General features: G+C 32.2%; 5 protein-coding genes and 1 long non-coding RNA gene across 6 annotated transcripts in view; 5 read left to right on the top strand and 1 right to left on the bottom strand.

The window, feature by feature from the left end:
• The first annotated feature begins 2679 nt into the window (after positions 1-2679).
• Positions 2680-6651, top strand: LOC132725505 (tripartite motif-containing protein 66-like). Its single transcript, XM_060710641.1, has 3 exons — positions 2680-2721; positions 4746-5106; positions 6264-6651. Exons 2-3 carry the CDS (start codon positions 4778-4780, stop codon positions 6649-6651), a joined length of 717 nt encoding a protein of 238 aa, XP_060566624.1. The 5' UTR covers positions 2680-2721; positions 4746-4777.
• A 7859-nt stretch (positions 6652-14510) lies between these two features.
• On the top strand, positions 14511-18321 carry LOC132725503 (uncharacterized). The gene is made up of 2 exons (XM_060710638.1): positions 14511-15013; positions 16783-18321. Exons 1-2 carry the CDS (start codon positions 14685-14687, stop codon positions 18125-18127), a joined length of 1674 nt encoding a protein of 557 aa, XP_060566621.1. The 5' UTR covers positions 14511-14684; the 3' UTR covers positions 18128-18321.
• Positions 18322-29078: 10757 nt separating this feature from the next.
• LOC132725512 (uncharacterized) lies at positions 29079-30340 on the bottom strand. Its single transcript, XR_009625065.1, has 2 exons — positions 30201-30340; positions 29079-29356 (listed from the first exon to the last, which is right to left on the bottom strand). It is a non-coding gene; the product is annotated as an uncharacterized LOC132725512 (long non-coding RNA).
• A 3978-nt stretch (positions 30341-34318) lies between these two features.
• Positions 34319-39481, top strand: LOC132725508 (uncharacterized). The gene is made up of 2 exons (XM_060710644.1): positions 34319-34729; positions 37344-39481. Exons 1-2 carry the CDS (start codon positions 34401-34403, stop codon positions 38686-38688), a joined length of 1674 nt encoding a protein of 557 aa, XP_060566627.1. The 5' UTR covers positions 34319-34400; the 3' UTR covers positions 38689-39481.
• An 18871-nt stretch (positions 39482-58352) lies between these two features.
• On the top strand, positions 58353-64069 carry LOC132725502 (uncharacterized). Its single transcript, XM_060710637.1, has 3 exons — positions 58353-58399; positions 60074-60435; positions 61989-64069. The coding sequence occupies exons 2-3, from the start codon at positions 60107-60109 to the stop codon at positions 63331-63333; spliced, it is 1674 nt and encodes a 557-aa protein (XP_060566620.1). The 5' UTR covers positions 58353-58399; positions 60074-60106; the 3' UTR covers positions 63334-64069.
• Positions 64070-71059: 6990 nt separating this feature from the next.
• The window catches only part of LOC132725513 (uncharacterized), a 2075-nt gene continuing 1045 nt past the window's right edge, over positions 71060-72089 (top strand). Inside the window, exon 1 of the mRNA XM_060710647.1 lies at positions 71060-71350. The gene's annotated coding sequence lies outside the window, so the exon portion shown is untranslated. The remainder of the gene's footprint in view (positions 71351-72089) is intronic.

Genomic DNA, 72089 nt, shown 5'->3' on the forward strand with positions numbered 1-72089 from the left:
CTTGTTATTCAAGGGCAATAACCCAGCCAAAATCATTCAACTAGAAAAACGCGTTTAATATGCGCAAGGACTAGATCAATCCTGTAGAGTTGCTGATACTATACACATATATGCTTGGTATTGATCATTTCTGTAATGTCTGGATGAAATTGCACAAGTAGATTTTAAGGAGTAATCCAGACAAGCACGTCTGAAGCTGGCAACACAAAGTCACCTTTTCCATTCAAGGCCCATAACTCGACAAAAAAATCATTCAAGCAAAAAAGCTGTGTAATATGAGCAAGTACTTGAGCTACAGATCAATCACTGAAATTGCATAAGTGGTATGAGAGGAATAGTCGTGACAAACAGTAAAACATTATTAAAGGGTCATAACTCTGACAAAAATCATTGAACTGGGAAATATCTACCTACGCTATGCACAACTACATTTGGTACAGATAATTTATGTAACGTTTGGATAAAATTGCACCGGTACTTTTTTGAGGAATAGTCCGGACAAGTTTTGTGACAAACAGACAGACAGACAGATAGACGAACGGACATACGGACGGACAAACTACGGGAAGTGATCCCTATATGCCACAACTACTATGTAGAGGCGATACAACACGGGGACCTTTTTCACTCATCAGTGGATATCTATAGTCTTCATAGACAAAACTTAATTACTTTGTCATTTCTATTAATTCAGTTTAATCAAAATAATCAAAGGGGTAGAGTAGATGATATTTCTTATTGTTAAGTTTTTTTTTTCTCCTTTTAGCATGAAACGATTCACGCACATTTTGAAAAGGACCACCCAATTACCATTCATGTAGAAGTTCGTTGATTGAGCTAGATGTTCATTAATTGAGCTGATACATGTTGAAGAGGTCATGTTACTTAAAGCCTATTGCTACTTAAAGATCTGGCCGCCATCTTGTTCAACAAGCTAGAACTATTTGCAATTGAGCAACATTTTTAAAGGAGCCCCCAAATGATCATTTCACATCAGTAGAGCTTCATTGAAATTTATCAAGTGACCAAGCTTAATTTTATTTTCGGCTTTGGCAGTTAAAATTTTACGACATGTATTGATACAAATACGCAAAACCTATATCGCTCAGGGCTGGGCCAATTTTGACTTCATAGCTATAACAAAGTTGGGAAAAGCCTAATAGTTGACGTTCAATGCCAACAATTTTTTACTTAAGCCTGCACAGTTTTAGAGAAAATGATTTGTAAAGATATACATACAAGGAAAGCCTATGACCCTAAAATTTTAACAAACCTTGTAGAGGTTGACTTGACAATGTTTCATGCCAATAATCTCAGCTCTAGCCTTTATAATTAAATACATTATAAAGATATAAAATTATACACTATTTGACCAAACTTGATAGTAGTCCAGTGGTCCCATAGGTAATGTTACATTTTCAATACCGGAGCACTAGCTGCTATGGTACACAGAAGATGATTTTAAAAGCTTTTACTTAATTCAAATAAGGAACAACCATGATCTCCAGGACATGACCAATTTTGATTCCATGACAATAATTTATAAAAATACCTTTGTAGTAGTCCACTACACAATAAGGAAATATACACACAGGAAAACCTATGAGCTTTTAGGCCGCCAGGGGCAAAAATTGACCTGAGGGTTTTTATTTTCAAAAACAAGTTTGGTAGAGTTGCAATATATGCAATATCTTAGCTCTATTTTTAAGTTAAAGACAAATTTATAACGTGCTGTGTTTGTAAACAAAGGGACATGACATCTGAACATTAATTACACATAAACATACGAAACAGGTGCATCCTTATAGGCATCCTATTCCAAGTTTTTAGATCCTGTATTAAAATGGAACACATAAGGAAATCCAATTGACTCTAGCTATATTTGTAAACAGGTAACAAATCAAAATATATTGACATGAGACTCATTTGGAAGCCTTTTCGTTATTTATTAAGATTTACTACCTGTTTTTCAATGATAAGAAAGTTCTCGATACTTTATTTCATACCAACGTCCCGGTGGCTGGAGGTAAGTATATGCTAAAAGTTCGAATCCTCAAAAAAATAGTTTTCATTATTTGTTTTCTAAATATATATGGCATAAGTAAATAAATCATTTCTTTAATTTCTTGCGTCTTTTTAATAGAAAAAAAAATCATAACTTTGATATATGCATGTACATTGAATAATTATGTAAATTTTATAACTTTAATTTGTACAGTGACTACAGTCGTACAATAGGTGATGGGCATGTACACAAACTTAGTAGGCAAGTTTCGCAAAATCTAATTAAAAAAAATATATAAAAAATAATGTTCATTAAAGGTCCGTACGGTAAATTGGACCTAACATTTTTTTATCAAACTTCCACAAACAAACTATATCTTAGCAAAAAATTGACAAATATATCATATCACCCACCATATCACAACGCTAGAAAACATACATTTCACCCGACAAGTTTAAGGTTTCGTCAAAAAAACAGAAGTTGGTTTTCTCCCGACGTGTAAATTATAACCCATGACTTATTTATTTACAGACATATGTATGAAAACGTAATGACAGACATATATACAAAAACATTTAAAAACCGCATGAATATCGATAGTTATATCCCTGGTACGGTCCGCCCTGTCCCACGGTCCGCCCTGTCCTACGACTACTACCCACAATTCTTCATAAACCAAATCCAACATGGCGAAGCAATCATCTTCTAATGAGGAAGTGAGTTACTTTTTAACTATTTAAACCTGTATTTCGGATTAAACCTTTATATTTTTATCTCAGATATATCATATTAGTTTACATGTACTTAACAATAAGGCTGGTATGTTACGAAAGTGTGTAATTTTGTTCGTAAATAACGATAATCCTGATTACCAAATAATTCGGTTTTGGAGGGACCGTCTCAAAATTATGATGTCGACAAAAAGTTATTCGAAAATGTTTGCGATTTGTTTCCAAAGGCATAATTTGCATGAAACCTTATGCTGTTATTGTGTAAACATGTCTATATAATTAAGGATGGTGTTGCCTTTGATTTTATTTAAACTGTATTTATATTGACAGAGCACTATCGTTGATTGTCCTTAATTCGTCCCTGTCTTAGAGTCAACACCCCTACTGTATATGTCAGAAAGTGTCGACACATGTACCTTAATAAAGAAAACATATATTTTATATTTTTATATTTCAAAGTGAATTTAATGTTTCTGCAAATTTCTTTATCATAGAACGCTTAGATCATAAGGAAATATAGTGTAACAAACTAGCACAGTAAAATGCTTAGGGTACCGAATCATGTCCACCCGAGGATATAACATGTGACTTCCCTTTACCTGTTTACCTGTAAGTAATGATGAAAATTGTTAATTGCCATACACGGCCATTGTCGTTAATGACCACGCATGGTCAATGCGTCTCTAGAAAGGTGTAAGGCAGCTAAGACTCCCATGCTACTCTTAACACCACCCAGGACTTAAGTTTCTGAAACAGTTTATAAGAAATGTGGAAAACCACAATGTTGGCCCTTAATTCATGAATAAATGAGAAAAAGTGTGTCCTCAAGAAAGTTTTTTCTCATCATATTTTACAAACATATACCTGGTTGAAGCATGAGACCCTCTACAATACCATATTTGAAATTTGCTTTAAGCAACATATATCATTATATATATAAATGTATTACTGAAAATATAAATAACTCAGCATCATGTCTACGTCGCGCGAGGGTTATGATATTAATTGTAGATAGATAGATCATGGGTATTCGAACCTACAACATTCAGTTAGAAACTTTAAATATTAATTCCTTATCACCGAATGTAGTTATGCAAGTGCTGTCGACAAGTAATGTATAGTTACATAAACTATGTATACCTTTATGTCATACTTTAAAGTCCGTAAGATTCACTTCGGAATCCGACAATCACCAACAAAAGGACATTGAATATTCAAATATCTCGGTCTCAATATTGCCAAATAATAATCAATATAAATGAAACGTTTTAAGATCTAATATCATAAATACTGCTACTTAAAGAAATGTAGGACACAAGATAAACCAGGGCGTCCAGGGGGCGTAGCTAACGTTACGCACGTGCGTAACATTGATCCAGGAAAATAAAAATATACTAAAAACGGTGAGAAAACTAAAGGGTATGGGTGAGGATGATGTTGGAAGGTTTAGAGGCATGATTCGGAATTTCCAATATTTATTAAATAAAAAATATGCCTTCTATATCAAATAAAGAGATTTATGGGTACTACATTAAATACACGGTAATTTAATAGACTATGATTAAAGTTTGTACCTAACTATCCTTTATGTTTACTTAAATATTTTGCCCCTTACTGCCTGAAATGATTGTTTTTGATACTATTGAAAATAACACAAATTGCATTCTCTTTAAGTATTATATATTACTTAAAGAATTACACAAATGGTGAAATACGTTTTTGTAATGTGATTTAAGTACATAGCTTTTTTTAGTGACCTAATATTTTCATATTGCATTTGTTAAACATGTACGTGATTTATAACTACCTCAAATAACAAAGTCCAATACATTGTACACTGATAATGCTATCAGTAAATCTATCTAGATAAAGCAACTAGGATGATTTAAAGTATTTAAAAGTGTGACTACACTTTAAATATCAACTCTAAATAAAATAACACTGTTTTACATTTAGAATTTAAACTTGTTAAACTGATTTCAATCAATATCCCTGTTCTGTTTTTGTAGTAACTAGGAAGTACAAAACGATATTGTAGAAAATGGCGGACGGAGGTATTGGATCAGATGAATTTGTCAACTTTAAATGTTGTTTATGTGAAAAGAAACATGTCACAAAAGAGGCGGATATTTATTGTGTGGAATGTCAGGATTATTACTGTACACAATGTACAGAGTTGCACAAAATGTTTCCTGCAATGAGCACACATCAGTTTATAGACAAGTCAAGTTTTAACACAGTTACCTTACAGAAATCGTTGCCAAGTTTTCCAGTTGAAAAATGTGAAGCTCATAAAACCAAGCTGCTGGATATGTATTGTGCTGACCACGATGATGTAGCATGTGTGACCTGTATAGCTATAAAACATAGGTTTGATTTTTTAATTATTGTATTTAATTGAATTGAAGTTCAAAAGTTTAGGCAGCTGCATTTTTCAATCAATGTACATTTATCTGAAACTGAATTAAAGACAATTCATATAACTGTTATTATTATTTTTCAAGCTTGTAGAAAACATAAAAGGACATGATATAAGCTTATTTCATCCAGTTATTGTTCCAGTTCATATGATATCAAAGTTAATCAGTAAAGATAACTGAGCCAGTATTATAACAAACTAGATGCCCAAGGGCAACATGTCGAGTCCGCTGTCGTATTTTTTCTTGCATTTGACCTTAAACTTTGACCTTGACCTTTGACATAGCCACACGGTTCATGTGCGCTACACACCATTTCATTACTGTAAACATTTCTGCAAAATTATTTGAAATTCTGTGAAGTAATGACAGAGTTACACCAAGACAGGCATAATACGGACAGATGCACTAACACACACACACACGCACACGCACACGCGCACACACACGCACGCACGTACGCACAGACGCGCATTTACATCAAACCACCATTGTGAGAGCTATATCGAGCTTGCCGCATGCAGGCTCAACAAAAATAGTAGAAATATCAAATAAATTATAAGAATAAACAGATATTTCAAATACCATGTTCCTTAGCAACACAACATACTGCCTCGGAATATTTCTATTATCTATTTTCTCAATTTAAGACACAATTGGTTAGTTAGTCATATGATGATATATTGGTCAGTAACCTTAAATTCACAGCATGCCTCAAAAAGAAATAATATTTTCCTTTTGTATTAAGGAAAGAAATGTGTTTTATAATGTTGTAATTATTGATTTAGAACATGTGAGACGCTAATCACCTGACCAAAATTGCCTTGAATGTGATATAATTAGTAATAAAGATAGTAAAATGTAAAGAAAGTGGTATTGTGACAAAATTCTCACTATAGTAGCTGTATTTCTATAATGTCTAAATACAAAAGAAGCAAAATAATGAGCTTTACATGTATAGCAAATGAATAGATTTTTGTAAAATGTAACACGGCAGCACGAAAATAATTGCTTTGAAAATAATCATAGCATTTATAAAGTTAAATGGGCTGTTAACTAATATTACAAATCATTCTCATAATTTCAGTATTTTTATATTAAAATTTTCAGAACCTGCCAACATATACATTCGATATCAGATGAAGTTGATGACTTATGTAAGGAGATAGATGCTGATAAAACAAATACTGAGCTGATTCGCATAAAAACTAAAATTGAGGAGGCTGAGACAGCAAAGAAAGTTCTTATCAAAGAGCTCAATGCACAGAAGGAGAAAGCAACAGAGTCAATAAGACAATTCAGAAAAGAAATGGAGGTAATACTTGATACATTTGAAAAGGCTACATTAAAAACTTTAGAGGAAAAGTACAAAAATGGCAAAGAGAAACTAGAGAACGAGATTAAAAACTTACATAGACATATTGATGAACTCAAAGTATCATCACAAAAACTAACAAAGTCAGTTGGGAAAAAAAGCACAGGATTTTTTTCGCTGTAAAAAAATTTTCCCCAAAACCCAAAATTGAAGCTAAGGGAACAGGAAGCAGGGGTCTGTGACAAATTCATCAGATTTTGAAGTTGAATTCTTTGGGCTAATTCGACAATAAAGGTTTCTTTAAAAGATTTAAAGATTTTTTGGGGTTTTAAATTTTTCAGTGAGAAAATACTGAAAAAAATTAAGAAAAGAAAATTTATTTTGTAAAAAAAGCGAAAAAAATTTCAACATAAAACATCAAAATGAAGGAAAAACATGTAAGTTACGGGTTAAATGTTTCACAGATAAATTGAAACTTTTAATTTCTAGCTGACAATAACAAAAAAAAAGGCATTAAAGTTTGTTAAATTTTGGGCCCTCAGCAACCGAAAAAAGATCAGCTAAATCTTAAAAGCATTTTCCTTTTAAGAATTTTGTGAAATAAGAAAAAACTATTTTGGGCAGTAAGTTTGAAAAATTTAAAACCATTAATTTTTTAAACAATTGACAAAAAAATTATTCCCAAATTTAAAAAATTTAAAGCCCAGTTTCATAAACTGTAACGGACTGGGTAAAAAGGGAAAAAAATTATTCATCCCCGGGATTCTAATACACCCCTCTACTTTAAAAATGATATGAATGGGCCCCAAAATTTTTGAAAAAAATCCCCAACCTGATAAACAAGGAAATTTCCAATTTTAAATTCCAAAAAGAGATTTTCAGTTTTTAGCAGTGTTTGGCAAGGATTTATGTGGCTTTTGGGAAATAAAGGTCTGATTGTCCTTGCCTTTGGGATGGAAATTATTTTTGACAACAAATTACTGATCCTAAATTTTGGTTTCCTTACAGGGGAGTTTGTACAGCCAAAAAGGGAAACATTTTTGGTGTGTGGGGGGGGGAAATTCCAAAATTTTTTCAGTTTCAATGAGAAGTCTGCTGAAAAAATTTGGGCATACTGGGAAAATTTTCTTTTTTGGTTTTTTTCCTTGTAATTTTCTTTTTGAAACATAAAAAGACGGAAAGGTAAACTATTTACAACAGTGAACAATTGAGGTGTATGATTTACTGTAAATCAAATAAACTGGCACCAATCAAAATAGTAATATTAAACTTAATTAAAAAAAAAAAAAAAAAAAAAATAAAATTATGTAGACTATTTACACATACTTAAATCAAAAAATGTTTTAAAACAATAAAGAAAAATCAAACTCATTTAAAGATTTTTTTTTTGCTATCCTTTTAAAAATTAAATCCCAATGAAAACATTTTTTTTCAAAACATTTAAGAATTTTGGGAATAAGCTCTACATAATTTTTACTGAGTAATACACAGAGGAGACATTGAATGAGTATGGAAGTGTAATACTGAATTTATTTGACAAGGTTGAATAAAAATATTATATGGCGTTTTTTTGAGATCTGACGAAGCATAAATTTTTAACGCAACATGTTCAATAAATTTATTAATGAACTAACATGAATTAAATATTCTATTTATCACATACTGGTACCAAAAATAAAGACAGTTTGAAGTGAAGAAGAACCATTTATCTATCATTGATGGGCCTGAAGTATTACGTTAACAGAGGACATTGAATAGGTGTGAGTGTAATACTGAATTTATTGAACAAGTTGAATAAAAATATATTATGCAAGACCGTTTGAAATGAAGAAGAACCATTTCTCTATCATTGACGCGCCTGAAGGATTACGATAACATTTAGCCCGTCTTAACGCTATGTTTGTATAGCGCAAATGACGTCACGTCAAAATATATGCACGGCCGCGCAATACCATTTTTACGGAGTTGCAAAAGTGGCACAGATATGTGATATTGAAGTTTTATTATGCTAAGATAAAGGGAATAATTTGCTTGTATTATATTTCACTGTTTATTGTATGTGTTATGTATGTGCTTCTGTGTGATTGTAATGTGAAATATTATTTAGAGTTCAATTTTGTACACAAGATAAGTATGCTTTGATTCAGACAGACTTGCTCAAAATGTATGAATGTTTGAGGCTTTATTAAATTGTATTCAATACGAAAAAATGTGTATCTTTTTTAGCGTCTCCAAGGAGTAATTCCTTTGAACCCAAGCACTGAATAAAAAAGGTACAAGCTGTACCCCACGTTCCATTTATGATAAAAGAATATTCCCTCTTTTATAAATTATCAATTTTAAACAAAACTTACAGTGACTTTCACTTACAAGCTAGGTACATATAGTTTTTCCTGTCAACACCCTTCACTAAAATTTTTGTAGAAAACTTTTGTTAATCCAGTAGATTAAGTCACAATAAGTATAAATCAAACAACTGACCAAAATTTAATATCATTGAGGAACAACAGAATTTTACTGCTAAACTGTTTTCGATTAGTGAGAATTTCCGAAAATAAAGTCTATGACAAGAAGAATCCAAACCTGTACATGTTTTGATCAAACAGTGACTATTTCAAGAGTGAACCACTGCTGAGGTAGGCTGTGACTCACACCTACTTTTCTTGTATCCATTAAACAATAGTAGTATTTCATAAATTGGTCAAAAAATAGTTGGGTAGCTATGCCTATTTTTATTGTATCCTAAAACTTAATAAACACATGGGTTATCTCATGCCTACTTCTATTGCTTAAATCTTTCAGAATTGTTTTTTTTTATAAGAAAGAAAATACATTCATAAGTGAGCAAACAACAGGTTGGATAGCTATGCCTTTTTCTATTGCTTTCATTACACTGAATAGTTTCATTTGGTAAGTTGGTTGGAATAACAAACTTATGAAATTGGACAATAGTGTGATGAAAGCAATAGAAAAGGCGTGTCTACTCAAGACAGTAAAAAGGTAGGTTGGGTAGCCACGCCTTTTCCCACTGATTACTTCATATGCAAATTATTTTGACACTCTAAAATTTCCTAGTGTTCCAACATGGTCAAGGAACAGCTGACTTTAGTAAACTAAATCACAGTCTATCAGCAAAGACTTTCTGTATGAACATGTTTTTGTAATAGAGTGAATGTTAAATACACATATGTTTTCAGATGGAAAAAGAAAAGATAAAAATCATTAAATTTTCAGAATGATTTATAATTACAAACTTGATGTTAAGTGCCCACAATATTTTAAGACAAGCGTTACATGAGTATTAAAAAGTCAACAGTTAGTGAAGCGATATGTCATATATAATAAAAGTATTCACATGTACAAATAATACATTAAATACAATTATAATATAAAATACACTTATAATAAATCAGAACATAAGAATAATATACAGAAATACACAAATATTGTAGATGAATTATAGAAAAAAACTTTACTTAATTAAAGCTGGGATCCTTGGCAATAAAAATTGAGTGTAAAAAGTCATCAAAAATTGCTTTTTCCACAAAATATATGAAGAATAAAGTTTTTTTATAATTATAAAAACAGGATTTAATTCATAAAGTAATATGAAAATGAATATTTTATGAGTGAAATATGATCATTTGCATACCCCAAGGTGAAAATAAATCCTGTACGTATTTTATTTATAGAAAAAACTTATATTATCTGTTTATTATATACATTTTATTCTTTTTAACATTAAAATTTGGAGGACTTCCCTCTAAATTGTGTGTATTATCTAGAATTAGAAGAAAGTTGTCTAGCAATACACTGGTGAAGATATTTAAAATATATTTATCTACAGCAAAAAGTAAATTTTTACAATGAAATACAGAAAATGAAAAAAACGCAGTTTATTTCATCAATATTTCTCAATACATGTATTTCATTTATAAATATATAATGCAATGTTAAACATGAAGCATCTTGAAATACCTTTAAATAGTACAAAATCAATATACATGTACTTGTTTTCTAGTATCAGATATAAAGTTCAGTTCAACGTTATAATGGTAGTAGTAGGACATAAATGATGTCAGAAAACATTTAACTATAATAAAACATGATAATCTTCATCATAAACCCAATGTTTCAATGTATTTAAATAAACCTACAGTGGTAGATAGTGTTATAAGTGTTATCAATAGATAAACTATCTATACATGTACACTGTACTCTTAGGGGTTTATTGAAACTAATTAGCGCTGAATGTGCAGTAATGTGTCATATGTAAACAAAGTATCAAATACTAATTCACTATAACTATACCGATTGCCAAAAGAACTATAATGAGTTGCAAAAGATAGACCATGTGACATGGCAAATAAGTATAACTTTGAAAACTGTAACAAGATACCAAGCAAGTTCTTTTGAAAATAAATTAGTTGTTATAAAATTTTCATCCTGACCTCTCCAAAATTGATAATAGATAGATTCACATATGGAAACTAGACAAGTTCATTTATATCCAGAAGGGTATTAAGGTTAAAATGTTTGATGTCATATTGTACATTTTCAATTTCACATATTCATGTTAAACTTAATTATGAACAAAATGCACAATTTCTTTTTATCTAATACTTCAATGTCAATTTTATGTACTTTTAAAAAAGCAAAAGGCATTAAAACAATTTTCACTTCTAATCTAAATTTATGTGAAAATTACAGCAAAAATATACAAATTACAAGATAATACAATGTAGTAAATTAAATACATTTGTTTTACACACATTTTCAGTATTTTTAAAAATAAACATAATAACATTACATTTTTTTTGGGGGGGGGGGGGTTACGTCACATCGACACAGTATAGGTCATATCGCGACGTTCAAGCTTACTGGTAGAGGAAGACCTCGGGTGCCCTTCCGTGCATTATTTCAGGCACGAACGGGTACCTGAGTAGAACCACCGACGTTCCGTAAGCTAGCTTGATAGCTTCCCCACATGAAAGAATCCAAAGTCCCTGTCGGGATTCGAACCCACAATGGTGAGGGCACGTGGAACATTACATAATATGATGAGCTAACTGCAAAGTAACAGCTCATCTGTACTTCAGTACTTTGATTTGTTACTCTATATAGCCAGGTCGTCTGTACTTCAGTACTTTGATTTGTTTCTCTATATAGCCAGCTCGTCTCTTTTTTAGTACTTTGATTTGTTCCTCTATATAGCCAGGTTGTCTGTACATCACTACTTTGATTTGTTCCTCTATATAGCCAGCTCGTCTGTACTTCAGTACTTTGATTTGTTCCTCTATATAGCCAGCTCGTCTGTACTTCAGTACTTTGATTTGTTCCTCTGTATAGCCAGGTCGTCTGTACTTCAGTACTTTGATTTGTTCCTCTATATAGCCAGCTCGTCTGTACTTCAGTACTTTGATTTGTTACTCTATATAGCCAGGTCGTCTGTACTTCAGTACTTTGATTTGTTCCTCTATATAGCCAGCTCGTCTGTACTTCAGTACTTTGATTTGTTACTCTATATAGCCAGGTCGTCTGTACTTCAGTACTTTGATTTGTTACTCTATATAGCCAGGTCGTCTGTACTTCAGTACTTTGATTTGTTCCTCTATATAGCCAGCTCGTCTGTACTTCAGTACTTTGATTTGTTACTCTATATAGCCAGGTCGTCTGTACTTCAGTACTTTGATTTGTTACTCTATATAGCCAGGTCGTCTGTACTTCAGTACTTTGATTCAAAAATGAATATTATTATCAAACACCTTGTATACTGTGCCTCATAAGGTTTAGGGTAGGGAAAAAGAACAGTTTTTCTTATGCTGTAAACTAGAAAACAAATTTTGTTGGTGCATATAATAAAATTGCAGCATATAAAATTTTGTCAGCCTAAACAGTTTGTTTAAAGCTGTCACTCTTAAACTGATGGCAAAATCTCTGATAAATAAACAGTACAGCATTTGTAACAATGTATGATGATAAAAATATATCATGGATTTATCAAAGTTGTTAATAAAGTCCCTGACTGTTCTGACAGAAAAATTCCTAAATGTTACAAAACAATATCCCTGACATTATACTGACATTATTTAATCAACCCTGATAAACTGATTATTCACTCAGTTACTAGAGAAGTTTACCTTGACAATTTCTGATAATATATTTAACAGTTTCAGTCAACATTTTAAAATATTCAAAAACAAGTTAAGTTACTGAAACAAGCCGAAATAAATCTAGTTTTACTCCGTTAAATACAGTAAACCAATTTCAAGGTTTTACTCAATACAGAGGTAAATATAGCCTAATTAATTAATTGTGAACTGTTTCACTCTACTAACTTAACTGTTTTTTCCTACTGTCAAACCGTTGGAAAAAAAGACATCGCCCATTCAAAGAATATCTTGATGTCCTTTTTGACAAATCTTATAAGATGAACTAGGGGGGGGGGGGATATGAAACTTATTGTACATAATCATTCATATAAAAAAGAAACAAGACAACATTTTCTATTTACAGTGGAAATCTCTGTACTGCAAACACCCTTTGGGGATAAAATTTTGGCTGTTGTTGAGAAGGTGATGATCTACAGAGTGTATCCTTATTATAAAGTCTTACTTAAGGAAAAATTATATAGTTGTTTTAAAGAGGTGATTTCACTACAAAGGGCCTCTCTGCAGAGGTTGCACTATATAATTATATTATTAAGGAAAAACATTTTCTGAAAAATAACTTTAATTTGTCATTCTCCAAACACATGTCTTGTTACAAACTGTTTATTCTTGATATGCTGTTGACCACCCATGCTTACACCAAAAACTAACAATGTTGTCACATTATTGTTGGCAAAAGGCAGGAAAGATTTACATAACTATAGGGCATAATCTTACAAATTTGTTGCTGATCTGTAGCATGGTGTACTTAAAGCTAAAGAGCTGTCAGCAGGACAGCATGTTCAACTATTCTCAGTGCTTAACCTGGTTTATGAAACATTTTCTATAATTTCAAAAGGGGAGTAATTATGTCAAAATTCCTAATTTTGTCAAAATCAATATTTGAGTCATAGACGTTGGTTAGTGACCTATTATGCTCTCAAATAAGTGTTTAAATTTCAACCCATTCCCTGTAAGTAGTTTTAGAAATATTAACTTGCACCAAATCGAATGCCAACGTCGAAGAAGACACCTTCGAGTACAATAGTTTTCCCTGTTCCTCAAGTAGTCAAACTAATAAAACTAATCTTTGTGGATGAGCAACAGTTTCCAAAACCACATTAATTTATATTTTGCTAAACTTCAAGCTATCCTTAAAACAAATTACTTGGCTTAGATTGAGTATTTTATCATAGAACAAATGCATAAATAATGATAGAATAAGAAAATTACATTGTCGTTAAATTACTAAAGTAAACAATCATCATTTTTTGTACATCTTAGCGTACAGTATAAACAGGCCAGAGAAAATTACTCTTTTTAGCTGTCCACCCAGTTCTTATTCTAAATATGTGATAAATAGAATATTATATTCGTGTAGAATCACATCCCCTTATGACAACCCTTTGATTTACCTTTTTCATAGGGGCGGGCCGAAAAAGTGATCACCTTTTTATCCATTGTATACACACCGGTCTCTCAAATATCAGACCATTGTACACAATGCATTTTTATCAACATTTCTCATATCACTGTGTTTGGGGCCTAAATAAGACATTTTTTAACTGTTTGAGGCCTCAAAAGAGGGGACGAAAAGCCGTTATGAGGTAAAGGGTTAATAATTGCTTAACTTGTTTACACTTACTGCCTTTAATGATTGTTTTTGTAAATATTTAAAATGGCACAAATAGCGTTTTCTGTAAGAATTATATTATTGAAATAATTACACAAACACTGTATGGTAATTTAAGAACCTAGCTTTCTTTACTGACCTAATATTTTCATATTACATTTATTATACATGTACAGGATTTATAACTACATCAAATAACAAAGTCCAATATATTGTACACTGATAATACTATCAGTAAATCTATTTAGATAAAAACAAAACTAGGACGATTTAAAGTATTTAAAAGTGTGATTACACTTTAAATATCAACTCTGAATAAAATAACACTGTTTAACATTTAACATGTTTAAAATTTAAACTTGTTAAACCGATTTTAATCAATATCCCTGTTATGTTTTTGTAGTAACTAGGAAGTAAAATCGACATTGTACAAAATGGCGGAGGGAGGTGTTGGATCAGATGAATTTGTCAACTTTAAATGTTGTTTATGTGACAGGAAAAATATAATAAAAGAGGCGGATATTTATTGTGTGGAATGTCAGGATTATTATTGTTCACCATGTACAGACTTGCACAAAATCTTTCCTTTAATGAGCACGCATCAGTTTATAGACAGGTCAAGTTTCAACACAGTTAGCTTACAGAAATCGTTGCCAAGTTTTCCAGTTGAAAAATGTGAAGTTCATAAAACCAAGCTGCTGGATATGTATTGTGCAGACCACGATGATGTAGCATGTGCGACATGTATAGCTATAAAACACAGGTTTGATTCTTTAAATTTTGTATTTAATTGAATTGAAATTAAAAGTTTAGGAAGATACATTTTTCAGTCAATATACATTTACCTGAAACTGAAATAAAGACAATTCTAGGAATAAACAGAAATTTCAAATGCCACTTTTCCTAATTAAGCAACACAACATTCTGCCTCGGAATATTTCTATTATCTATTTTCTCAATTTTAGACACAATTGGTTAGTTAGTCATATAATGATATATTACTCAGTAATCTTAAAGGCACAGCATGCCTCACAAATAAATAATACTTTTCTTTTGTATAAAGGAAAGACGTACGGTGGCACAAAGGTGACATGTGTGTGTTTTTATTATCTCGTGCGCACGAGATATTATGTCGTGGTCGTGAGTTACCAAGTCGTTGCCACGACATGGCTAAGTCGTGGCCACGAGTTACTAAGTCGTTGCAACGAGATAGCTTAGTCGTGGCCACGAGATGCTATGTCGTGGCCACGATATGCTATGTCGTGGCCATGAGTTACTAAGCCGTGGAAACAAGATAACTAAGTCGTGAGCACGATATTATTAACCAATCAGAATACACTATATATATTATTATTTTTTTAAACTTTACAACTTACTTTTACATGCAACATTAATCTTTGAAAAAAGGTGAAGATATTCACTTTGAACTTGTCTTAAGGATCATATTAGAAAGTCACTTTCCAAGACCCATCATACATTAATTTTGACTTAAGTTGTTGGGACAATTTTGTGATCGAATTGGTCAGTTTGTACGTACTACGGCCTGTTAACCTTGTTTATACGATATCATAAGAAGGAATAAGTCTGGTTAATTTTATTTGGAAAGGACAGTGCCAATGGACAGTAGATAGCCTATAAGGATGTTTGAGGTCAAGGCAACCATGACACTGAATGTAAAATCCTTGTCTGATGAATAATTTTGAAGGGATAAAGCCATGGTTTATATAACCCAGGAAGATCATTGCACCTGATCAGTTGATGACATCTAATAATTTCGAGGTCATTGTGTCAAAAATCAGGGTCACAGTGAAGCTAAATGAAAAATTATTGACCTATCAATACGTTGTATAAATGGCACTTTTACAGGCTGGTGAAGTAGGGGCATCCTTGAACAATAGCACATGTCTAGTTAATTAGGAAAATTCATATAAATGGTGTTATCTGATTAGTTATTTATCTCGTGGCCACGACTTAGTAACTCGTGGCCACAACATAGCTATATCGTGGCCACGACTTAGCTATCTCGTGGCCACGACTTAGCTATCTGTTGGCCACGACTTAGTAAATCTTGGCCACGACATAGTATCTCGTGGCCACGACTTAGCTATCTCTTGGCCACGACTTAGTAACTTGTGGCCACTACATAGCATCTCGTGGCCACGACTTAGCCATCTCGTGGCAACGACTTAGTAACTCGTGGCCACGACATAGTATCTCGTGCACACGAGATAAATAAAAACACACACATGTTACCTTTATGCCCCGTAAAGACGCGTGTTTTATAATGTTGTAATTATGGGTTTAGAACATGTGAGACACGTGAGACACTTTTCACCTGAAGTAATAAAATAGCCTTACAAGTGATAATTTATTTGTTATAACGGTAGCAAAATGTACAGAAAGTGGTATTGTAACAAAATAAGGCTTAGCTTTACATGTATGGCCAACGAATAAATTGTAAATGGGTCTATAACTAATATCACAGATCATATTAAAATTATATTTTTAATTTGTTTACATTAAAATTTTCAGAACATGTCAACATATACATTCGATACCAGATGAAGTTGATGACTTGTGTAAAGAGATTGATGCTGATGAAACAAATATTGAGCTGATCCGCATAAAAACTAAAATTGAGGAGGCTGAGAGAGCAAAGAAACTTCTTATCGAAGAGCTCAATGCACAGAAGGCGAAGGCAACAGAGTCAATAAGACAATTCAGAAAAGAAATGGAAGTAATACTTGATACACTTGAAAAGGCTACATTAAAAACTTTAGAGGAAAAGTACAAAAATTGCAAAGAGAAACTAGAGAACGAGATTAAAAACTTACATAAACATATTGATGAACTCAAACTTTCATCACAAAAACTAACAAAGTCAGTTGGGAATAAAGCACAGGAGTTTGTCGCTGTGCAAACTTCTCGAAAACAAATCATTGAAGCTAATGAAGCAGAGGCAGAGTCTGTGACAAATTCATCAGATATTAAAGTTGAATTCATTGCTGATACAACAATTAAGGATGCTTTGAAAGACTTCAAGACAATTGGATTAATTTCAGTGAGTAATACTAAAAATATAAGAGACAAAATGTATGTTGTGAAAAGCAAGAAACAAGTCAATATCAAACATGTTAATGATAAAGAGAAATGTTGCGTTATTGATTCATGTTTCACAGATGATGGACTATTATTTCTAGCTGACTATAACAACAAAGCATTAAAGCTTATTGATTTGTCCTCAGAATCCATAAAAGATAAGCTTAATCTTGAAACATCTCCAAGGAGAATTTGTCAAATAAGTAAAAACGACTTTGCAGTAAGTTTGACCAATCAAACCATTCAATTTGTAACAATGGACAACAAACTTATTACCACCAAACAACTGAAGCTAGATCATGTCTGTTATGGACTGGCCTACAAAGACAACAAATTATTCGTCTCTGATTCTGCTAAAGCGCTCTACATTTATGATATGAATGGCATCATGTTGAAAAAAATCACAACTGATAAACAAGGCAATGCAATTTTCAAAAACAACAGAGATATCTGTGTTAGCAGTGATGGCAAGATGATTTATGTGACTGATCATAATATAGGATTGATTGTCCTTGACCTTGAAGGAAATTACAAGACAACAATTACTGATCATGATTTTATTTATCTATGTGGAGTTTGTACAGACAAACGAGGAAACATATTTGTGTGTGGATGGTCGCAGTCTAAAATCGTCCAGATCAATGAGAAGACTACTGAAAAAATGGGCATACTTGGCAATGTTTGTAATAGTACTTCTTGTAGCTTTCATTTGAAACATAACAGACTGGCAGTTACTATTTACAACAGTGATACAATTGAGGTGTATGATTTACTGTAAATCCAATACAGTGACACTAATCAAAATATTGATATTCAACTAAATATAAGATACGTGAGCTATTTACACATACTATTTTCATTATTGTTTTACAACAAATAAATACTTCAAATTCTTTTTCATGAAAAAATGTTTATGCTTTCTATAAAAGTTAATTCACACTGAAAGCATTTGTTTTTTAACATTTTGGAGTATATAGTTTACTGTGCTGAATGAGTGTAGATTTAATACTGAATATATTGAACAAAGTAAATAATATATATAATATATATAAATAGAAAAATCGCACGATTCATGCGATTAAGATCTCATGAATTGTGCGATTTTTCTATATATATATATATATATATATATATATATATATATATATATATATATATATATATATATATATATTATATTTTATTTACTTCGTTCAATATATTCAGAACAAATTAATATTATTTTATCCAACAAGTTCAATAAATTTAGTAATGAGCTTATATCTATCACTTACCAAAAATAAAGACCATTTGAAGTGAAAAAGAACCTTTTTTATTGACGCGCCTATTGTATAACGCTAACATTAAGCCCGTCTTAAAGTTTTGTTTGTATAACACAAATGACGTCATGTCAAAACATATGCACGGTCGTGCGATACCATTTTTACAGGGTTGCAAAAGCGATTCGGGTATGTGATAATGAAGTTTTATTATGTAAAGATAATGGGGATATGCTTGTATTATATTTCATTGTTTATACTCTGTTTTTTTTATGTTTCTGTGTGACTGTAATGTTAAATATTATCAAGAGTTCAATTTTGTACACCAAATATTTGGTATGCTTTGACTTGACTTGTTTAAAATGTATGAATGATTGAGGCTTTATTTAATTGTATTCAATACCAAAAAATGTGCATCTTTGTTTAGCATCTCCGAGAAGTAATCTTTTACCTTTGTACCAAACACTGTATAAGAAAGAGATGCTTGTATTATATTTCATTGTTGGTATTCTGTGTTATGTATATGCTTCTGTGTGACTGTAATGTTAAATTTCATCAAGACTTCAATTTTGTACACAAGATAAGAATGCTTTGATTCAGACTGACTTGCTCAAAATGTATGAATGATTGAGGGTTTATTAAATTTTATTCAATATAAAAAAATGTGTATCTTTGTTTAGCGTCTCCAATGAGTAATCCTGTACCATTGTACCAAGCCCTGAATAGGAAAGAGACAAGCTGAAATATAGTTTATAAATTCTAAGTCCTGAATACTCCTACAAAACATTTTTTTTCTTGTACAAAATAATTTTGACATTGACAACTAAGGTCATTCAAAGGTCAATTCAAACTTGAACATATGATTGTTTTAGAAAAAACGTTTCAATGGGATGCTATAATATTCCCCTTTTTTGTATCTTTTGAAAATCTGTTGTCTAGCATGCAATCATAGTGATACACGAATGTAAAATGATTATAGCAAATACCAAAAGAAAAGTGAATAAAAAGTATCATGCAATATTTATACACTGTAAAAATCTATATGTGATATAAAGAATCTTAAGCCAGGTTTAATTATTTTTTTATTTCGGAACAATTTTTTACAAGAACCTGTTTGGTAAACACAAATCCTCCTGGCCCATATTTTTATCAGGGACATTTTTCAAAAAAGGCTTACCCATTCACAAAGTTATGGACAGAAAAATTGCCAAAACAGAAACTGTCGTTAGAAACAGAAAAATGCTCCTGAGGTAGGACCAAGTAGGGGATCCATGACCTTGACTTGCATCAAAGGTATGGTTACAATAAAAAAAGGTGTTTCAATGATATAGGAACATAAATAATAATTATCTCATATTCTTAGTTAGCCCAAGTTTTCAATAGAAGTCTGACAAAAATAAGACTAGACACAACCATCAATGTGGTATTTTCACATTGTATTTTATAAGCACCATCTTTAAACTGTCGACCTGGCCTGTCGAATAGTCAAGACAAGCATCTTTGTAGCTGGCAACACACACACACACTTTTTTAGGACAATGACTCGGCCAAAACAAAACAAAAATATACTGGTAATTCCAGTATCCTTAATTCACAATTAGTCTAAATCAAACAATTGACCTCAATTTAACATAGTTATGAAACAGAACTTAAATATGACGTTTTCCGTTTTTTACGAACAACATAATTTCACGGTCAACTGTTTTTTTAGAATAAGGTCTATGGCAAGAAAAATCTAAACCTGTACATGCTTATAACAAACAGTGACTACTCCGGAGTGAACCACTGGTAGGTTATGAGTCACACCTACTTTTACTATATCATAAACAATAGTTGTATAAATTTCATAAACTGATCTAAAAGGAATTGGGTAGCTATGCCTATTTTCATCCTAAAACTTCATAAACACACATAAGATGGGTTGGGTTTTGCCTATTTCTATTGCTTCAATCACTCAGTACTGTCTTATTTCATAAGAAAGAAAATAATTTCATAAGTTAGCAAAAAGCGGGTTGGGTAGCCTCGCCTATTTCTATTGCTTTCATTACACATTACTGTTTAATTTGATAAGTTGGTTATTTAACTTACTTATAAAATTGAACAGTAGTGTGATGAAAGCAATAGAAATAGGCGTGGCTACCCAAGACAGATAAAAGTCCGTCCTTCCGTCCGTTCTCTTTTGTGTCGCATGTAACTCAAAAAGTATTTGACCTACAGTCATGAAACTTTACAGGAATGTTGATCAGCATGTGTAGTTGTGCACCTGGGTATTTTTGTCTTGATATTTTCAGTATTTTTAGAGTTATTGCCCTTGACTTAGTAAAATTTTGCAATTTTCAACTTGTGTAGCTTGTAACTCAAAAAGTATTTGACATAGAGTCATGAAACTTTACAGGAATGTTGATCAGCATGTGTAGTAGTGCACCTTGTTTTTTTTCGTCTGGATATTTTTAGTATTTTAGAGTTATTGCCCTTGATTTAGTAAAATTTTGCAATTTTCAAATTGTGTCGCATGAAACTCAAAAAGTATTTGATCTAGAGTCATGAAACTTTACTGGAATGATGATCAGCATGTGTAGTTGTTCACCCAGGTATTTTCGTCTGGATGCCCTTGATTTAGTGAAATGTTGCAATTTTCAACTTGTGTCGCATGTAACTCAAAAGGATTTGACATAGAGTCATGAAACTTTACAGGAATATTAATCAGCATGTGTAGTTGTGCACCTTGTTTTTTTCGTCTGGATTTATTTAGTATTTTTAGAGTTATTGTCCTTGACTTAGAAATTTTTTACAATTTTCAATTTGTATCGCATGCAACTCAAAAAGGATTTGACATAGAGTTATTAAACCTTACGGGAAGGTTGCTAAGCATATTTAGTTTTGCACCTGGGGTTCGCTTGTGGATTTATCCAGTATTTGTAGAGTTATTTCCCTTAACTTAGTAAAACCGTTTCATTATGTTGTTATTTGTTCCTTGAGTGCTTGAGTTAGAATCAACCATTTTTACAGGAATAATGATCAACATCACTAAATTACAGGAATAATGATTCACATAACGGTGAAGCTATGCACCTGGGACTTTGTATGTGGATTTTTTCAGTTTTGTTAGAGTTATTGCCCTTGACTTACAGTAGTATAAATTTTCAATTTTCAATTTTCACCTAATGTTTATGCATAGCTTAAAAAGTTTTTCACTTGTAGGCCTGAAAGTTTACAAAAATGTTGGTCAGTATGTGTACTTATGCACCTTAGGGTTTGCTTGTGGATTTATTCAGTATTTGTAAAGTTCTTGCCCTTTACTTAGTAAAAGACTTTAAGTTTTCAAAAATAATTTGACCTAGAGTCAAAAGATTGACAGAACAGTGGCGCGGTGGGAGCTCCCGTGTCCTATGGACACATTTCTAGTTTATACTTAAAATCTTCTAGTGTTCCAACATGGTCAAGGAACAGCTGAGTTTAGAAAACTTAATTCACAGTCTATCAGCAAAGACTTTCTATATGAACATGTTTTTTTTGTAATAGAGTGTTTAATATGCATAATAATATGTTTTCAGATGGAAAAAAGAAGATAAAAACCATAAAATTTTCAGAGTGATTTATTATTACAAACTTGACTCTAAGTGCCCACAATTTTAAGACAAATAATGCATGAGTATTAAAAAGTCAACAGTTAGTGAAGCGATATGTCATAATTATATAATAACAGTATAAAAATGTACAATAAAATACATAAAATACACTAATAATAATTTTCAAAATAAATCAGTACATAATTATAATATAAAGAAATACACAAATATTGTAAATGATTTTTAGAAGATAACTTTACTTAATTAGATTCTATAAAATTAAGCTGGGATCCTGGGTTAAAAAACTGAATATTAAAATCATCAAAAAATTCAGATTATAAAAAATTGCTTTTCCCCCCCCAAACATACTCAAATATATAAAGGACAAAGTATTTTAATTATTATAAAAACAGGATTTATTTCATAGAGTAATATGAAAATAAATATTTCATGAGTGAAATATGATAATTTGCATACCCCAAGATGAAAATAAATCCTGTACGTATTTTATTTATAGAAAAACCTTACATTTTCTGTTTATTATATACATTTTACTCTTTTTTAACATTACAATTTGGAAAACTTCCCTCTAAATTTTGTGTATTGGCTGAAATTAGAAGAACGTAGTCTGGCAATACACCAGTGAAGATGCCGAAAATACATTTATCTACAGCAAAAAGTAAATTTTACAATGAAAATACAGAAAATGAAAAACCGCATTTTATTTCATTGATATTTCTCAATACATGTATTTCATTTATAAATATATAATATAATGTTAAACATGTAGCATCTTATTTTACTTTTAAATAGTACATAATTATTATACCTAATTTGTTTTCTATTTTTAGAAATTTAAAGTCCAGTTCAATGTTATAATGGGGATGGTAGGACTTTAATGATGTCAGAAAACATTTAATTTTAATAAACCATGGCAATCTTCATCATAAACTCAATGTTTCAATGTATTAAGGTAAAAAATTTCCCAAGTACTAAACTTATATAAAAGAAATTCCTAGGCATTTGTCAAATTCAAATTATACAAATGTTTTAATAATATAGCAAAATGGCAAAAACATGTACAAATATAAACTGACAAAATGTATGCATCTATTGACACTAAAGTGCAAAATAAACAATAATGAAACAAATTTGAATAAAAATACAAAGCTTTATTCACTGGTTAGTGCTTTTTGAAAAATAACTGACATATATGTATGAGTATCTTTTTTAAATGCACATTATGCCTCGGAATTTTTTTTCTTTTTGTAATTCTTAAAAAAATGTTAAACATGTCTTTAACAGGGTACTTCAGTACTTTGATTCAAAAATGAATGTTATTATCAAACACCTTGTATACTGTGCGGGTATAAATAACAGTTTTTCTTATACTGTAAACTAGAAAACAAATTCTGTTGGTGCATATAAAAAATTGCAGCATATAAAATTTTGTCAGCCTAAACAGGTCACTCTTAAACTGATGGCAAAATCTCTGATAAATAAACAGTACAGCATTTGTAACAATGTATGATGATAAAAATATATCATGGATTTATCAAAGTTGTTAATAAAGTCCCTGACTGTTCTGACAGAAAAATTCCTAAATGTTACAAAACAATATCCCTGACATTATACTGATATTATTTAATCAACCCTGATGAACTGATAATTCACTCAGTTACTGGGGAAGTTTACCCTGATAATTTTTTATATTTAATTTAACAGTTTCATTCACAAATTTAAAAGACAAAATGTATTCAAAAACATGACAAAGTTACTGAAACAAAACAAAATATATCTACTATTTACTCAGATAAGGAAAATAAACCATTTATAAGGTTTTACTCAATACATGGATAATAATTAATTATTAATTAAGCATGCTTTGACCCATTTAACTACTTTTTAACATTGTTTCTTACTTAGTCTATTAAACCATTGGAAAAAAGACATCGCACGTTCCAAAAAATACTTCAATGTCTCTTTGACAAGTGTAATTAGTCGGACTAAGGTAATTAACTTTTTTGTGTAGATATTCATTTTTGATAAAAATGAAGCAAGACAAAACCTTCTATTTACAATGGCAACCTCTGTATAGCAACCGCCCTTTGGGATCAAGATAAAAAAAATTTAGTTGCTGCTGATAAGAATTTATGCTTACTATCTGGAAACAAAGTGATCCCTCGGAAGCATAAATCACAACAAAATTACATGAACATTGCAGACTCGGTTTGATTGAGTCTGTACATGAGGGATAATAAATAAGTGCAACATCCCTCACGCCCCCTAGCACGATCTTGAGTGGTACTCAATTCTCAACACTTAATAGTGATGGCATCAATGATCCCAAAGGACCAAAAGTGATATGAAGTATGAAGTCTTACTTAGGGAAAAATGATATGGCTGTTATAAAGAGGTGATTTCACTGCAGAGGTTTCATTGTATATATTATTAAGGAAAAATATTTTCAAACTCTGAAACTTCGTAAAATACATGTATGTGAAATTTAATTCGTCATGCTCCAAACACATGTTTTGTTACAAACTGTTAAATGTTGATATGTTGCACCCCATTTACATAAAAAATAACATTTTTTTTCTCATAATTGTTGGCAAAAGACAGAAGCAACAGGAGATGGCGGGAGGACAGCATGCTCAACTATTCTCAGTGCTTGACCTAGATAATGTGGTTTTTTCTTCAAGTTCAAAAGGACAATAATTTTGTCAAAATCCATGTCTGATACATGCCATGGACCTTGGACAGTGACCTATTATGCTCTCAAATAAGTGTTGAAGTTTCAACCCATTCCCTTTTAGCAGTTTTGGAGATACCAACTTGCATGCAAAATCTGCCTGTACGAAAAAAACTCCTGTTTTACAACTGTAAAACGACTGAAAAACACCTGTTTTTGTAAAAATACAGGTCTTAGGGACCTGTGTTTGCTGAATTTGACATTTTGACTAAGAAATACAGGTGTATTATAACAATTTTACAGGTGTATTTTTGAGACAAGACCTGTGTTTTAGATGTACACATGTAATTCTGATACTTAGAAAATATTGAACTAATATTTTGTGCTGAAAATAATCTAAGTCCAAAACTACAACTGTATTTTCAATGATACAGATGTACAATACACACTTAGAAAATCTTTTAGAGAAATTGTTCTTATTTAAATACTTTAATATCTTTGATGCAATTGTACAGACTGCATGCACATTATTTACACTTAGGATTTAATTTTTAAACATTCATAATGTAAGCAACTTTGAACTAAGAGTTCTATCTAAATTTGAATATACATGTACATTGTATATGATTATTTAGTTTTAAAATATATGAGATAGTTCACATAGGCCTGTCTTTGTTGTTCTTAAAGTATAAAAAGAACAACAACAAAAACTATAACAACAACAAACTGGTACATGTTCTTATTCAAGACTCCAAATTTGCAGACATTATGAGTTATTCTTCACTCTGTAAAGTTAATTGTGTATGAAATAAACTCATACATTAAGCTCTCTCAATCTAGTTTGTAATATAAATGACCTGTTAAGTAGGATAAATAAATAAACACTGCCTCTACTACTCTACAATGATTTTACACAACTGACTGATTTTACACCTTGCACTGACCAGTCTGATAATGGTACCCACCTGTTTTCCCACCATTATAATTCTGCTACAGTCCAGACTCTTCCATTTGATTTTTTCTGGGGGGAAACAACTTTATAAATTTTAAATGAAGTCTGTTTAGAAGGAAATTTATCTTTAAAAACTTATTATGAATTTGAAATTCTACATTACACTTTTTTTTTCTCATATGTCTATATGATTGTGAAAGTAAAATGATGGGTGCTTTGATTTGTGGAATATCCCTGTTTAACATTATGCATGATGAATCAGTCCAGTTCTACAGTTGTAAAATTTGAAATCTGAGGTATTTGTGGAAATACAGTCGAGACCGTCTAAGCGACCCCCTGATTTAAACGACTCCCTGTCTTATCCGACCTTGTTTCAGTACTCCCAACGTATTTTCCTATATAAATGGTCTGAATTAAACGACTCCCTGTCATATGTGACAAGCGACCCTAATTGTCTGGTCCCAATGCAATGTTTTGTCTGATTTAAACGACTTTCACACCTTTTAATTGTCCGTTGATCAGATAAAGAATACCTATTATAACACCCAGAGGGCCAAAATAATTAAGTCCAATTATAATCCAGCACTGTAGCAAACAAAGTCTACACACCTCTATCTCAATTACACATCATGTAGATACATGCAGGTACAAAGTGACGTAGCGTCTGTTCATGGGAAGCATGATGCAATAGATGTGTGTGTAATGTACATAATTGGGTTAAGACTTGTGTTAGATTTTTTTTTAAATTAAAGAGTGCCCACGAAAGATTTTTTAGGCAGCATTTTTTTAATTTACCTTTCTATGGCTGCATAATTAATACGGAAAAAATATTGATACCAAACCAGAAAAAAGCTTTGGATATGGATATGTTTACAGTAAAGATCCTGTAACACAATTTTTTCATGGTTTTATTTCATAAAATATGATGCTCAAATTAAGATTTGTCAATATTGTAAGTTCAAATAAGCATAATTTAGAAAGATATCACCTAATTTAACATTTCATGTAATAAAGGCCATTAAAGGGAGGTAATTAGAACTTTATTTTCTATAAATTCTAAGTCAAATTTTCCAATAAGAAATCAATGCATGCAATTTATTGATTAAATATAATGTGCACGAATATATGCAGTAAACATTTTACATATTCTTTGATGTTTGAAAATTGTTTTATTTGCATAATTATATTCATATATATTTTTTTGCAAGATACAAAAACACAGTAACAGTATCAATCACAAAACATACAGGATCTTTAAGTCACATTGGTATATAGACAGATAGATGATATTTAAATTTAATTTTCTTTGAGACTGTATTTAGAGACTCCCTGTCATATGCGACCTTTTTCTGAAGATCCCTTGGAAAGTCACATATGACAGTCTCGACTGTAGTGCTCATGTATCACAAAGGATCTTATTGATAATTAAGAAATTGTGGAGATATAAGCATTTTTCTAGGCAATATTTTGTATAAAATGTTTGGGTGTAAATTCTTAAACTTTTCAAAGGAAAAAAGTCAAGGCTACAGTCTTGTTAATGAAAATGACAATATTCTGGATTATGGGATATGCTGGTTGCAAATGAAATTTGAATCTTGGACAAGAAGATGAAAACCAGAATCATAAAAAATCAGGTAATAACCTTTGGATACATTTATGCAAAAAACAAGTATTATTTCAGGTCTGCTAGCAATTATTTTTATCAACTTTATTCTGAAAAAAAATAATATTTTACATTCTATTTACCCAGTTGGAAAATAATTTTTAAATGTAAATTTTGTCACCAATAGCATTTAATTAGATACTACAATATTGACTGTTAACTGCTTTATATTTTTGAATGCAGTCTTGAAGAGATGATATTAAATACATTTATACTTAACTTCTAATTAATAGGTCATAATTTATTTTCATATCTTTTATAATGAACAATGAATTTTGTTCTTAAAGGTCACAGTACACCCCCCAGAGACGTTGATCTACATGAAACAAAGCAAAGGACTAAAACAGACATGGTAAAAAGAAATTGTAGTTGACTAATTAGAATAGTTTTGACAGAAATTCATGGTTAAACGAAATAAGTCTACCTTAATTATTAAAGTTAAGTTACCCCACTAATAGAAACAGCTCAGTAAATATCTTTTATCAGGCAATGCATTAAGTAGGACAATTAATACATGTATTCATTAATTGTCAAAACATAATTATATAGGTTGAAGTTAATTCGTACGTATTTAAAAAAATGAATTGGCCAGGCACTGAATATGTGCATTACAAAATGCAAGCATTGAAAGTTACATGATTATCATTTAGTATTCATTTAATGATAAACTATTGATGTTTCATTTGATTCAGGCGAAGCTGCTTTAAACAGGATCTTAAATCACAATGACAGGGACCAGTTAAGAAGAGAAAACACTTGCAAAGGCTTTATTCTAAGTACCTATACATGTATATGTAGACATTAATTTGGCAAATACTGGCAATAAATTTTTACAAGAAAAAAAACTTTATTAGCATTTGTGAATTTTTCTTCAAATGAAAGGATATGCCTGCAGTGTTATTCATGACTTGGATTTTATTGATGCAGTATCAGTAGTGTATATAAGACTGTAACAGAATGTAATAAAATATAGTAATCCATTTAAGACAAAGTGAAAATTTGTTATATTTATCCCCATCTTTAGTGATAGTGATTCTAGTTCAATGATATTTCCGCTCACCTTAGCACAGAGTGCCATTGTGAACTTTTGTGATTGTATAATGTCTGCTATTTGTACCTTAATCTTGTAAAAAGATATTTTCTCCTCAACCATTTCTTATTTTTAAAGATTGAGTAGCAACAAATGCACAAAATTTCTGACAAAGTGTATTTATTTATTTTACACCTGTATTTTTAGACCTGTAAAATTTTACACCTGTATTTTAAACAGCTGTAAAACAGTACAACTGTATTTTCGACCCGTAGAAAAAAACAGTTAATTTACATATTTCGTTCATAGTACAGGTGTAAAACAGGTGTATTTTTGAAAAAACAGGTGTAATTTGCTATATGTTTATCAAAACTGAAGAAAAATACAGCTGTAATTTTTAACAGAAAAACAGGTGTATTTTAGGCAAAATTACAGGAGTAAAATTTCGTACAGGCGAACAAAATTGAATGCCAACGTTGTGGCAGACATCTTCTAGTTCTACTTTCTTCAAGCTAATAAACCTTATCAGTGGAACACAAACAGTTTTTTAAAAACACATCAACAAATTTTGCTAAACTTTAATCTATTCTTACAACAAATTGCTTGGCACTGTTTGAGTATTGAATCATAGAAGAATTGCATAAATAATGATATAATAAGAAAATAATGCGAGTTTCCATCAATATGCAGTTTATAAGTACACTGTCGCTAAATATCTAAAGGAAGCAATCATCATCTTTTGTGACAAGAGAGACAACACTTGGTCCCGTAGAAAGAATGATTACAGATATTGTGTTTCGGCACGAGATGACACCATGAAAACTCGTCAAAACACGAAGGACCTGAAACAAAAACAAATAAAACATGTTAAAATCTAAACTCTAGATACAGTTTATTTAACCACAAATATGCTAGATCCAAAAGTGCTCAGCCTTTAGTTTATTCAAATTTTTTTAAGGATCATCACAGATTATGTCAGAAGCTTGTTGAAAGACGAAATGATGTTTGGAGATATTACAGTAGAACTTTGGTTAGTCATGAATTGGTTTTAATTTATTGAAAATATTACGAGCCATTAAAGCCCGATTGCAAAACTAGTTCTTGTAACTTATCACTTTCGAGTCCGCTTCCAAGAACCAACCAGTACTGGTGTCATATGAACAAACATTGTTGTGACCCAATCAGGGCTTGCCCCATGATCCCTGGGTTGAGAAGCAGTCATCCTAACCACAAAGCCAATGCTCTCCTTCAATTTGTCGGGTTTCATGTGATACCAACTCTTTACTGTTTGAGAAATACTTGAGTTGCTCCTTTGCACATTATTTCAGGTACAAATTACATCTGAGAAGGGAATTATCTTCAACAAGTTTACTGGATACGTTCCTCACAAGGAAGAATCCCAACTCTCTGACGGGATTCGAACCCACAGCAAAACAGGGTAAGTAAGTTGAAGTTGGCAATCTTAACCACTCAGTCACAAAGGCCAAACAGTACGTCTAAGCTATTCCATTTTGATCGGAAGATTATCTGCCTTATTTTCTCTAAAATGATTTGACTAGGAGGGAAGGAGCTAATGTTTTTTATTGTTATTCTCTTCAAAATAATTCTTATAGCACTATAGCTTCCTCTTCAGCACTTCTGATAAGCAAGGAATATGCATATATATCTAAAAGAAACAAATTTTACCTGGATCCAAACATTTTTTCTGAAAGCAGCTCTGTTTCGCTAGAGGCTTGACAGTCTGGTCACAGTTAGTGGCAAGCTTTCTGTACTTCTGATGCATACAGTGAACCAGTCGCGTCTGCTGACCACGTCCACATGACACTGAACACTAAAAACAAGAAGATTACTTTAAAATTTAGATAAAATCGGCACCTTAGTGCTGTAACAGGTTAACTCCTGATATTATTTAATCGGAGTTAATTCTCTACTGCAGTAAGGTGACAAAATTATGAATTTTAGATATCATTACTTTAGAACTGTTTTCAAATAACTTACCAGCATGAATTTTTCTTCAAATCACTTTTAAATTTCCAGGCTATTTCTATACTGAATACCTGTGGAATTAAGATTGATTATGTTCGTTTGTTCTAACTGGTTTTTATTCTGGTAGCTCTGGACATGTCTGCACCTGACACACCTCTGTCAGGATTATATCCGGATAACAACGTTTCTCTTTGGTTATTATTACAGTTTTGGACTTTGTCATACATTTAAGAGTACGAGTCCTTGTGCCTACATCATATATTCTTGTGCACTGAAAAATACAAGGAAATATCCAAATTTTGTAAAATGATAAACAATGTTACAATAGTGTTGTAACACTTCAATGTGACATCATTTGCATTATAAACAAACATAGCGTTTAAGCGCGCTAAGGTTAGCGTACATTATAAACAGGCCAATGAAATTGACTCTTTTAACTGTCAACCCAGGTCTTATTCTAAAAATGTGATGAATAGAATATTATATTATTGTCGATTCAGTTATAAACTTGTTTATTTGTGAATAAAACAATATTATGCTTGCCAGAGATTTGAATTATATAACATGAACTTATTCAACTCATTTTTTTAACCTACACTCTTTAACAACATCCTCAATACATATAACATTTGAAACGACCCAATAATATATTTCACAGCTGTGGAGGTAATAATGTTTAAAATTAAATAAATTATTTTTGTTATTTCATTAACCTCGCTCCATGCATTGTTGGCCGATTTAGCTGTTGGGTCTGGGCATCGTCTACGCTTGCAACATCTCTGTGAGATCGGCCGTGGATCACCAGAGCACATAGAGTCTGGCTGTATGACCTAACTTTTTAAAGTCTTACTTTGGCACACAACTGTTCTTGACCTAAATCCTTTACCACAGCTCTTTGAACACTGAAAACAAAACGAACCACTCTATAATTATTATAAATCCTATAAATAAATTGATCAAAACCTTTTATCTGCTTAATTTATGTGAACAATTTGCTCTTTTATGACAACACAGAGATTTGTTAACCTAACCTTTAACAAGTGAACAGTTAACCTGCTGAATTGTTGTCCTGGATTTGCCCTGCTTTGAATTTATTAAAGTTAAAGAGATTTCGAAAGCATTCAAAGTACAAAAAATATAAGTATAGAGCCTGGTCAGAATACTGGTGGCAAAGTTTATCACACTTGGTTAAATAATGTCAAAGGTATTTACCTGTGACCATGGACTCTTGTTCCAGAGAGGGGAACATTCCTGAGTGTTGAATTATTTCTTTCTAAAAGGTTTCTATTCAGCATCACAGAATTTCCTCGGTACTCTCCTATCTTCTGTCTTTGTTAGTTTCTGTAGACAGTATATTTTATGTTTCTGATGGCCGCCGCCGCAAGACTTTTACATAAAATCCATATCTCGCCAAACCATCTGATAACAGAATAAAGGTTCATTAATGTCTCAGAAACTTTCAATATTACTGTTACAAAGCTAACAGTTTGGTAGAAAAGTAGCAAATTTATCTAAGTTACCTTGATATCAATCAACCTGAAAAGCTGAAAACCCAGCTAAAGTAGAAACACATACAGTAGATAAAATAATCAAATATATGAGGCAATAACCAATAGGGGATAGTGTTATGAGGAACAGTTTTGTTATTTATGATAAAAGAGAAACATGTTTGTCCTTGATTTTTACATACCTTGTTAGAAAATATGATTTGATCAACATTTTGATCACATTTTAACAGAAGTGCTTTCTCATTCAGACTCCATTTTTTCATAACTTGACTTAATTTAGTTACATTATAACACAAGAGAGATCAGTGATCACATATGTTGCGTCATGATAGCCAGTTGCATATCATAGCTACCCATTGTGTAGCAGAAGACACAAAAATTACTAACGAACAAAATGCGCTTTTTATTCAAGGGTAATGACTCAGCCAAAAACATTCAACTAAATAACCCGTGTTATATGCGCAAGTACTTGAGCAACAGATCAGTCCTGTAAAGTTATCGATATTTCGCACAACTAGACGACTTGGCGTTGATCATTCCTGTAAATTTCGGATTAAATTGCAACGGCAGTTTCTGAAGAATATTCCAGACTGGTTCTCCGCATGTGGTTGCCAACACAAAACAACACCGGTTTTATTTCAGGGCCATTACTTGGAGAAAAATCTTTCAGCCAGAAAACCTGTTTATATGTGCAAGTACTTGAGCTACCGATAAATCCTGTAAAATTTCATTGAAACTGCACAACTGTATTTAGGAGTCCGGACAAATTTTAACACCTTTTTTATTTAAGGGTCATAAAAACTCGGATAAAACTATCCAAGCAGAAAACCCGTGAAATATGTGCAATTACTTGAGCTACCGTTCACTCATGTAATTTGACTGAAATTGCATCAGTAGTAAGACAGTGGTCCGGACAAACTTTAAAAAAATAAAGAGCCATGACTCTAACAAAAATCATTGAACCGGAAAATGCCAACGATATGCAAAACTAGATTTAGTACTGATTATTTCTGTACAGTTAAGATGAAATTGCACAAGCAAGTAGTCTCTAATGAGTAGTCCATACAAGCTTCTTTGTAGCTGGCGGCAGAAAAAAATATTTTTTATTCAAGGGCCATAACTTGACCAAAAAACATTCAAGCAGAAAACCCTTGTAATTGTTAAACAACTTGAGCTACTGATCAATCTTGTACAGTTTCACTGACATTGCATCTGTGGTATAAAATAAGAAGTTCGGACAATCTGTAAAGATAAAAATCATATAAGGACTATAATTCTGACAAAAATCAATGAACTTGAAATACCACCAATATCCAGACAAGCTTCTGTGTAGCTGGCAACAGAACAAACACCTGTTTTGTTCACTGGCAATAACAAAAATCAATCAACCGTAAAACCCATGTAATATACGCAAGCACTTGACCTACAAATATATACTGTGAAAAGTTTCAATAAAATTGCATTAGTGGTATTAGAGGTGCAAAACAGGTTCATCATTAATCTTAAGCGTCCAATCCCGAGTATTTAGATCTTGTATATTTAGATCATGTATTAAAATGGGAGACGTAAAGCAATCCATGACTCCAGCAATGTTTGCAAACACAGATGATAAATGTCAATGTAATCAATTTGAATGAAAACATTATGAACAAACAACAAAACATGATAAGATTTAGGGCTTATTTAATGATAATAACCGACGTTTCGACTTTCAACAGTATTCGTCAGAGTTAAAAAGAAAATGAAAACATTTAAGATTAAACATCATAAACACTGCTACTTAAAAAGACATTGTATGACAGGCTTCTTTATCAAATAAAGAAAGAAATCATCACCTCAGTGCAATAAATGGTTAACTCCTATCAAAATTTAGAAATATTCAACCTGTTACTGCTCTTAAGCTGACGATATGGTCACAACGATCAATACACAATTATTAAATCGACTATATTTAAAGTTTGTACCTAACTATACTTAATGATTGTTTAAATATTTTGTCGCTTACTGCCTTAAATCATTGTTTCACTAAATATATTCAAAACGACACAAATTGCGTTTTCTGTAAGTATTAATATACATTACTTAAATGATTATTTAAACCATAGAACTAAGCCATTGCATTGTGATTTAAGTACCTAGGTTTCTTAAGAGACCTAATATTTTCATATTACATTTATAATACATGTACATGATTTATAACTTCCTCTTATAACAAAGTCAATACATTGTACACAGTAGATCTATTTAAAAAAACAAGGATGATTTAAATAACTACACTATTTATATCACCTCTGAATAAATACAAGTAGAATATAAACTTGTTAAACTGGTAATCAATAAACTCGGTTATGTTTTTGTAGTAACTAGGAAGTAAAAAACGACATTGTAGAAAATGGCGGAGGGAGGTATTGGATCAGATGAATTTGTCAACTTTAAATGTTGTTTATGTGAAAAGAAGAATATCAAAAAAGAGGCGGATATTTATTGTGTGGAATGTCAGGATTATTATTGTTCACCATGTACAGACTTGCACAAAATGTTTCCTGCAATGAGCACGCATCAGTTTATAGACAAGTCAAGTTTCAACACAGTTACCTTACAGAAATCGTTGCCAAGTTTTCCAGTTGAAAAATGTGAAGTTCATAAAACCAAGCTGCTAGATATGTATTGTGCTGACCACGATGATGTAGCATGTGCAACCTGTATAGCTATAAAACACAGGTTTGATTCTTCAAATATAGTATTTAACTGAATTGAAATTAAAAGTTTAGGCAGTTTTTTCAATCAATGTACATTTACCTGAAACTGAATTAAAGAGAACTCAAATCTTTGCTATAATTTTTTTCAAACTTGAAGAAAACATAAAAGTACACTTTCATCCAGTCATTGTTCCAGTTCATATGAGATTAAAGTTAATCAGTGGATATCTGGACCAGTATTATAACAAACTAGATGCCAAAGGACAACATAGTCAAATGTTATTGTTCAGGGCACGCCATCCTATATGTTGAATTTTCGTGCCAGGTTATTTCTTATTCACCTGCTGGTGATAAAGTTATGGTGAGTCAAGCTGTTTGAGACCATTTTGTTGCATTTTACGTAAACGTAGGACCTTGACCTTTGACCTAGCCAATGCTTTTAGCGAGTGACACACCGTCTCACTCTAATGAACATTTGTACTAAGTTATGAAAATATCTGTCACAAATGAAAGAGTTACGCCCTGGACAAGCATTTGACCGTAAAGTATGTCCTTGACCTTTGACCTAGCCACGCGATTTTTGCGCGTGACACACTGTCTCATTCTTGTTAACATTTGAGCCAAGTTATTCAAAATGTCTCTAATGACAGAGTTAAGCCCTGGACAATCATTTGACCTTAACCTTTGACCTAGCCATACGATTCTTGTGCGTGACACACCCTCTCATTATACCCCCACAAACGAAGTTTAGGGGGGGGGGGTATATAGGAGTCAGCTTGTCGGTCGGTCGGTCGGTCGGTCGGTCGGTTGGTTGGTCGGTCGGTCCGTCGGTCGGTCCACATCATGGTTTCCGGACGATAACTAGAGTTTGGAATGAGGTATTATTATCAAACTTGGTATATAGCAACCTTATGTGGAAACTCCGGTTGGTATTGCATTTGGACCCCCTGGGGTCAAGGTCAATGTCATCGTTACTAAAAATAGAAAAATGGTTTCCGGACAATAACTAGAGTTAGGAATGAGATATTGTTATCAAACTTGGCATATAGCAAGCTCTAATGAAGACCTGGATTGGTATTGTATTTGGGCCCCCTGGGGTCAAGGTCAAGGTCACAGTTACTAAAAATATAAAAATGGTTTCCAGACAATAACTTGACTTAGGAATGAGATACTGTAATCAAACTAGGTGTATAGCAAGCTTATATGAAGACCTGGGTTGGTATTGCATTTGGACCCCTGGGTTAAGGTCAAGGTCACCGTTACTAAAAATAGAAAAATGGTTTCCGAACAATAACTAGAGTTAGGAATGAGATATTGTTATCAAACTTGGCATATAGCAAGCTTATATGAAGACCTGGGTTGGTATTGCATTTGGACCCTCTGGGTCAAAGTCAAGGTCACTGTTACGAAAAATATAAAAACAATAACTTGACTTAGGAATGAGATACTGTAATCAAACTTGGTGTATAGCAAGCTGATATGAAGACATTGGTTGGTATTGCATTTGGGCCCCTTGGGACAAGGTCACCGTTACGAAAAATAGAAAAATGGTTTCCGTACAATAACTAGAGTTAGGAATGAGATATTGTAATCTAATTTGGTGTATAGGAAGGTTATATGAAGACCTGGGTTGGTATTGCATTTGGACCCCCTAGGGTCAAGGTCACCATTACAGTGTTACTAAAAATAGAAAAATGATTTCCGGACAATAACTAGAGTTAGGAATATGATATTGTAAGCAAATTTGGTGTATAGCAAGCTTATTTCGAGACCCTAGTTGCGATTACAATTGATTGAAATATTTCTTTGTACATAGTTGATAGTTTGTGTTCAAATTTTTCTTCAGACTTCTTTTTTTTTCAAAAAGTCAAAAGTTGCTGGTGGGGGTATTAATCACCTTTAGTGATAGGTCTAGTTATTATTTGTGCTTACGTATTTAAAATTCTGCCTACTAACGTCAGACAAAATTAAACTAGACAGACGGACGCACATTTAAACCGAACTGCCATTGTGACAAATATGTTGAGCTTGCTGCAATCTGGATCGACAAAAATAGTTAAATATCAAATTAATTCTAGGAATAAACAAGTTCTAGATACCATGTTACCTAAGTAACACAGCAAACTGCCTCAGAATAATTCTATTTTCTATTTATTTTCTCCATTTTAGACACGATTGGTTAGTAAGTCATAAGATAATTCATAATTCTGTAATCTTAAAGGCACAACATGCTTCAAAAATATAAAATATTTTTCTTTTGAAGTAAGGGAAAACATGTTTTATATAATGTTGTTATCATGGATTTAGAACATGTGAGACGCTTGTCACCTAAACAAATAGCCTTGAATATAACATTAATTTGTAAAAAAAGATAGCAAAATGTAGAGAAAGTGGTATTCTGCCAAATACTTACTCAATATAGTAGTTGTACTTCTATAATGACAAAATGCAACATAAATAAAATAAGGCTGAGCTTTAAATGTACTCGTATGGCCGATTAATAAAATTTTGTAAACTGTAAATGGCAGCAGGAAAAAGAATGCTTTTAAAATGATAGCATTTATAAAGGTTAATGGGTCTATAACTGATATCAAAAATATTCATAATATTAGTACTTTTTGTATTAAAATTTTCAGAACATGCCAAAATATACATTCAGTGCCAGATGAAGTTAATGACTTGTGTAAGGAGATTGATGCTGATAAAACAAATATTGAGCTGATTCGCATAAAAACTAAAATTGAGGAGGCTGAGAAAGTAAAGAAACTTCTTATCAAAGAGCTCAATGCACAGAAGGCGAAGGCAACAGATTCAATAAGACAATTCAGAAAAGAAATGGAACTAATACTGGACACACTTGAAAAGGCTACATTAAAATCTTTAGATGAAAAGTACAATAATGGCAAAGAGAAACTAGAGAACGAGATTAAAAACCTCCATAGACATATTGATGAACTCAAATTATCATCACAAAAACTAACAAAGTCAGTTGGGAATAAAGCACAGGAGTTTGTCGCTGTGAAAACTTCTCGGAAACAAATCATTGAGGCTAATGAAGCAGACGAAGAGTCTATTACAAATTCATCAGATGTTAAAGTTGAATTCATTGCTGATTCAACAATAAAGGATGCTTTAAAAGACTTTAAGGCATTCGGATCAATTTCAGTGAGTACATGTAATGCTGAACATAAAAGAGACAAAATGTATGGTGTGAAAAGCAAGAAACAAGTCAACATCAAACATGTAAATGATATAGAGACATGTAGAGTTACTGGTTCATGTTTCACAGATGATGGACTATTATTTCTAGCTGACCATAGAAACAAAACGTTAAAGCTTATTGATTTGTCCTCAGAATCCATAAAAGATAAGCTAACTTTTGAAGTATCTCCATATAAAATTTGTCAAATAAATAAAAACGCCTTTGCAGTAAGTTTGACCAATCAAACCATTCAATTTGTTACAATGGACAACAAACTTATTACCAACAAACAACTGAAGCTAGATCATAACTGTTACGGACTGGCCTACAAAGACAACAAATTATTCATCTCTGATTCTCGTACAGCGCTGTACATTTATGATATGAATGGCACCATGTTGCAAAAAATCACAACTGATAAACAAGGCAATGAAATTTTCAATAACAACAGAGATATCAGTGTCAGCAGTGATGGCAAGATGATTTATGTGGCTGATTATGATAAAGGGCTGATTGTCCTTGACCTTGAGGGAAATTACAAGACAACAATTACTGATCCTGATTTTGTTTCCTTACAGGGAGTTTGTACAGACAAACAAGGAAACATATTTGTATGTGGATGGGGGGATTCTAAAATTGTCCAGATCAATGAGAAGACTACTGGAAAATCGGGCGTACTTGGCAATGTTCGTCATGGTTATTCTTGTAGCTTTCATCTAAAACATAACAAACTGGCAGTTACTGTTAACAACAGTAATACAATTGAGGTGTATGATTAACTGTAAAGCCAATAAAATTACAGCAATCAAAACAGTGATATTAACCTAAATATAAAATAAGAAAGCTATTTACACACACTATTATCACAGTGTTTGACAACAAAGAAAAAACTTCAATTTTTTAATGTAAACATTTTAATGCTTTCCTTAAAATTGAAATTTCATTGAAAACATTTGTCTGTTTTTTTTTTCAAACATTCAAAAAAATTTGAATATGCTTTACATTGTTTACTGTGCAATACCGAAGGATATTGAATGAGTGTAAGTTTAATACTTAATTTATTGAAAAGGTTAAATAAAATTATATTATGCGAGCCTCTGACGCACAAAATATTATTTTATCAAACAAGTTCAATAAATTAAATAATGAACTTACACGAATTCAAAATTCTATTTATCACATACAAAAAATAAAGACCGTTTGAAATGAAACAGAACCATTTTTCATTGACGTACCTATAAAAAGACGCTACATGTTTGTAGAGCACAAATGAATACACGTCAAAATATTTGCACGGCTGTGCAATACCATTTTTACGGAGTCGCAAAAGCGGCACATGTTTATGATAATAAAGTTTTATTATGCTACAATAAAGGGGATATGCTTGTATTATATTTCACTGCTTATATTATGTGTTATGTAAGTGCTTCTGTATGACTGTGAAATATTATCAAGAGTTCAGTTTTGTACACAAGATAAGTATGCTTTGATTCAGACACACTTGTTCAAAATGTATGAATGATTGACGACTTATTAAATTGTATTCAATACCAAAATAATGTGTATCTTTATGTAGCATCTCCAAGGAGTTATTCTGTACCTTTGTACCAAAAACAGAATAAGAAAGAGACAAGCTGAAATATAGTATATGAGTTCTAATGTGTTAAAGTACAAGACTCACTGACCAGCGGGGAAAGATGGGGAATTTGGGGGCAAGTTCGACTTTTGCTTAGTTCCTTAGTCAAACACATGGTTGGTTGAAGAATACATACTGTAGTACAGTCCTAAATACTCCAACAAAACATTTTTTCTTGTACAAAATATCACTCAAATTTCATAATTGACATTGACAGCCAAGGTCATTCAAATGTCAAGTCAAACTTGAATATATGATTGTTTTAGAAAAAGTTTCAATGGGATGCTATGATATTCCCCTTTTTAAAATTTTTGAGATTCTGTTGTCTAGCATGCAGTCATATTGATACTCAAAAGCAAATACCAATAAAAAGTGAATAAAAAGTCTCATGCAATATCTATACAATGTAAAAATCTGTCTGTGATATAAAGCAGCTTAAGTAATGTTTCATTAGTTTTTATTTCGGGACAGTATTTTACAAACGCCTGTTTGGTAAACACTTATCCTCCTGGCCCAGATTCTTGTATGGGACATTTTTTCAAAAAAGGTTTACCCATTTACATAGTTATGGACAGAAAAATTGCCAAAACAGGAACTACCATTGAAAACAGAAAAATGCTCCCAAAGCAGGGTCAAGTAGAAGTTCAATGACCTTTTTTCTTGCATCAATGGTATTGTTACAATAAAAAAGTGTTTCAATGATATAGAAACATTAATAAATATTATCTTATATTCTCATAGCCCAAGACTTCAAAAAAAACGTCTGACAAAAATATGACTTCACACAACCATCAGCACGCACACACACACACACACACACACACACACACACACACACACACACACACACACACACACACACACTCGCGCGCGCGCGCACACACACACACGCACACACAACTTTTTTAATTCAAAGGGCCATGATTCCACAAAAAAACCAGAAAACTTGCGAATAATGTGCAAGAATTTGACCAACCAATCAATCCTGTAAAGGACCGTAACTCGGCAAAAAATCATTTAACCAGTAAACCCGTGTAATATGCGCACAAACTTGAGCTAGAAATCAGTCCTGAAATTGCAATAGTGGTAGAAGGTAAATAGTCCGGACAAGATAAAAAAATAAAAACTATTGAAGGACCAATAACAGAAATCATTGAACCTGAAAAAGCCGGCGATATGCACAACTAGATTTGGTACTGATCATTCCTGTAAAGTTTGGATGAAAGTGAACCTACAGTTTTTCGTAACAACCAGACTAAAGCCTGCGACCATATGCCCTCCCTTTGGGAAGCATATAAATATATATTTAAAACCTTACAATGAAATATAAGATTTCTGATTTTTGAATAAGTACATTGTATATTCATTATGATTGATAAAATTATCTACTTGGGTTACCAAATCAAAATCAAATCTACAGTGCAAAATATCTTTGACAGCTTTACTGGTATAAATACAAACAATACAATTTCCCACACTTTTATTACCTCCTACACAAAGTCATCTTGTATATGTCCATCAGCAACTAGTGACTCGAGGAAGGTTGTAAGGTCGTCGGTAAATAAAATTTGTCCAGTCTACGCTGTACGCGCCCTCTGGGTCAAGTTTCCAGTTTCCGTTTAAACGATACTCTCCGCGCCTGCCTCGTAAAGCCAGGTAATTGCTACGGGCATTACCCGCCTCTTCTACTTTCATTCCACTTGGCCCTCTTGGTAAATATACCACACACATATATGCTTAAGTAAAGGTCAAGGTCATTGAAATCTCAAGGTAAGGATAACTTCAGCCTTTTTAAAGGTCTTGCCCACAAATGTTGTGTTATCAAATTATGAAGCTAATCCATGGAATAATTACCTAGTTTTAATGCATCTTCTTCTTATTAAAATTTATCCACATACAAAGTTTCTTGTTGATACCTCTTATAGTTTCAGAGTTATGTCCCGGACAAAGTTCAAAGTGTCATAATTAACAAAGGACAATAACTCCAAACTTAGACAAGGCAAATTTATGTTCTTTTGGACTGCACATCTACCCAATAAGAATTTTTAACCTACAAAATTTCTTGTTGATATTATCTTATAGTTTCAGAGTTATGTCTCGGATAAAAAGGAGCATATACCTCTTAAATATTGCTTAATGAGTAACACCTATTGACTTGCAATCGTGCATTGATTGTCATAAATGTTTGAGGAATAGGCTACATTAAAGGTTTTGTACAATAAACATTACCACCCAGCGATCAAAGCAATAAAAAGAACTTTAAGGTTTAATTGAAAGAATAGTTTTACTGAAATGATTGGCAATGGTTGTCGAATGCTTGTGTCGGTCGATTTGAGCATCCCACGTCCCATATATACAACACAGGTACATTCCCTCTTTCCAAAAATTATAACAATTTTAAACAAACATAGTGACTTGGACATTAAAACGAGGAACATATAGTTTTTGCTTGCAACACCTTATTTCACTAAAATTTGTTTAGAATACTTTGGTTATTCCAGTATCCTTAAGTCACAATTAGTCTTAATCAAACAATTGACCTCAATTTAACATCGTTATGGAACAGAACTTAAATATGACGTTTTCCGTTTTTCATAATTTTTCGATCTAAATAGTTTTTTTAGAATAAGGTCTATTGCAAGAAGAATCTAAACCTGGACATTCTTATAACAAACAGTGACTATTTCCGGAGTGAACCACTGATGGGGTAGGTTATGACTCACACCTACTTTTATTATATCATAAACAATAATTGCATAAATTTCATAAACTGTTCTCAAATGAGTTGGGTAGATATGCCTATTTTCATTGTATCCTAAAACTTCATAAACATACCCAATAAAGATTGGGTTATGTCATGCTTATTTCTATTACTGTCTTATTTCATTAGAAAGAAAATAATTTCATAAGTTAGCAAAAAGCCAGTTGGGTAGCCACGCCTATTTCTATTGCATTTACAAACGATTGCACAGTACTAGTTTATTTCCTATGTTGGTTAAATTAACTAACTTATGAAATTGAACAGTTGTTTGATGAAAGCAATAGAAATAGGCGTGGCTTACCAAGACTGATAAACGTAGGTTGGGTAGCCACGCCTATATCCACTGATTCCTTCATATGATTTCTTACACTTAAAATCTCCTAGTGTTCCAACATGGTCAAGGAACAGCTGAGTTTAGAAAACTAAATTCTAAAGTCTATAAGCAAAGACTTTCTTTATGACTATGTTTTTTGTAATAGAGTGAGTGTTTAATATACATATGTTTTCAGATGGAAAAAAAGAAGATAAAAATCATAAAATTTTCAGAGTGATTTATTATTACAAACTTGACTCTAAGTGCTCACAATTTTAAGACAAATTATGCATGAGTATTAAAAAGTCAACAGTTAGTGAAGCGATATGTCATTATATATACTCATAATTATATAATAATAGTTAATAAATGTACAAATAATACATAAAATACACTTATAATAATTATCAAAATAAATCAGTACATAACTATAATATACAGAAATACACAAATATTGTAAATGAATTGTAGAAGATAACTTTACTTAATTAGATTCTATAAATTTAAGGGATCCTGGGTTATAAAATATAAAAATCATCAAACAATTCAGATAATCAAAAATTACTTTTTCCCAGAAACATACTTAAATATGTAAAGGACAAAGTTTTTTTATATTTATAAAAACAGGATTTATTTCATAGAGTAATACCAAAAATAAATATTTCATGAGTGAAATATGATAATTTGCATAACCTCAAGATGAAAATAAATCCTGTACGTATTTTATTTATAGAAAAACCTTACATTTTCTGTTTATTATATAACAGCCACCGGAAAATCTTTGCACCACCGGGATAGTGGCAAACTTCACTACCATTTATACTTGCCCTAAACACTCAAAAATCATTTCATCCGATAGATTTAATGTTAATTATTAATAATTGACTTCATTTAAGGCTTTTTTTAATTTTTTTCTTATCAAAAAATGTATTTTAAAAAATTTGTCCGGGCGGAATTTCATGTATTCCAACCGGAATTATGCTGTCCGGGCGGAATTATTTAAATTCCAATTGGAATTTATTCCAACATTATTATTTATTCCAACGGGAATTTCAATTTTTATGAAATTGTCGAAATACATAAACACATGCTTAATATGTATTTGTATGCATTTTCTTGTTGAAATAACGTCTATTTAAGCATTTTTCGGAAAATCCGATCGGATTTTTTTCCATTAAATTTAACTGGAAAAAAATCCGATTGGAATAAAACCCAACTGGACATTATTCCAATTGGAGTTTTTTCCAATACTTTTTATTGGAAATAAATCCTATTGGAATTAATTCCAATTTAAAAGGAATGGAAATTAATCCAATTGGAAGGTAATATATGTTAATATTTAAGGTAGTTTTATGTAATTCACGGACAAAATAAAGACAAAATATGGGCCGAAACGTGTTAGAGCCGATTTTTGCACGGGCCGATTTGATGTTAATACTAAACTGCTGACGAATGATGATATATATGATAATTTATATAAGAAACTGCTAACTAGTTTAAATAAAGAAGCGTTATCGTAAACTGCTGACAAGTTAGATAAAGAAGGAAAAACATTGAAGATGTCAATTAGGTGTCAACTAGCTATAAGTGTTATTCTAGGCGAGGTCGAAAGATGCTTGATAAGACGTATTTTCAAGATGACACTATTACAAATAATAAATATTGATATATAAATAATAATTGATATATTTCTCAATGTCTATTGTTAAATTATTTTATTTCAGTATGGTAAATGAAATGTCTTCTATGTGATATATATTGGATAAAATTTAGAAAATGTAGTCATAATATGGTGATCTTACATAAAAAAAATATCATAATATATATATATATATATATTATATATATTATTTATATTAATATACATATATATATATATATATATATATATATATATATATATATATATATATATATATATATATATATATATATATATATATATATATATATATATATATATATATATATATGCATCATAGTTAAAATATATACATATATGGTAATGTATAGTATAACAATTTATCATGATCTTTTTCGTATTTTGTGCAAATCTGAATAAAATAGAATAAACAATAAGAGGATTTTATCTTTTTCATCAATTGTGATGAGCCGGAAAATTAATTATTTAATGGAATAATTGCAAATTCTTTTAAACTATTTTGTTATGTGTGTTCGCTATCCTTAATAAACTCTGACTGGAAAATAAATTACGCGTAAAACTTCCTTGTTTTCTGTTCGCATCTACAAAATATACAATATCGAGATTGACTTGCCCCGAGGTCATAAAAATTTAAACAATTTTCGCAATTTGTCTATTATAATCGCAGATGCAGTCAGGTGGCAGCGGACAAAATACAATAAACATAACAGTCCAAAATATTTTATTAAATAATGGAGTGAAATGCTGACCAGTTTGAGTGAGTGAGTGAGTGAGTGAGTGAGTTGGTGAGTGAGTGAGTGAGTGAGTGAGTGAGTGAGTGAGTGAGTGAGTGGTGGTGAGTGAGTGAGTGAGTGAGTGAGTGAGTATACTGTCTGCAAAGTTAATATATTGTATTTAGTCATGTCGATCATTGATTAATAAAGTAAAAAAAATATATTTGGGGCATAATGAACATATAATAAATCTTTTTTTTTTTTAATATGTTGAAAAATATCTGTATAATTAAATATTTTATTAAATAATGGAGTGAAATGCTGACCAGTTTGAGTGAGTGAGTGAGTGAGTGAGTGAGTGAGTGAGTGAGTGAGTGAGTGAGTGAGTGAGTGAGTGAGTGAGTGAGTGAGTGAGTGAGTGAGTATACTGTCTGCAAAGTTAATATATTGTATTTAGTCATGTCGATCATTGATTAATAAAGTAAAAAAAAATATATTTGGGGCATAATGAACATATAATAAATCTTTTTTTTTAATATGTTGAAAAATATCTGTATAATTAAATATAAGTATGTGTATCACCTTACCTGTAATTGGTAAGTATATTTTACTCTTTTCGTGTCGAATTTAGCTTTTAAAATTGTCAAAACATTTTCAATCTATTTCATTTTAGTTCTAAAATGTGCACATGAATAACCCTTTGAGAATGTTGTAGGACAATAATATTAAACTCGATGAGCAGATACAGTAAGAAATTCATTCATTCATTCATTCATTCGATGATTACCGTATCAATCACTTGAATGTAAAATTGGGCGGGGTTTAGCTTATGCAGTTCTTATTTTCAGTTACAAAAGAATAAAGGAATTCTCATGCTGATGATGATGATTATGATGATGATGATGATGATGATGATGATGATGATGACAATGATGATGTAGCTGTTGTGTATACATGTATTCATAATGCATTTTAGATTGATATTGTCACATATATGTTATATATGTATTTCAATCAATGTCTTACATTAGAATGTTTGAGGCTGCACAAGTCGATCAGTAATAATTATCATGTTCAATTTATAGTGTTATTAAGAAAAATGCCTCGTTGTTCAAAATTGGGGAAGATTACGACAACTTAACACCTTTACAACAGAACTCCTTCACCGCAGCAACCCTTTAATGAAGAACATCAGCTTCCGATAATCAGGCTTTATCATTTATCGACTACATATAAGAATACACCTTAAGGCAAATAACTTAACGGACCCCTGTAGCGTTGAATGCCATATATATCGAACACTCGTAGACGCTGTCTTTATCTGATCGCGATCACTCAGGCGCTTTAACTTCCTTACTATTGACAATCATAAATATCAGGCATCCGAAGGTGCTGTCTTAATCTGATCGGGGTCATAAGGCGCTTTGACCGCATAACTTCGATCAGAACAAGCATCTACAAGATAAAGAATCAGGTTCAACATTTCAAAGTAATCTCTTGAAATACAAATGACAAAAATTGCGGAATTGCATTGTTAGAAATCAAGTCGCAACTTTTCGGCCCTATTCGTCAGTCTTCGAATAAGGACCTCGTCGAATATCAAGAATATACAGAACGGATACGGTGTTTCGGTTTAATCTATAAAAAGAAACTAAACATGTAAACAAATTTTAATTAATTGCTTGGAGTCGTTGACATTTTTTTAAATATATTAAGTAAAATACCATCTTAAATAAGTAAATTCGTAGGAGAAATAAAAACACTACTAACTTAAACTTATAAAAGAAATTTCCCGGCACTTGTCAAAATCAAATTATTACCAATGTTTTATTAATATTGCAAAATTGCAAAAAATGTACAAACATAAACTGGCAAAATGTATGCATCTATTGAAACTTAAGTGCAAAATAAACCATTATGAAACAAATTTTTAATAAAAATACAAATCTTGATTCACTGGTAAGTGCTTTTCGAAAAATAACTTGACATACATGTATGAGTATCTTTTTAAAGGCATATTATGCCTCGGAAATTAATGCTCTTTTTTTTTAATTCATAAGAAATGTCAAACATGTGATTAACAGTGTTTAAATAATGGACTTACAGCATAGTGGACGTTTAACCCATTCCCATACAGATGTAGAATTAGACACTCACCACCTATAGTGTTATAAGTGTTATCAATAGATAAACTATCTATACATGTACACTGTACTCTTGGTGGTTTATTGAATCTAATTAGCGCTGAATGTGCAGTAATGTGTCATAAACGTAGCAAAATGTATTCAAAATATTTTTGCCTTCCGTACAAAATACTAATTCACTATTACTATACCGATTGCCAACAGAACTGCAGTTGCAAAAGATAGTTCACGTTACATGTAAATGGCAAATAAGTATTACTTTGAATACTGTAATAAGATACCAAGCAAGTTTTTGAGAGAAAAAAAAGTGGTATTTCTCAGGCATAATGGGCATTTAACAATAACCATTTGAAGTAGTATCTTTAAATTTTCATCATGACGTCCCGAAAATTGATAATGGACAGTTTCACAAAAGGTAACTAAAGTTTATTTTAGAAATCCAGAAGGGTATTTAGGTTAAAAAGTTTGATGTCATATTGTACATTTTCAATTTCACATATTCATGTTAAACTTGATTTTGAACAAAATAAAAGAATAATGAAATCAATGTATATGCACATTTTCTATTTATCTGATACTACAATGTCAATTCTATGTACTTTTAAAAAGCAAAAGGCATTAAAACAATTTTCACTTCTAATCTAAATTTATGTGAAAATTACAGCAAAAATATACAAATTCCAAGATAATACAATGAAGTAAATTAAATACGTTTGTTTTACACACATTTCAGTATTTTTGAAAATAGACATAGAATATCACATAATATGATGAGCTAACTGCAAAGTAACAAATAGCCAGCTCGCCTGTACTTTAGTACTTTGATTTGTTTCCTCGTCTGTAATCTGGTACTCTATATAGCCAGGTCGTCTGTACTTCAGTACTTTGATTCAAAAAAGAATATTATTATAAAACACCTTGTATACTGTGCCTCATAAGGTTAAGTGCATAAAAAACAGTTTTTCTTATACTGTAAACTAGAAAAAAAATTGTCGGTGCATAATATAAAACTGCATAATATAAAATTTTGTCGCTCTGTATAGCTTTCACTCTTAAACTGATAGTGAAATCTCTGATAAATACACAATACAACATTTGTAACAATGTATGACAGATAAAATTTATCAATGTTGTTAACAAATTTCCTGAATGTTCTGACAGAAAATTCCTAAATGATACAAAACAATATTCGTGACAGAACTGATATTATCAAATCAACCCAGATGAACCGGAAATTCACTCAGTTACTAGGGAAGTTTACCCTGACAATTTTCGAAATTTAATTTAACAGTTTTATCCACAATTTTAAAATACAAAATGTCAAAAACATGACTAAGTCACTGAAACAAACTAAAATAAATCTACTATTTACTCAGTTAAGAACAGTTTACAGATTCGAAGGTTTCACTCAAATACAGGAGTAAATAAAGCCTAATTAATTAATAATGAACGGTATGATCAATTATACTGTTATAAAATCTGTTTTTTGCCACTGTCAGACAGTCTCTTTGACAAGTCTAATTAGTTGGACTTGGGTTAATATGAAACTTATTGTGTATATATTCATTTCTGATAAAAAAAAAACGAGACAAACCTTATAGATAAAGATATTAGTTGCTGCTGAGAGGGTGTTGCTCTAAAGAATGTATTCTTATTATGAAGACTTACTAAGGCAATAAATGATATAGTTGTTTTAAAGAGGTGATTTTACTACAGAGAGTTGCTCTGCAGAGGTTGCACTGTATATATTATTAAGTAAAAAAGATTCAAACTCTGAAACTTCGTTAACTACATATATGTGAAATTTAATTCGTCATTCTCCAAACACACGTTCTTACAAATCGTTATTCGTTGTTCACCCACGCTTACACCAAAAACTAACAATTTATTCTCATTATTGTTGGGAAAAGGCAGGGAAGATTTACATTACTATAGGGCATAATCTTACAAATTTGTTGCTGATCTGTAGCATTGTGTACTAAAAACAAAAGAGCTGTTAGTAGGACAGCATGCTCAACTATTCTCAGTGCTTAACCTGGGTAATATAGCATTTTCTATAAGTTCATAAGGGGAGTAATTATGTCAAAATTCCTAATTCTGTCAAAATCCATATTTGAGTTATTGACCTTGGTTAGTGACCTTATTATGCTCTCAAACAAGAGTTGGCGTTTCAACCCATTCTCTTTGAGTTTTTTTTGGAAATACCAACTTGCATGCATAAGCTGAACCAAATTGAATGCCAACGTCGTAGCAGACAACTTCGAGTACAATAATTCTCCCTTTCCTTCAAGTAGTCATGCTAATAAAACTAATCTTTGTGGTTATCCTTAAGTCCATAGCTCAAAATAGCGTGCGTATAAGCGTTAAATACTCATAGAAAATCTAAAATACGCATCATTTTCAAAATTTGTGCGTCGAAGTTACGCACAACAAAATGAAAATACGCTTGTATGTCAAAATTTAAGCATGAAAGAAAAGTTCTAAGTGTAAACATTTGATATTTAGAAAGATAATGTTTTGAGCATAAAAATACAATAAATTTCCATTTTATGGCATTGAAAACTAAAAATTCTGTTGTCAATAACGCATGTTAAATTAATACAGGGCATGTTTTGTATTGTTTCATATTGAATCAGTTTTTTATTTGTAAAGGTTTTTCTAAGAAAAAAAAAATAAACAAACAAAGACAATGAGTTAAATTTGTTAATAAAAATGCAAAATGCTTTTTGACAGATTTTACCCCTTAAGTTTTTCAGAATTTGCATTTTATCCCTCACTCTAAATTTTGAGGGGTGAAACCTCCTTGGCCAAAAAAATTATCTGGAGCTCTACTGAACATAAATTACTTGGCACTGATTGAGTATTTAACCATAGAAGAATTGCATAAATAATGGTAGAATAAGAAAATAATGTGAGTGTCCATCAATATGCAGTTTATAAGTACACTGTCGCTAAATAACTAAAGGAAGCAATCATCATCATTTGTGATAAGAAAGAAACACTTGGTCCAGTAGAAAGAACAAGTAAAATGGTTTCCTGCGGGGAACATTTTTCATGATATAAAGATATTTCATTTAACTATTTTCAACACCGTTTTGGCAGAGGGGAATAAATAAACGTTTATATCAGGAATATAGTTGACAATAATCGATCAACATAGAAGAAGGTCTTTCGAAACTGGTGACCGTTGATGACATGAGAAGGTCGAACATAAAACAATTATTTCTTTTTAAGGAAATGATTAAATAGGCCTACCCTATTATGAATAATTAAAAGCAAAAAAAAATAAAGTAAACACACAAGTTTACGCAGAAAATAATTCTATCTATTATGGCAGATGCCACTACGAATATTTTTATTTTGTAGATTTTCAGTATAAACAATTTATTGTTTGTAAAATTTGAGATACATATATTAAAGAAACAATGATAATTTTCAAATAAATCATTCAAGTTTTTCCACCTTAAACGGTAAAATAATTATAGAAAATTAGAAATATCACGTAATAGGTTTTTGTTCTTAATTAGGTTTAATTCTGACTAATTCCTTAGAGGTAATTCCGTAAAGTAACGACAAACGGTATTTAGCCAGGTTATCGAAAAGGTCAATTAACCAATCGTGTACGGTTTACAGATCACATGCTCCTCCATGTACCGAAAACTGGTCACGTGCTCCTCCATGCCTCAAAAGTAAAACGCGTACCAATACCCTGCGGTCTCCGGACCGCAGGGAATGATTACAGATATTGAGTTTCGGCACGAGATGACACCACGAAAACTCATCAAAACACGAAGGACCTGAAACAAAACAAATAAAACGTGTTAAAAACTAAAATATAGATACAGTTTATTGAACCACTAACATGCTAGATGTGAAAGTGCTCAGCCTTAAGTTTATATTTTATTCAAATGTGTGCCGATTCTATTGGAAGCTATAGGCTTATTGAAATATTTTTGAATCTGTTCCTTGAACAAAGCAGTACAGAGCAATGAATATGAAACAAGGGCTTCCCCTGATGAGGTTCGAATCCACTACGCCTAGGCATTTGCTACCAGTATAGAGCCAGGCCAGTCAGCAAATCCGCCAAGGCTCTATAACGTTGGCTCAATACCTTTTAATGTGTCAACTTGATACCCATAAAATTGATGATGGACAGTTCAAGCAAGGCCTATGCCTAATATTGACTAGATACAAATTTTATCTGGATCCAAATATTTTCTCTGAAAACAGCTCTGTGTCTCTATTGGATTGTAAGGCTGGTCACAGTTAGTGGCAAGCTTTCTGTACTTCTGATGCATACATGGATTTAGTCGCGTCTGCTGACCACGTCCACACGACACCGAACAACGAAAACAATAAGATTGCTTTAATGTATATACATTATATATGTATGTACATGTATATACAATCATTGTTTTAAATAACTTTAGATTTTTCTCTAAAATACTTATAAATCGATTATTTCCTTGCTGCAAAGTGGTGGTATAGGCAAGTAACTACATGTATTACCATAAGCATTAATTTTGTTTGTCGTTTTTCTAATTTTTATGCCGATTTTAACATATGTTTTGGCCATACCTCAGTGGCAAATTCACCTTACCGACTTTCCTGGATAACTAACCAGTAAATTTCGTTACTATATTAATTCCACATGACTGAACAAAGAATATAATGTCTTGTCGCAGCAAATTTGAAGTGTTCATGTATTCTTTTTCTAATGAAGAAAAACAATTCTGAAATTCAGAATCTCTAATAATGATAGAGCATGGACAACTACATGTATAAAAGGTGAAAACAACTAACCGTGGACCATGGAGAGGCTTACCATTGTGGTTGCTCTGGATACGTCTGGACTTGACAAGTCACTGTCCTGGCTTATCTAGGTGATTACAACGTGTTTCTTTGTAATTATTGCAGTCCCTGACTATGTCTTCCTCATACATTTAAGAGCTCGAGTCCTCGGGCCTACATCACATGTTCTTGTGCACTGAAAAACAAAAAGAAATATAAAAATATTGTAAAAATAAGGCACAACAAAATTAAGTAGTAACTTATTTGTTATGTGCTTTAATTCTTCCGTATACGGCTAAGACAATGATGGGCATATTTCTAAATTCTAGAACCTGAAGCATAAGAATGAAATAAAATTATAGACTTCATGAAATCTGAAAATATCCAGTTATATGAATATTTAAAGAACAATCATATTGAAATATGCGAATATGAAGTAAAATTTGTTTTTATATCTTCAAGGGACTACGCGGAGGTTTTGTGACATGATGGGATTGAAAATAATTTTTCAAGATTAATATTTCTTTTGATTTCATTCTAGACCAATAACTTGTGTCCAAAATTTAAGATCCTTGATCACTCATGTTTTTTCATTATAATAATTCTCAATGTGAAAAATTTCCCTAAATTGAAAAGCGTTGTAATCCCTTTAATTTAAAGCGGGCTGAGTGTTGCACAAAAATATGATTTTCAATTTATTTTTCTGAATTAATTTCTTTTTTCATCTTTCGCATAACTTTTTTGTTTTTAATGCTCCAGTTGATCTATGTAAGAAATTCAAATTTATCTTTTAAGCGTTTGGACCTAAGTTGAGTTCCTTTAAATAATTCTTCCATATAGTCTACAATTTTCACAAATCTATTTCTCCTTTAATGTAAATAAGTTAAGAAATAATTTTTGTAATTTCATATCCTCGCTCCATGCAGTGTTGGCCTATTTAGCTGTTGGGTCAGGGCACTTTAGTCTTTTACCACAGCTCTTCGAACACTGTAAAACAATAAAATACCACTCTATCTATAAAATAATCCTATAAATATCATAATTAAAACCTTTCATATGATGAATTTATGTAATGGAATTGCCCTGCTTTGAATTTGGAATTGTCAATTGAAAATTCAAGGGATTTCAATACCACAAATATTTGGCTACCAACAGTATAAAGGCTGTTCAGATTGCACATCCGACTGCACAAAAGTGCAGGCTAGTCTAGCTCTATACTGGTGACAGAGTTTGATCGCTTTTGGGTCCAAACAGCTATATAAAAATTTATAACTCTACCTGGGCTTTTGTACCAGACAGGGGAACACTCGTTTCCGGTCAGCATCACAGTATTTCCTCGGTACTCTCATATCTTCTGTCTTGGATAGTTTCTGTAGACAGTACTTTATACGTTTCTGATGACCGCCTCCTCAAGATATGTGACATGTAATCCATGGATCGCCAAACCAATTATAATAAAATAATAGAATAAAGAAGCATTAATATAAGTAACTTTCAATCACATTGTTACAAAGCTAAAAATATGGTTGAAAAGTAGTAAAAAATATTTTTAGCCTAATTTACCTTGATACTAATTGCAATCAACTTAGAAAGTGGAAAACAAACGTAAAGAAGAGTCCCATCGATAAAAACGTCAACTATCTGAGGTTATAACCAATAGGGGATTGTGTTATGAGGAACAGTTTTGTTAATTGCGTTTGAAAAGAGAAACAAGCAAACATACTAAAACATAATGAGTAGTAATATGAAATACTTGAGAAAATAACAACATGGTTGCCCTTGATCTTTACATAACTTGCTTTTATTAGAAAATATGAATAAGTCCAAAATTGTGATCATTGACTATTTAACAAGATTGTGTTGTGACACTCAGACTCCATTTTTTTCATTTTGACTTAATTTTGTTACATTTAAACACAAGAGCGAACAGTGATCCTATGCGTTGACTCATGATAGCCCAATGCATGACATAGCTACTTACAGTTTTACAGGAGACACAATAATCACTAACAAAAAATATGCGCTTTTTATTCAAGGGCAATGACCCAGCCAAAATCATTCAACTAGAAAAACCCGTGTAATATGCTTAAGTACTATATCATTCCTGTAAAGTTGCCGATATTATGCACATATAGACTTGGTTTTGATCATTCCTGTAAAATTTGGATGAAATTGCACCAGCAGTTTCTGAAGAGTAGTCCAGACAAGCTTCTCCGCATGTAGCTGGCAACACACAAAAAAATCACCTGTTCTATTCAAGGGCAATAACTCCGCCAAAAATCTTTCAGCAAACCATGGTAATATGCTCAACTTCTTGAGCTACCAATCAATCCTGTAAACTTTCATCGAAATCGCGTTGGTAGTATAAGAGGAGTAGTATTGAAAAGCTTCCGCGACACCCTTTTTATTCAAGGACAATAACTCGGCTAAAACCATTCAAGTAATATTTGTTTTTTACATAATACAACTTGGGCTATCGATCAAACCTGTAAAGTTTCATGTGGTATAAGAGGAGTAGTCCAGACAAACTTTAAAAAATATTAAAGGACTATTACTCAGTGACAAAAAAAATAAACTGAAAAATGCAGATGATATGCACAACCAGATTTAGTACTGATCATTTCTGTAATGTTTGGATGAAATTGCACAAGTAGATTTTAAGGAGTAATCCAGACAAGCACGTCTGAAGCCGGCAACACAAAATCACTTTTTTCATTCAAGGCCCATAACTCGGCCAAAAATCATACAAGCAAAAAAAGCTGTGTAATATGAGCAAGTACTTAAGCTACAGATCAATCACTGAAATTGCACAAGTGGAATGAGAGGAATAGTCGTGACAAACAGTAAAGAATCATTAAAAGGCCATAACTCTGACAAAAATCATTGAACAACTACGCTATGCACAACTACACTTGGTACTGATCATTTATGTAACGTTTGGATAAAATTGCACCGGCATTTTTTGAGGAATAGTCCGGACAAGTTTTGCGACAGACGGACAGACAGATAGACGAACGGATATACGGACGGACAAACGATGGGAAGTGATCCTTATATGCCACCACTTCTATGTAGAGGCGATACAACATGAGGGCCATCATGCAGCTTTATCACTCATCAGAGGATATAGTCTTTATAGACAAAATTTAATTACCTTGTCATTTCTATTGTTTCACTTTCATCAAAATTACTAATGGGGATAGTAGATGTTGTTTCTTATTGTTAAGTATTTTTTCTCCTTTTAGCATGAAACGATTCACGCAAATTTTGAAAAGGACCACCCAATTATCACTCACGTAGAAGTTCGTTGATTGAGCTAGATATTCATCAATTGAGCTGATACATGTTGAAGAGGTCATGTTACTTAAAGCCTATTGCTACTTAAAGTTCTGGCCGCCATCTTGTTCAACAAGCTAACACTATTTGAGCAACTTTTGTAAAGGACCTCCAAATGATCATTTCACATCATTGAAATTTATCAAGTGACCAAGCTTACTGTTATTTTCGACTTTGGCAGTTAAAATTTAAATTTATGTATTTATACAAATACGCAAAACCTATATCTCTCAGGGCGAGGCCAATTTTGATTTCAAGGCTATAAAAAAACTTCGGAAAAGCCTAATAGTTGATGTTTCCTGCCACAAATCTTAACTTTAGCTTGTAATGTTTTAGAGAAAATCATTTTTTTTAAAAAGATTTTACCATATGCATACAAGAAAAACCCATGGCCCTAAAATTTTAACAAGCCGTGTAGTGGTTGTCGTGACAATGTTTCATGTCAATAAGTCCAGCTCTAAGCCTTTATAGTTAAATACACAATAAATTTATATATAATTCGACCAAACTTGTTAGTGGTCCACTAGACAATATTACACGTTGAATACCGAAATATTATACTCAACATCACTAATTCCGCGTCATCACTTATTTCACGGTAATGGCATATTTTCATGTGACCAGTGCTAAAATTGGTCAGTATTGACATATTTTATTCGTACACCTAAACAACAAAGTTTTTGTGCAAAATATTTTAAATCTATATATTTTTACTGAAACAGAACAACATTTTACAAATTCTGCAAAAAGCAAAAATAATAATATAATATAATATATATATATATATAATATAAATAATAATGTTCTTGTTTGTTTAAAAAAATAAATTTTGAGTTACAGAGTAAGGATTATTTTAATTTTTAAAATCAAGCAAAAGAACATGTACAACTTTCGTCCGAAGTACTGAATTGGACACATCACAACTTTTCAAGTTACAAGATACGATAAAGCCGATGTACCCTGATTGAAAACGGAAAAGTAGACTGGTGTCCTGCGCACTTATAAAGGAATCATAATAAAAGAAGGAACCAGAATAAACGGAAGCAGTGTATAAAATATTGAATGACAATTTTAAAACGAAAAATGTAAAATAAAAATAAACGATTATTTTATACTATTTCACGACACGGTAAAAGTAAATCGAGCTCGCTTTGAGGCTTTGCCTTTTTCATATTTTTAATTTTTAAAATCAAGCAAAATAACATGTACAAATTTTAACTGAAACATAAAAAACTGAAATGTAACCCCATTACCGCGATTTAAATGATGACATACTGTTTTCAAAATGGCCGACATATGGTCTACGTTTGGTCCATTAAAATTAACTTTGAGTTTCCTTGTGCCATACAGTAGAAAATACCTTTATTTTAAAGATTATGACAATTTTTGTACCATAAGTTTCATTAAATTTTGTTGTTTTCTTCCTAGTTTTAAAGTGTTCAGTACCGTGAACTAAGAGGTGCACAGTATAGCTGTTATGGTTTCAAAGGAGATGATTTTTTAAAGTTTTTACTTTATTCAGGGAAGGTGATATTTAAAGAATTTACTATAAACATATAAGAAAACCCCATGAGCCCTAAGGCCACCAGGGCCACAATTTGACCTGAGGGTTTTTATTTGAACAAGATTGGTAGAGTTGCACTTTATGATATATATGAATATCTTAGCTCTATGCCAAATATTCTTCTTTCGGTTGCCAAGACATGAATATTTTGCATGAGAACAACTTTATAAGATCTCAAGATGATCATTCCTATAACAAGTTTTGATATTACTGACAAGTTCTGGTTAAGGCGGAAATGTTGTTCAAAGAAGAGTGGACAGACGGATGACGGATGGCATGGAGCTAAATATATATAATGTATATCTGTGAGTATGGTGAGTGGTGACAATAGCTCACCTTGAGCAAAATTGTGATCTGGCAAGCATAAAAGATATTACTTCATAGGCAAATTCGGAGGGCATGTGGGATAATTATCACAATTTAAATCAAGTCAAATTATTAACCTGTAATAAGACTCGATTGTTGATCAAATACATGTACAGATAAGTTTTAGGTTAAAGTAATACATTCTAACACAAATTTATAACTTGATGTGTTTGTAAACAAATGGACATTACATCTGAACATTAATTACACATAAATATACGAAAGAGGTGCATCCTTAAAGGCATCCTATTCCAAGATATAAGATCTTGTATTAAAATGGAACACATAAAGAAATCCAAGTGACTCTAGCTACGTTTGTAAACACAGGAAACAAATAAAAAAAATTGACCTGAGACTAATTTGGAAGCCTTTTCTTTAGTCTCCGTAATTTATTAATATTTACTAACTGATTTTTAATGATAAGAAAGTTCTCGATACTTTTTTTCATACTAACGTCCCGCAGGCTGGAGGTAAACTACAAGATAAGCTAAGATAAGATAAGCTACAAGTTCGAATCCTCAAAAAAATATTTTTTCATAATTTGTTTTCTAAATATATATGGCATAAGTAGATGAATCATTTCTTTAATTTCTTGCGTCTTTTTAATAGAAAAAAAATCATAACTTTGATAATTTTATATACATGTACATTGTATAATTATGTAAATTTTATAACTTTAATTTGAACAGTGACTACAGTCGTACAATTGGTGATTGGCATGTACACAAACTTAGTAGTCAAGTTTCGCAAAATCTAATTAAAAAAAAAATGAAAAATAATGTTCATTAAAGGAGCCCACTGAGGTCCGTACGGTAAAATGGACCCAACATTTTTTTATCAAATTTCCACAAAACAAACTATATCTTAGCAAAAAATTGACAAATATATCATATCACCCACCATATCACAACGCTAGAAAACATACATTTCACCCGACCAGTTTAAGGTTTCGTCAAAAAAATAGAAGTTGGTTTTCTCCCGACGTGTAAATTATTACCCATGACTTATTTATTTACAGACATATGTATGAAAACGTAATGACAGACATACATACAAAAGCATTTAAAAACCGCATAAATATCGATAGTTATATCCTTGGTACGGTCCGCCTTGTCGCACGGTCCGCCCTGTCCTACGACTTCTACCCACAATTCTTCATAAACCAAATCCAACATGGCGAAGCAATCATCTTCTGATGAGGAAGTGAGTTACTTTTTAACTATTTAAAGTTTTAAAGCTGTTTTTCGTATTAAACCTTTCCATGTTTATCTCAGATATATCATATTAGTTTCATGTACTTATTAATAAGGCTGGTATGTTACGAAAGTGTGTCATTTTGTTCGTAAATAACGATAATCCTGATTACCAAATAATTCGGTTTTGGAGGGACCGTCTCAAAATAATGATGTCGACAAAAAATTATTCGAAAATGTTTGCGATTTGTTTCCAAAGGCATAATTTGCATGAAACCTTAATCATGGTGTTATTGTGTAAACATGTCTATATAATTAAGGATGGTGTTGCCTCAAATTTTATTTAAACTGTATTTATATTGACAGAGTACTATAACATGTGACTTCCCTTTACCTGTTTACCTGTAAGTAATGATGAAAATTATTAATTGCCATACATGGCCATTGTGGTTAATTACCTGCATGGCCAACGCGTCTCTAGAAAAGTGTAAGGCAGCTAAGACTCCCATGCTACTCAAAACACCACCCAGGGCTTCATTTTCTGAAACTGTTTATAAGAAATGTGAAAAAAATCACAATTTTGACCCTTAATTCATGCATAAATGTGAAAAAATTTATCTCTCAAGAAAGTTTTTCTTATCATAATTATACATTCATATACCTGATTAAAGCATGAGACCTTCTACAATACCATATTGAAATTTGCTTTCAGCAAAATAAACCATTATATACTGTATATACATGAGTAACTGGAAATATAAATACTCAGCATCATGTCTACGTCGCTCAGGTTTATGACATTAATGGATGATAGATAAATCATGGGTATTCGAACCTACAACAATCAGTTAGAAACTTCGAAGGTAGTTATGCATGTGCTGTCGGTAATGTATAGTTACATAAACTATGTATACCTTTAGAATCCGTAAAATTCACTTCGGAATCCGACAATTACCAACAAAAGCTCATTGAATATTCAAATGTCTCGGGTCAATATTGCCAAATAATAATCAATGTACATGATGTAAATGAAAACATTTAAGATTAAACACCATAAACACTGCTACTTAAAATAGATTGTATGACAACAGATAAACCAGGGCTTCTATGTCAAATAAAGAATTTTATCGTCTCCTTAGTCCTTAGTGCAATAACTGGATAACTCCTATTAAAATTCGAAAAGACTTAACCTGTTACTGCATTAAAGGTGACATTATGGTTACAATGATCAATACACAGTAATTTAATCCACTATGTTTAAAGTTTGTAAATAACTACCCTTAATGATTGTTTAAATATGTTGTCCCTTACTGCTTTAAATTATTGGTTTTGTAAATATTGAAAATGACACAAATAGCATTTTGTTGTAAGTATTAATATATATTACTTAAATAATTTCATAAACCGTACCTAGCCTTCTTTAGTGCCCAATATGTTTATATTACATTTATTATACATGTAACTGATTTATAACTACATGTACTCAAATAACAAAGTCCAAAATATCGTACACTGATAACGCTGTCAGTAAATCTATTTAGATAAAAAAAAAACTAGGACGATTTAAATAACTACACTATTGATATTACCCCTGAAGGAAATGAATAGAGCTGTTCTACATTTACTAGTGGAATATAAACTTCTTAAACTGGTAATCAATAATCTCCGTTATGTTTTATTGTAGTAACTAGGAAGAAAAAAAACGACATTGTAGAAAATGGCGGACGGAGGTATTGGATCAGATGAATTTGTCAACTTTAAATGTTGTTTATGTGAAAAGAAAAATATAACAAAAGAGGCGGATATTTATTGTGTGGAATGTCAGGATTATTACTGTTCACCATGTACAGACTTGCACAAAATGTTTCCTTTAATGAGCACGCATCAGTTTATAGACAAGTCAAGTTTCAACACAGTTAGCTTACAGAAATCGTTGCCAAGTTTTCCAGTTGAAAAATGTGAAGTTCATAAAACCAAGCTGCTAGATATGTATTGTGCTGACCACGATGTTGTAGCATGTGCGACATGTATAGCTATAAAACACAGGTTTTATTCTTTAATTATTGTATTTAATTGAATTGAAATTAAAAGTTTAGGCAGTCGCATTTTTCAGTGAATATGCATTTACCTGAAACTGAAATAAAGACAATTCTAGGAATAAAAAGATATTTCAAATGCCATGTCACCTAAGCAACACAACATACTGCCTCGGAATATTTCTATTATCTATTTTCTCAATTTTAGACACAATTGGTTAGTTAGTCATATGATGATATATTACTCAGTAAGGCATAGTTTATATAACCCAGAAAGATCATTGCACCTGATCAGTAGATGGCATCTAATAATTATGAGGTCATTGGGTCAAAAGTCAGGGTCACAGTAACGCTAAATGTAAAATTATTGTCCTGTAAATATGTTGTATAAATGGCACTTTGACAGGCTGGTGAAGTTGAAGCATCCTTGTACTATAGCACATTTCTAGTTAACCCTTTACCTCATATATACGCGAAACAACGCACTTTCGACCCCTCCCCCTTTTTAAGGCCTGAAATAGTGAAAAAATGTCCATTTGGGCCCCAAACACATGTTTTCGTTTGAGAAATGTTGCTAAAAAAAGTGAGCACTTTTTCGGCCTCGCCCCCCATCCAAAAGATACATCAGGGGGTTGCCAGAAGTGGGATGTGCCCCCTTCTGTTTGGGGGGTTTGAAGAGGGGCGGAGTCCCCCCCATCGCCAAGAAAATGTTGGACTTGTGAGAGGCTAAAAATGACCCAAGGTCGATCATAAGGTAACGTGTAACCAACGCTGAAAGGCCTTTGACATTATCTCAATCCCTTGAGAAGTTGCAGCACTTTGAAATCAATTTTGATGGAAAAAATCGAGGCAAAATAGTGATTTTTGGCAATTTTGAGATGTTGCCATGGTAACAGGAAATTTCAGACTGAGCATGTTGTTACAAAGGCAATGGTCCAGTCAACATTTGTGCTAAGTTTTATTAGTATTGAAGCATTTTTCATAGTTTCATAGCAGTTTGAACTTGTAACAGGAGGCTTTTCATTAAAAACGGCCATTTTTCTCAATATGCTCACGAGGGAAAGGGTTAACTAAAAATTTTTATATAAATGGTGTGATCTGATTGGTTATTTATCACGTGGCCACGACTATGTAACTCGTGGCCACGGCATAGCTATCTCGTGGCTACGACTTAGCTATCTCGTGGCCATGACTTAGTAGCCCGTGGCCACAACATAGTATCTCGTGGCCAAGACTTACTAACTTGTGTTCACGACATGGTATCTCGTGCGCACGAGATAAATAAAAAAACACACATGTCACCTGTGTGCCACCGTAAAGACGTCTGTTTTATAACGTTGTAATTATGGGTTTAGAACATATAGGACACTTTTCACCTGAAGAAAAAATAGCCTTGCATGTGATAATTTATTTGTTATAAAAAGAAAGCAAAATGTAAAGATAGTGGTATTGTAACAAAATAAGGCTAACTTTACATGTATGGCCGATGAATAAATTGTAAATGGGTCTATAACTAATATCACAGATCATATTAATATTATATTTTTACATTAAAATTTTCAGAACATGTCAAAATATACATTCGATAACAGATGAAGTTGATGACTTGTGTAAGGAGATTGATGCTGATGAAACAAATATTGAGCTAATCCGCATAAAAACTAAAATTGAGGAGGCTGAGAGAGCAAAGAAACTTCTTAACAAAGAGCTCAATGCACAGAAGGAGAAGGCAACAGAGTCAATAAGAAAATTCAGAAAAGAAATGGAAGTAATACTGGACACACTTGAAAAGGCTACATTAAAAACTTTAGAGGAAAAGTACATAAATTGCAAAGAAAAACTAGAGAACGAGATTGAAAACCTACATAGACATATTGATGGACTCAGACTTTCATCACAAAAACTAACAAAGTCAGTTGGGAATAAAGCACAGGAGTTTGTTGCTGTGAAAACTTCTCGGAAACAAATCATTGAAGCTAATGAAGCAGAGGCAGAGTTTGTGACAAATTCATCAGATGTTAAAGTTGAATTCATTGCTGATTCAACAATAAAGGATGCTTTGAAAGACTTCAAGACATTTGGATTCATTTCAGTGAGTAATACTGAAAATATAAGAGACAAAATGTATGTTGTGAAAAGCAAGAAACCAGTCAACATTAAACATCAAACTGATAGGAAGACATGTAATGTTATTGGTTCATGTTTCACAGATGATGGACTATTACTTCTAGCTGACCATAATAACCAAAAATTAAAGCTTATTGATTTGTCCTCAGAATCCATAAAAGATAAGATCAATCTCGAAGCACCGCCATTAAGAATTTGTCAAATAAGTAAAATCGACTTTGCAGTAAGTTTGAGCAATCACACCATTCAATTTGTTACAATGGGCAACAAACTTATTACCAACAAACGACTGAAGCTAGGACATTACTGTAACGGACTGGCCTACAAAGACAACAAGTTTTTCATCTCTGATTTTCAGGCAGCACTCTACATTCATAATATGAATGGCATTATGTTAAAAAAAATCACAACTGATAAACAAGGCAATGCAATTTTCAAAAGAAACAGAAATATCAGTGTTAGCAGTGATGGCAAGATGATTTATGTCGCTGATTATGATAAGGGTCTGATTGTCCTTGATCTTGAGGGAAATTACAAGGCAACAATTACTGATCCTCATTTTATTAATTTAGTTGGAGTTTGTACCGACAAACAAGGAAACATATTTGTGTGTGGATGGGATGAGTCTAAAATTGTTCAGATCAATGAGAAGTCTGCTGTAAAAATGAGCGTACTTGGCAATGTGTCTAATAGTTGTTCATGTAGCTTTCATTTTAAACATAACAGACTGGCAGTTATTACTTACAACAGCGATACAATTGAGTTGTATGATTTACTGTAAATCCAATATACTGACACCAATCAAACTATTGATGTTAAAAAAAGGAGGTTATTTACACATAGTGACATACTTTTATCACAAATGTTTTACAACAAAGAAAAACTTCATATTCCTTTTAATGATATCATTTTTATGCTTTCCTTAAAAATGAAGTGCTATAAGTTAAAAAAAAAATGTTTTTTTTTCAAACATTCAATAATTTTGGAATAAGCTCTACTTAGCTTACTGTGTAATACACAGAGGACATGAATGCGTGTTAGTTTAATACTGAATTTATTGAACAAGTTAAGAAAAGTTATATAATGCAAGCCTTTGGCGAGCATAATATATTATTTTATACAACAAGTTCAGTTCAATATATTTAGCAATGAACTTACACGAATTTAATATTCTATTTATCATATACCAAAAGAAAGACCGTTTGAAGTGAAAAAAGAACAATTTTTTTTTGACGCGCCTATAGTATGACGCTAACAATTAGCGCGTCTTAATTAACGCTATGTTTGAATAGGGCAAATAGCGTCAGGTATAAATATATGCACGGCCGTGCAATACCATTTAACGGAGTCGCAAAAGCGAATGAAGTTTTATTATGCAAAGATAAAGGGGAAATGCTTGTATTATATTTCACTGCTTATATTATGTGTTATGTATGTGCTTTTGTGTGACTGTTATGTGAAATATTATCAAGGGTTCAATTTTTCCAAAATGTATGAATGATAGAGGCTTTATTAAATTGTATTCAATACCAAAAATGTGTATCTTTGTTTAGCATCTCCAATGAGTAATCCTGTACCTGTGTATCAAGCACTGAATAAGACAGAAACAAGCTGAAATCTAGTTTGTGACTTCTAATGTACCCAACAGTATATGATTGTTTTAGTAAGATTTTTTAATGGGATGGTATAATATTATCCTTTTTTGCATCTTTTGAAATTCTGTTGTTAAGCAATCAAATATAGTGATTCACACATGTAAAATGATGATAGCATATACCAAAAAAGTGAATTCTTCTATAACATAAGTCTCATGGAATATCTATACTCAGTTAAATCTATCTGTGATATAAAGAAGCTTAAACCATTTTATATTTTGGGACAGTTTTAAACAAGAACCTGTTTGATCAGCACAAATGCCCCTGGCCCAGATTCTTGTCATTAACATTTTTAGAAAAAGGTTTACCAATTCACACAGTTATGGACAGAAAACTTGCCAACATAAGAACTGTCATTGGAATCAGAAAAATGCCCCACCCCCTAGCAGGGCCAAGTAGAGTGTCCACGACCTTGACTTGCATCAAAAGTAAGGTTACAATAAACAAGTATTTTAATAAATATAGAAACATCAATAAATATATCCCATATTCTCAGTTAGCCCTAGTATTTAAAACAATTTTAACAAAAATATGACTAGACACAACCATCAATGTAATATTTTCACATTGTATAACCATCATCTTTTTAACCGTCGAACCCGGCCTGTCGAATACTGCAGACAATCTTTTGTGTTAAGCTGAGAATACACACAAAAAACACCTTTTTATTCAAGAACCATAATTTGGCCAAAAATCATTCAAACAAAAATTTTAACCTACCAATTAATCCTATGAAGTTTCTTTGAAATTGTATTAGTGGTTTAAGACAAACTTTTAACACCCTTTTTGTTCAAGGGCCATAACTCGGCCAAAAATCATTCAACAGGTAAACCCGTGTAATATGGACTTTAGCTACAAATCAATCCTGTAAAGATTCATTGAAATTGCTTCAGTGGTATACGATAAGACGTTCACATCTTTAGAAATAAAATTGTTGAAGGGCCACAACTCTTAAAAAATCATTGAACCTGAAAATGCCGACAATATGCACAACTAGACTTACTGATTATTCCTGTAAAGTTTGGATGAAAGTGCACCCATACTTTTTGAGGAGAAGTTCGGACAAGTTTTGTGACAGACAGACAGGCAGATAGCCAGCTACCCATTTAAGAATGCGCATCTCTGACTTCTTAACTAAATGCAAATAACTTTAAATAAAATTGTCAAGGAAAGTATATGTATTCTTAAAGAAAAAATGTTACTTGTAAGTCTTAAAGACTTTATTGGGTAAACTATTTCAATCATCATTGTGGCTACTCATTTATATTAATGTCGCATTTGTTAAATATTGCATTCTTATTTAAAATACAATTAAACTTGCAGTTACAATTCAAGCAACTGAATGTCAACAAGCACTTCTAAAAATCCATTTTCTTATTTATCTGTTAGCCTTCTGAAATAGAAAATGACTAGATTTTTCCATCATTACACAACAACACCAGCCTGCACGTTCCCACAGTATGACCATGATCTTTATTCTTCTTAGCTAATTGTTAGTGTGTGTGTGTGTTTTTTGTTGTTTTTTTTTCAAATAAAATTCATTATAAATATTAATGGACTCTCCCAGAAACAAAGCAGATCAAATCTCTTTGACAAATTTCAGCAACAGGTTAAGGGTAATGCATGTACATTTAATTTGTGGTCAAAACGATTGCGCGAAAGTTTGTCTCCGCGAAAATGCCATTCAAATGAAAAACGCGAAATATTGTGTCTGCGAAAGTTTCTAGGAACTAGTAATGAAAAAATAAATCAACTGACCTTGACCTTCATGGTTTAATATAACAAGAATAAGTTCCAGTTCCAGGTTTCTGCTCTCTGGAACAATAAGCCGGGTCTTCTTCCACTCTCTTGTCTTTATGACAATGAGCAGTGAACAATCTGTTCACCTGTTTCAAAGGGGGGAAAATCTAAATAAAGAATAACAGTTTAAGGAAAGAAAAAATATTTTTGCTTTTGGAGTTTGGGTTCATTTACATAACCTGTCTGAAGAACAAAAATATAACAACAGAATGTTAATGCACCCTTTGTCATGCAAAGCAAGTCACATTTCAGGTTGTAATATTTAATTAAGTTTGAACGCTTTGCAAATGTCAATGCACAAAATAAAGTTCATTAGCACTATTTTTGCTTTAAAGTATAAGTCTAATTCTGTAATTCCACATTTCCTTATTTGAACTCTATATAAGGAAAACAATTTTGCCATGCATTTTATGGGCTGACACTAATCCCACATGCCTTCTGAATGAGACGTGAGAAACTCATGACCATTAAACTTTTGTCCGAGATCGATTGTCAAAGAAAGGATTCGGCTTGCCCAAGGAATCAAATCAGCAATACCTGAATCCAACACATTCATAAATGTTCAACATTTCTACAATCATGAATACCTGAGAAAAAATTATAGATATGAATTACCTCCGAAACATTGTTGACTACAATCAGAGAGTACAACACTCCATGTAAAGTTGTACAAAGATGGAGGGTTTTAGTTCTGATTTCTAGGCACCGTAAAACTGTATCAACACCTTATAGAGAACAATATTCAATTTATCTGTATTAATACAAGATACATACATAATGGTGCTTTAAACCTTCTTTGAACGTGTGCTGTACAATAGCCTTTGGGATGTTAATTCTTATGCATATACTTTAGAGGTAACTTGATATCTCCCTTACCAAGATCAGATCTTTCAAAATTCTATTTGATCTAGCTTTGGCTATCATTTTCTTGTGTAAGGCACATGCATTCTTTTGTATGAGGACCATACACCGATTTTTATGGAATGGCATAAACATATCTCATTGAAGCTCCCATGATAACTATCACATCAACACATCTGCTGATTCGAGAAATCAAAATTCTACCATTTCATAATAAATGTTGAATTCTGCTCAAGCCGGGACTAGGGGATGTGGTGGGTTTTGCTATTTTTGACGTTCAAATGGGATTCTTGTTTTCTCTATTTCCTCATAATCCAACAAATTTATTAAAAATAACTATTTAACTAAGAAAAAGATGTACTCGTATTAAAGAATTTACACTGATATTTGAGATTAAAGATTGTATAAATACATTGTATATTCTTTATGCATGATTAAATGATTTTCTTGGGTTATCAAATTAAAATCGTCAGTGCAAAATATCTGTGACATCTTTACTGGTGTAAAATTCAAACAATAAAATTTCTTACACTTGTCTTACCTCTAACACCAAATCGTCTTGTAAAGGTCCATCAGCAACTAGTGACTCGGGAACGTTGTAAGGTCGTCGGTAAATTAACTTGGCCCGGATATGCTGTGCACGCCGTCAAGTGCACAGTTTACTTTCAGATGATACTCTTCGTGCCTGTCTCGTGAAGTCAGGTATTTGCTTCGGGCAATACCCGCTTTTTCTACTTTAATACTACTTGACCCTCTTAGTAAGTATACCACACGCACATATGCTAAAGTCAATGTTATTTAAAGCTCAAGGTAAAGGTCAATTCAACCGTTTAGAAGGTCTTGTCCAAAATGTTGTTTTGTCAAAGAATGAAGATTTTTCATTAATTAATTTTCAAGTTACAATTTCTCAGTTAATTAGATTCGCTAGAGCTTGTAGCAACGTAAAGGATTTCAACGAGCGGAATATTTTTATTACCAGCAAGCTTCTAAAACAGGGCTACCGCTATCATAAATTACAGAAATATTTTACTAAATTATACAATCGTAACTTTGATTTTATTTCTAAATTCAATAGTGATTTAAAAACTCTTCTGCGACAAGGGATTAGCCAGCCTGGTTTTTATGGCGATGTGATTTACAAACTTCGTAAGATTTTGGGTCATGGTAATTTGTTTGATGTTTTTACTAAAATCATTAAACGTTTTATTAAAAGAGGTTATGACCCTACTATTTTTAGACATACTGCATGTTTAGTGTTCAACCCTTTTACAGTTGGACACTACGCTTTCCTCTTTTGATTGCATCTGACGGACCAAGTGGGAGACTCTATGATGGATAGTTCGTAAAGCCCTTTGGGACTGAATTGTCTTAATCTTCGTATTCTGTCTTGCTTCGTTGGGCCCTTGTAGGTGAATTACTTGTTGCTCTGTCTTCCTTTAGGACATTGAGTACTTTTGTTATGGTCATTGGGTTTACTTTTATATGTTTCTACATGATCGTTTTAGTGTTTTACTTATTTAACCTTTTGTAACCATGACAACTGTTAGAATTTCACTTGGCGGGGATTCATTTTATTTACACTGCCTCGTTTATAGGAACATGGTGGGGCTAAGAGCGAGGTTTGGTGCACCATTAACCGGTTTAAACTCCCCAGCAGTCATTATTATGCTGCTGACCGTTCCAAGGCGGCGCCCCACTGTGTTCCTCAGATGTATGTCTATGTTGTTTCATACTGTTTTGGTGACACTTTTGCTTGTGTCCCTTGTTGTTTTCTCGTCTACGTTAAGTATCTTCCCCATTGCCTCTAGTTCTTATTTCTTTGATTACACCCCCCTTCCCCCGGTCTCCTGCCCCTTCCCCTTTGTGGGCCTATTATTATTTTCTTTGAATTCCTAATCAGTTACAAATTATTTATCATTTAATGATTAACCTGTCCGTGCTCTGTCTTTGCCCTGTCCTGTTTTTGTTTGGTGTCCGCCTGGGCTCCTTGCCATTGGTTCTTGTTGCTGGGTCATATGGGGTCATTGAACGCCGCCTTTCCTTGTTGATCTTGTTTATCATATTTTACAGTCAATTTTAGCAAAAATCAGTGAACATTCAATATTTTTACCTGTAAGGTCAAGGTCATACATATGTCAATGTCAATTTGAGTTTACTATAAATGCCGGTCTCTGCAGTTTTCATGTAATTTTGTTGTGATTAATGCTTCCGAAGGATAACTTTGTTTCCGGATTTTTATACTTCACAACAACAGGTGTCAGTGATGTGTGACAGCTGTTAAAAATTGCCCCGTACTTCACTTCAGTGTTGTTATATTTTTCTGGTCCTTCGGGATCATTGATGCCATCACTATGTGTTGAGAAGTGAGTACCGCTCAAGACGGTGCTAGGCGGCGTGAGGGATGTTGCACTTATTCATATCATCCCTCATGTACAGACTCAATCTAGCCGTTTGTGCATTTTTTTGAAATTTTGATGTGATTAATGTTTCCAATAGATCACTTTGTTGCCGAATTTTAAACTTCAAAGGTCTCTTGTTGATACCTCAAGTAGTTTAAGAGTTATGTCCTGGATAATAAAATGGGTCGGACTTATGTCCGGACAAAGCGACGACTATGTGCTCTCCTTTTGGGGAACATGAAAATGAGCCTATCTTCCAAGTATTACATGATGAGTAACACCTATTGACTTGCAATTGTGCATTAATTGTCATAAGTGTTTGAAAAATAGGCTATAATAAGTTTTTTTGCACAATTACCATGACCATCCAGCGATCAAAGCAATAAAAAGGACTGTAAGGTTAAATTCAAAGAACAGTTTTACCGAAATGATTGACAATGGTTGTCCAACCCTTATGCCGGTCAATTTCAACATCCCAAGTCCCATACACATGTATACAAAAAAGGGATATTCCCTCTTTCCAAAAAAAAATATTTTAAACAAATTTACATTGACTTTATCATTCAAACTAGGGATTTATAATTTTTGCTTAAAATTTTTGCTTAAAACAGCCTTCTTTACTAAAATTTTAATATAATATTTTGGTTATTCAAGAAGCTTTAAGTCACAATAAGTCTAAATCAATCACTTAACCTTAAGGATGCATTGAGGAAACCTAGCTTTATTTAGTGAAACATATAAAGATGTTTATATTTGTAAACTTATTATCATTGCTTACTCTAAGAGATTGGAGGAGGAAGGGCCAGGATTTTCGGTTATATGAACTTTCCGGAAATTGTTAACCATTTCGGTTTTCTAGATGAGCCTCGCTTTGAAAAGCGTCACTTTCGGACCACAGACTTTGTCATTTCAGAGAATAGATAAATACAGAATCCCTAAAGAAAGCCCAACACGGCAAAATTGAAAATGTTGCAGGCTCGGTTTGATTGAGCCTGTTCATGGACGGTACTGGAAAGTGCAAGTTCAGAGAAGTTTCATAATTTGTATTTTTATCTCGCATTTCATAGGTTTTAGCAACCAATTTTATGCACTATTCTTTAATAGTATCTGTTATTTTTCTATATTCGCTTCAATTTTGGCATAATTTCTATGTCTTTTGTAAATCAATTTGCGGACATGATTTGACCTACTTTTTGCGCGTGGGTTTCAGAACAAAGAAAGACATAATTTACAATTATTTATTATTCAAAACGTGCTGTTATTGTGAAGTTTGCCCTTGAGAAGTCACTGTATAGAAAATGGCTCTTAACTTTCTCATTTTGGGGCATTCATTTGCGAAAAGATTGTCGAGGTGGTGTTGCCATAATAGCTTATATAACCTTAATTTAGATAATAAAAGGATTCAAATTTTCTGGCATGGTGTTGGTGGTGCTACTGTGTCCAATCCTCACCACCACAAGTCTTTGTGGTCCGAAATCCACCTTGTGTCTGATTTGCTGATTTGAATGTGAAAGTTACTGTCTTAGACATTGGCTCGAATGATTTATGTAATCATGACGCCAGTGCAGTTTCTGTTGCCAGTCATATAGTTTCTTTGGCAGAGGCGATCCTTTTAAAAGGCTGTGATATGGTTGTTATTTTTGAGATATTGCAAAGACAGTCCCAACCTGCATTTAATGCTAAAGTACAAGAAACTAAACAGATTCTTAGTGACAAATGCCTAATCACCAAAATGTGATATTTTGGTCTCATTCGAGAAATAATTTCAACATTCGTTTCCTTAGGGACTATGTTGACAAAGATGGAATACATGTTGATTATGTGAGAGGCATGCCACGCTATTAATACATCAGTAAGGGGTGCTTGCTTACTTGCAGAAGAATTCCATGGCACATTGTCTTAATATATTAGTCACAAATGCAGTTTCATTGTATATAATTTAGTATTAACACTTTTCGTTCTCTTTACAGGTTTGCTGTCACTTTGAATTGTTAAACAAAAATCAGTGCATAGATTGACATATTTTGAATTGTATGTGTTGAGTGATATTTTCTACATTGCCGGACGAGCTTCCACTATTTACGTGGGTTTATTTTTGTTTTATATTTTCACAAACTTCATAGCATTTTTGATATATTTTCTCTATGTTTGTAAAACAGTTGCTCAGTTGGAATATACAGTATCCTTTAGCAAACTGTTGTCTGTTATACAGCATAGTCTATATTAAAGTCTATATTGCACTTGCAAGATTTACATATGGCTTTGTCTTGGTTCGATTCAAACATTCTTCGATCAACGAATGGGAATACCTTTCCTTTTGCAACGACTTCTGATTAATAATATGTTACATAGGAATTCTGTCCTTTGAATGTGACAGTTTTTAATTTTATTTTATTAAAACATTTTCCTATCGACGCTTAACACAAACTTAAACGATTTTACACAATAGTATATGATTATATCATTATGTATATTTCACTTTTCATCTGTTTATTTGAACAAATTTACTAACTTTTATCATTTGATTTCATTTCCATCTGTGCCAAATACTTTTTCCATTGGAATTATAGAAAATACACATGTATGCTTGTTGTTAATCTGTTCTATGATTCTAAAGAGTACAACAGGGAATGTATTTGGTTACTGTGGCAAAGTCTCATATTTTATGGACTTTTCCGTGATTGATGCATAGGCCATATTTTATGGCCTTTTCCCTGAGTGACGCATAGGACGACCTTTCCTTCTGCAATGTCATGGGGCTTTCTTTCTGACTGAGACACCAATTATAGTGACGCATAGGAAAAAAAAAACAAAAAAACTCC

The sequence above is a fragment of the Ruditapes philippinarum genome, unplaced genomic scaffold (genome assembly GCF_026571515.1).
Source record: "Ruditapes philippinarum isolate M1 unplaced genomic scaffold, ASM2657151v2 ctg1865_1_1_1_1, whole genome shotgun sequence".
Taxonomy (NCBI): Eukaryota; Metazoa; Mollusca; class Bivalvia; order Venerida; family Veneridae; genus Ruditapes; species Ruditapes philippinarum.

Bases quoted from the DNA above. Each gene is read 5' to 3' on its own strand.
- LOC132725508 (XM_060710644.1), top strand. From the start codon at position 34,401: ATGGCGGAGGGAGGTATTGGATCAGATGAATTTGTCAACTTTAAATGT. The intron at 34,730-37,343 runs GTTTGATTCTTC...TAAAATTTTCAG, and splicing joins TGTATAGCTATAAAACACAG to AACATGCCAAAATATACATT.
- LOC132725502 (XM_060710637.1), top strand. From the start codon at position 60,107: ATGGCGGACGGAGGTATTGGATCAGATGAATTTGTCAACTTTAAATGT. The intron at 60,436-61,988 runs GTTTTATTCTTT...TAAAATTTTCAG, and splicing joins TGTATAGCTATAAAACACAG to AACATGTCAAAATATACATT.
- LOC132725505 (XM_060710641.1), top strand. From the start codon at position 4,778: ATGGCGGACGGAGGTATTGGATCAGATGAATTTGTCAACTTTAAATGT. The intron at 5,107-6,263 runs GTTTGATTTTTT...TAAAATTTTCAG, and splicing joins TGTATAGCTATAAAACATAG to AACCTGCCAACATATACATT.
- LOC132725503 (XM_060710638.1), top strand. From the start codon at position 14,685: ATGGCGGAGGGAGGTGTTGGATCAGATGAATTTGTCAACTTTAAATGT. The intron at 15,014-16,782 runs GTTTGATTCTTT...TAAAATTTTCAG, and splicing joins TGTATAGCTATAAAACACAG to AACATGTCAACATATACATT.